Source organism: Macrotis lagotis, chromosome 4, assembly GCF_037893015.1.
Source record: "Macrotis lagotis isolate mMagLag1 chromosome 4, bilby.v1.9.chrom.fasta, whole genome shotgun sequence".
Lineage (NCBI taxonomy): Eukaryota > Metazoa > Chordata > Mammalia > Peramelemorphia > Peramelidae > Macrotis > Macrotis lagotis.
Window position 1 is genome coordinate 200547503 of NC_133661.1, and position 71189 is coordinate 200618691.

Genomic DNA, 71189 nt, shown 5'->3' on the forward strand with positions numbered 1-71189 from the left:
CCCTGTTTGCCTTGGTTTCCTCCTCTGTAAAATGACTTGGCCCTTTTCAAAAACATAGTATCAACAACAAAGTGACTGGTAAATGGTCTGAGGCTGGATTTAAACTCAGACTCATGGCTCTGTCCCCTACCCCATCCATCTGCCCACAACAACCCCTTATTATCAATAATACAATTGTCGCATATACGATTTTGCAGATAAGGAAGCTGATGCTCAGAGGTTTAATGACTTGTCCATAGGCATAAAATTTGTTATTGTAAGAAGTGGAATTGGAACCTAGACCTTCCTGATCTCAAGATCAATGCTTTGACTCACAGAATCACAGTTTCAAGGATCATCTAGTCATATCCAAAAGAAATCTCTATTACAACATATCATCATATTACAACATAGCAAGTGGACATTTAACTTCTTGAAAATTTTCAATGAAAAAGAACTCATTAACTCAGAAGAGAGTCCATTCCATTTTTGAGTAGCTCTAATTGCTAATTTCTAACACTAAACAACTTTACCTCTTTGAAACTTGCACCCATTACTCCTAAATATGATTTAGGGTTCCAAAAGAATAAATCTAATCTGTCTTCTATCCTGGCAACCACTCAAAGGCAGTTATCATGCTCCCCCTAAGTCTTCTCTTCTCCAGACTCAACATTCTCAGATTCTTCAATAGATTCACCTCATTGAAAATCTTTTGAAGATCCAAAAAAGAACTTGTTCCCAAAGTCCTTGGTATAGTCAATTAGTTCATCATCAGAAATTAAGGTTTTATTTGTGGAAATGATATTAAAAGAAAAGAAAAATTTTAACATCTGCTATACTGTTTTATCCTTGGCATCATGAGATTTTTTTTCATCTGACTTGCAGCTAAAACCTTCCATGTTTTGTCTTCCCCATTAGAATGAAAACCCCTTGAGAATAGGAACTGTCTAGCTTTTCTATTTGTACCTCCAATGATTAGCACACAGTATACATAGCTAGCATTTAAAAAATGCTTTGTCCATTCACTCATTGGCCCTCTCAGGCCAAATAGAACAAATCGAATTTATCTTCCATATGATAACCCTTTAGATATTTAAATATAACTACATATCATCCTCTCCATTCCCATTCTGCCCGACTTTCCTCCACCATCACCACAGCACCAAATCTTTTCTCCTGCATAATTCCTTCAACTTTTTTTCTCTTAGTCTCAAGGCCCTTCATCATCATAATGGTTGCTGTCCCCTCCACAATTCTCAGCTTATCATGTCCCTAACTGTGGCTCCTAGAAATGAATACAATACTATGGACCTGACCAAGGCAGGAATACAACAGGATTGTTGCCTCATTATTTCTAGAATTTTGCCTCTCTTAATGCAGTCCCTCCTTATGCAGCTCTTCTGGCTGCCACCTTACCCTCCTGCTTTAAAATGAGTTTGAAGTCCACTAAAATCCCCAGATCATTTCCAGACAAACTTCCATCTCATCAGGCCTCCACTCCTCCCTCACTTGACTGTACTTGTGAAATCAACTTTTTGAATTCAACTGTAAGAATTTACATTTGTCCCCATTAGATTTTATCTGATTCAACTTAACCCCAATGCTTTAACCTGTCTAGGGTTTTTTGAATCAGAAATCTGTTATTCAATATGTCATCGATTCCTCCCAGATTTGTGCAGATTTGATGAGTGTGCCATCTTTGTCATTATTGGTGTCATTGAGAAAAAAATTTTAAATAGCACAGTGCTAAACATAGAACCCTTTAGAACTCCATTGGAAACCCCCTCCTAGATTGACGCCCTCCAACCACTAATGACAACTTTTTAAATTCAGGTATTCATCAAGTTCCAAATGCATCTGTTTAGCCCAATCTTCTCCCCAAGAATAATGTGAGATCAAAGGAACTAACCACAATTCCAGAGGAATCCTGATGAAATATGCTTCTCACTTCCAGATAGTGAGGTGACAGGCAAAGGGCAGGAGGAAGCAATCTGGTTGTTTTTATGTTTTTTGTTTTTTGACATGGCTAATGTGGGAATTTGTTTTCCTTGACTATACAGATTTATGACAGGTTTTGTTTTTCTTGCTTTCTCAATGAGTGGGAGTGAGAGAAGTGGGAGGAAAACAAGTCAGGGATGCAAAAAAATAAAATTGAATTTTTGAAAATGAAGTGGGAAATAAAAGAAAATAATGTGAGATACTTAATCAAATACTTTGCTAAAATCTAGGTAAACAGTATGACCTCGTCACAAAAGAAAAAGCCAGTTCTTGATAAAAATCGTACTTGTTCTTTGTGATCATCAGAGACTATTCACTATTTTCTTAATAATTCATTCTAGAATGTTACAAAGGATCAAACTCAAATATGTTGTCCCATAGTCTGAACACTCTCAGCTCTTCCTTTTGAGGCCTCTAGATGGCGGAGCATATAAAGTTTTGGACTTGGAATTGGGAAGATCTGAGTTCAAAGAGGATCTCAGACACTCAAATCTCCCCACCCCTTCCAATTTTCCTGCCCCATTTCCTATCCCTATTATTTCAGCTCTCTATCCAGCACCATTTTACTAGGCTCACCCCCATATTCCGGGCACCCTTGCCCAACTAGGTCATTATTATATAGACTCTGTTCTGTTCTACCGAGGAGTAGAACATAGAATTAACCTCCTCTCTGGGGGCCAGGGGTCTATGACTTGTTCAGGGTTGTACATAAGTTAATTTTTTGGAAATGGATTTTAACCCAGTTGACTACAGTGTTATAGTTGGACTATAGATAAACAGCCTCAGCAGCATTTCAAATCTCTAACATCTGGGATTCTCCGGCACAGAAGATCCTGGGACCATTTCCAAGAGTTCTTCCTAATGAAGCTGCTTGTCCTGGAAGGAAACTAGAGGCTACCTTTCATCTTATCTTGAAGTCTGAGGCCTTCCTATATGTATCCAGATCTTATCCTGTATGCTGGACTGCCTCAAACCAATACTGTAATATCTCCTTTTTATATTTTATTTTATTTTATTTTATTTTTAGAAGTAGAGTTAAGTGACTTGTCCAGGGTCAAACAGCTAGTAACAGTCTGAGGTTGAATTTGAGCTCTGGTTCTTTTGACTCCAGGGCTGAAGTTCTACCCACTGCACCATCTAGCTTCCCAGCATCTCCTTTTAAAAAGAAAATTTTCAGGGGGCAGCTAGATAGAGTGCCAGTCCTGGAATCGGGGGGACTTGAATTCAAATCCAGCCTCAGACACTTAATAATTACCCATCTCTGTGAATTTGGATAAGTCACTTAACCCTATTGCCTTATCAAAAAAAGAAAATAGAGGGACGGCTAGGTGGCGCAGTGGATAAAGCACCGGCCCTGGAGTCAGGCATACCTGAGTTCAAATCCAGCCTCAGACATTTCATAATTACCTAGCTGTGTGGCCTTGGGCAAGCCACTTAAGCCCATTGCCTAGCAAAAACAAAAAACATAAAAAAACTTGGAAAAGAAAGAAAACAAGAAAAAAGAAAAGTTTCATTCATGTGCCTTTGAAAAAATATGGAAATCAGTTCTGGATATAATTCACCCCCCCCCATTGAGTCATCTCATGTAGCCAAGGAAAACAACTATATTAAATCAACTGACTGTGTCTGATGAGGTATGCAACATTCCATACCCATAGTGCCCCCCTTTACATCTTTTTAAAAAATTTTATTTTATTTTTCCAACTACATGAAAAGATAGTTTTCAATATTTCACCTTTTGCTAGCTTTTGAGTTCCACACCTCCCTACCTTTTGAACAGAAGAAAAAAAAATATATTTCCTCAGTTCATTCAAGGGCCAAAACTGGACATTATAATTATACAGCTTTTAGGAGTTTTTAAAGATTCTTTTTACTTACAGTCATTCATGCAATAAGCCTTTATTAAATATCTCTTATGTACACTATAGTCATTGTATATACTGTTTTCCTCACTCTGTTTACATCAAGCTCATCACACAAAATTTTCTCATATTCATTTTTTCTTATAAGGCAATAAATATTCTGTTGCATTTATATATGATGATTTGTTCCGTCATTTCCCTTTCAGCTCTGGAATCCATGCCCTATACTCCATCTCACCCCTGATTCTTTGACCCAAATCTAGATAGTCCCTTCTTACCCCCTGTTCTGTCACCTCATCCATACCTTCATTCAGTTGGCAAATATTTATTAAACCACAAATATGTATCAGCCCTTGTGCTAGGTACTAGAGATATAAAGAAAGGCAAAAAGAACCTACTCAAAGCAAACAAACAGACCAGTATCTGCTCTTAAGAAGCTCACAGTCTAATGTTCTCCAAAGAGAACATCCTTCTCTGCATCTAGACTCTAGCCATAAGCAAATCAATATTTCCATTGCTACTCAAAAAAGTGTGTCATGTCTACCCCCTATGACTCCAATCTATACCCCTATAACTTTCCAAATCAAAATACCCCACCCTGGCCACTTTGCATTAAATTATAAATACCTCTGGTTAGGGGCTATTTTTGGTTTTTGTATCCTCAGCATTTAGCACAGTGCTTAAAAAATATAATACATGATATATAACTGATTTTTTATATATTCATTCATTCGTTCATTCATTCATTCATGCTGCAAATGTTTCCTACTCTTTTCTTGGAAATAGAGGAAGAAGAGACTACCAAAGTCCTGGACTTGCCCCATTCTTTCTCTTTGTTCTAGATCCTTGCCTTCTATAGAGACAAAACAATCTAGTTCTGAGATGGGTCCCTGCCCCACCCCTGAAGATGAACCCCAAAGGGACTGGAGAAAATGAAAGACAGTGTAAACCATGGAAAAAATGTAAAGATTGACAAATTGCCTTCTGTGGGGGGTGGGGGAAGGGAAGTAAGATTAGGAGAAAAATTGTGAAACTCAAAATAAATAAAATATTTAAGAGAAAATGAAAGACAGGAAGAAACTGCCTCATTCGACAATGAATGAATGAAATGGGTGTAGAAGACAGGAAACATTGTGTAGGATAAATTGAGACCCATCTCTTCATACCCAGAAAACAGGAAAGACAGGAATGGACCCTAATGGGTAGGTCCAAGACCCAGTCATGAAGGCATGAACTGGAGGTAGTATTTAGCTAGAAGAGGCCACAGTTGAGCACACCTGGAGATGACCCTGATTGCCTCACATCCAGTCTTCCTGCTTCATATCTGGTCACTGAACCCAGATGACTCTGGAGGAAAAATTGAGGCTGGTGACTTAGCATAGCCTCCTGTCACTCAAGTCCAATTCATGTGCTTGTTATGGTGACACCTTCCTGATGTTGTGATCTTTGAGAACAAAGGACAGACATTAAGTCAGCAGCTGTGGGGACTGTGGATAGAGACATGGGTCTGGAGTCAGGAAGACCAGAGTTCAAATGTGACCCCAGACACTTACTAGCTCTATGACTCTGGGCAAATCCCTTAAGCTCTCTTGCAAGGGTAGAGAACCTTTTTTTCTTCCAAGGATCATTTGGATATTTATAACATCTTTCATGGGTCATACAAAATTATTACTTAAAAATTAGGCTCCTGTAATTGGTCAAACATTCAATTAATCCACCCCTAAAAAGCTCTTAGATTTAATTATTTTTTTAGAGTTTTAAAATTTAATTTTTTCTCAATTTCATATACTTAAATTTTTTAATATTCTTTTTTTGTTTTCAGTTACAAATTCTCTCACTCTTTTCTCTTTTCCTTCACTGAGAATGCAAGCAATTAAATATAGTGCATACAATGTACTGCCATGAAATATGCTGCATAAGAAAATAGACAAAAAAAGAATAATTTTTAAAAGCTCCTATATTTATTGAATTTCAAGTCCTACCTGTGGTTGCCTTGGCAGCGCCAGATCAATTGATTTCTTGGGCTTTAAAAGCCTGTGGGCTGTACATTCCCTTGTCCCTACTCTATTGGCCTCAGTTTTCTCAACTGTAAAATGAGAATGATGATAGCAGGGCTGTTCTGAGTGAGTCTCAAATTGATAATGTTTGTAAAGTCAGTTCTTCAGCACAGACATGAAATAGGCATTATATGGATGCTTATTCCCTTCCCCTTCCCATAATTAAGGTCTCCAGTTAAAAAGAATGCCCTCTGGTTGTGAGGACAGAGGATAAACTCCAGGAGGAATCATAATAGAAATACATCTTGCTTTTGAGAGTCCATTTCCTTCCTTAGCTCAGGACCAGGAGACAATAATAGTAATTGATAATTTGCATTTCAAGGTTTACAAATTGCTTTCACACAGGAGCAGTCTGAGGTATAATTAGAATTAGGTACCCCCTATTTGGCAGATGAAGAAACTGAGTCTCAAAGCAATGCTGTAGTATTGGATTGGGCTTGAATCTTCTGATACTTTAACCTGTCTGGGTTTTTGGTTGGGTTGTTTGTATTTGCTGTTGTTTTGGGAAGCAATTGGGTTTAAGTGACTTGTCCAGAGTCACACAGCTAATAAGTGTCTGAGGCTAGATTTGAACTCAAGTCCTTTTGACCCCAAGCTGGGGCTCTATCTACTGCACCTCCTAGCTGCCCCAACATGTCTGAATGAATGAGCAAGTGAGTGAATGAAAAATTATTTACTAAGCACCTTAAATTTTAGTCCTGTGCTAAGCACTGGGAAACTGAAAAGACAAGACAGTCCCCTGCTTACATTCTCAAGGAGCTCCCATTCTAATAGACCAAGATAATGCAAAAAGGAGACAATCCTACCTGTAAAATGAGAGGGTTAGAGCAGATGACCCCAAAAGTTCCTTGCATTTCCTGAGTACCTTTAATGCATCTTGAACAGTCCAAGAAATAAGGAGGAAGGGGAGAAATATGAATAACTCCTTCCCTTACTCCCTGCCCCAATAAAAATATTCCTTTGATAATTGCCTAGCTGTGTGGCCTTGGGCAAGCCACTTAACCCCATTTGCCTTGCAAAAAAAAAAACCCTAAAAAAAATATTCCTTTGAGTGCAAAAGCAGCTTAATCAATACTTCTGAAGCCACTGAGGGAAACACAAAAAATATAAGTTAAGGAAAAAACCCTGTCCTCATGAAGTTTACATTCTAATAGAATATATAGTTCATATTCACATATATGAACCTGCCAACCAACATTAGAAGACTTGACAGTATCCTTCCAATTCATTTCCTTTCAACAACTTTTCTCCTTTTAGCTCTTGTAATAAATAACCTCTGAAGAGGTCTACCCGCCTGCAGTCTTTCCTGGTGCCAATCCATCCTTCAGACAGCCACATCTGTAATCTTCCCAATGTAAGATTCTGATTCAATCATTCCTCTACTCAAAAGCCTTCAGTGAGTGGCTTCTTAAAGTCAAGTGAATAAATCCCATCTGATGCTAGTAAGCAATGCCCTCCACAATCTGGCTTTAAATAGTTCACATTCACACAAATTTGAATTTATTCAAATACAATCAATCAATCAATATTTATTTGATGTCATAGCTGATTCCACCCTACTTGGGGTTCTCTTGACAGAGATATGGGAATAGTTTGCCATTTCCTTCTCCAGATAAATTTACAGATGACAAAAAAAAAAATAAACCCACAAAAAATTTGTAAAGAGTCTACTATGTCCTGTCCTAAGTTCTGGAAAAAAAAAAAAGAACACCTGCCTTCAAAGAGCTCATAATCTAGTAGGGGAGACAACATGACAAACAAATTTATACAAAGCAAGCTATATACAAGAGCCAATAGAAAATAATTAAAAGTGGGGAGGCACTGGAATTAAGAGGGATTTTATTTGTTCAAATTTTGTAAAAAATGTTGGAATTCTGTTAATTTTATCAAACTGTAAAAAGTTTGAAATTCAATCTTGAGACAATGAGCATATTTCTTTTGTGGTGGTTAATAACAATTCAGTGACAGTTTAGCAGCTGTTGGATTCCTGGTTTCAGAGATATTCTCTCCTATTTCTTTGGGATGCAAAGTTCTGCTTGGATCTTTGGAACAATTGACCCAGCCTTGTTTAATTATTTAACTGTTTAAGTTTCCAAAGTGCTTTCCTTGCAACAATCCTGAAGATGGCAGTGGTCCTCATTTTGCTTATGAAGCTTTATAGATAGGAAGAAACTCTTTTGACATCCCACAGCTGGTCAAATGTTGGTTCTTGCCAGGGACTCCTAACTGGGGGATACAGTGTTCTTTCCACTCTACCCTTACTACCTGTACTTCCAGCCTTACCTCCTGCATAGTTAATTGTGTAAGCCAGCCAAAAAGAACCCTTCTTCCTCTGTGTTCTCCATCTGCTATCTCTCATCTATATCTTCACTTACTGTGCCCTTTGCTTTGACTAGGTAATTTGAAGCCTGGAGCAAAGTTGGCCTGAAGGATGGGGTGGTACAGAGTATAGTTATCCCCAGTGAATCAAGGGCAACAACCCCCTGGGAAAAGAAAGAGGGGAAGGAATAGGCTAAGGAAAATCCTTCCCTTGGGTCAAATCAGGCAAGGTTTGGTGGGGGGTGAAGGAGGTAGGGAGCAGCCCTTTGGAGGCAACTCAATGGAGAAGTCAGAATCTTAAAGTAAAAGGGAATGGGGGATTCCAAGGCAGTATAGCCTCTTTTGAAGTCCCAAAGCTGGTCAAATGTTGGCTCTTGCCAGGGACTCCTGATTGGGGGATACAGTGTTCTTTCCACTCTACCCTACTATCTATACTTCCAGCCTTACCTCCCACATAGTTCATGTGTAAACCAGCCAAACAGAACCTTTCTTCCTCTGTGTTCTCCATCTGCTATCTCTCATCTATATCTTCACTCACTGTGCCCTTCGCTTTGACCAGGTAATTTGAAGCCTGGAGCAAAGTTGGCCTGAAGGATGGGGAGGTACAGAGTAGTTATCCCCAGTGAATCAAGGGCAACAACCCCCCTGGGAAAAGAAAGAGGGAGAAGGAAGAAGCTAAGGAAAATCATCCTCGAGTCAAATCAGGCAAGGATTGGTGGGGGGGTGAAGGAGGTATGGAGGACCTCTTTGGAGGAAATTCAATGGAGAAGTCAGAATCTTAAACTAAAAGGCAGGGGATGGGATTCCAAGGGTAGCCTTAGAATATCTAGAACTTAGAATCTAGAACTAGAAGGTTCAATCTTCTTTTCCATTATACCATGCTGAGGTCCCTGGAGGCAGCTTCAGGGAAGAGGTAGAAGACAATCCATCCCTTTGGGTGAAGTTCTGTAGGCAGCTTCTTAGAGGAGACAGGGAGGAAGGGAGTTGGTAGGTGGAGGGTCACCAGAAAATTGAAGAAGTGTGGGAACCTCCTGATACAATCTCAAGGAAAAGTCCATGATGTTCTTGGACTTTTCCCTTCTTCCCAGTAATTCCTGGGAGAATTCAAAAATGGGAGTATTCTAAGAGCAACACCCTCTCCAATCCCTGGAAGAAAAATGGTAGAGCCTCTGGATGGAGGCTGATCCCTCTGCAGAAGAGTAAAGCAAGCCAAAGGAAGAAAGAACAATGGGAAATCTTTTTTCCCCCTGTACTTCCCAGTCATGGCTGGGATTCTTCCCCTTCCGAGGTTGGCACTCCAAGAGAAAGCTCAAAATACTCCAGTTATTTTCTAGTTACTGCTCTACCAGTGGACTCCTTCACATACCAGACCTTTGAAGTTTCTCCTTTTAGTCAAGACCCAACATAGGAGCTACCTCCTTCATGAAGCCTTCCTTTGCTTCTCCTCCTCCATACCCCAGATAAAAAAAAATAGCTTCCCCTCCTCTAATTCCTCACCAGAACTTCATGGACTTTTCCTTTGTTGTTATCACACATTCCCCTGTATCATAGTTTTTGGGTGCATGCCATTTCCTTCTATTTTCTTTCAAGTCCTCAGAGAACAATATGGTCTGTGTCTCATCTGTCTTTGAACCCCAGGGTCTTGTAGTACTATCAATCTACATAACAGAGATCTGTGATTTTGATGTTAGGGAAAAACCTACCTCTCCAGATTCCCAACTGAGAACTGATCATTTTAGAGAGTTGCCTAGGACCTGAAGTGGTTTAAATGGACTTAGATATAGCCTCACATTTACTAAGGGTCAGGGGGTAAGACTTGAATCCATGACTTCTAGATTCCAAGTTCAATACTCCATTCATTACACAATGTCTGCCTTTCCCTTACCTTTAACTTTTCCCCCTCTGACCCATGATTTCACCTTTTTAAAGAATTCTTAGAGTAAATGAGAATTGGCAACTTATTTGTTACTTAAAGTCTTAAAGAGTCATCTGAGGATATTGAGAGGTTACAAGAGACTCTTCCATGAATACATAGTAAGCCAGAGGCAGATTTGAACCCAGGTCATACTGACTCCAGAACCAGTTTTCCCCAGATATCTTTCCCCAGATAAATGCAGTAATATTCCATTATGTGTATTGCCACATTTATTTAGCTGTTCCCCAAATGCTACACTCAGAATTTGTTTCCAGATTTTTGCTGTTACAAAAAACATATGGCTGTAAACATCTTAGTGCATGTGGATCCTTGCTTTCTAGTCAGTGACCTCCTTGGGATTTAAATTCTGAGGCAGGGTTGATGGATAGAAGGGTATCTTTAGCAACTTTTCTCTCATAGTTCCAAATGTTCAGGCTCTAAAGTGCATTACAAGGTTAAATGCCATTCAGAGGTTAACAGAATCTCCCCTGCTGCAAGGTCAGGAACTAGGAAACAAGGGAATTCTTTGACCTATGAGACCTCATCCTTCCTCTCTCTGGGATTAGGAAGCCCCAAAACAAACTAAGACCTTTGTAGACTCTCACTGAAGTGGGGGGGAAACCCTGACCCCACTCCATTCTATCAGCCCTAATGGAACTCTTGAAGACATTTCAAGGTCAAAAAAGGCCATTTCACCCACTGATAATCAGAGAAATGCTGATTAAAAAAACACCAAATCATTACTTCATATCCTTCAATTTGGTAAAGAAAGTCAAAGATTAAAAAATCCAGGGTGTGTAAGAAATATACACTTTTTTAATTCTGAATTCAAACATTAAAAGGCAGAATTTCTGAACACACTAGAACACAAAAAGATTCTATAGAAAATCATGTCTCCATTTCACATCAATTATTTTTATAAAAATATGTAATAAATTCTATATATTGCATTCAAAACTGTCCTTATGAATTTCCCTGTTATCCTGTGCATTTAAAAAAACCCACAATATTTCGATAGTTCTTTTTTTTGCATCATTATTGTTAGTTTCCCCTCCTCTTTCCTCCCCACTTTATACTCCCCCAGCCCTCTTCCCAATTAACAGAGAGAAGGAAAGGGGAGGAACACTTGTAACAAAAAGTCAAGCAAAACAGAACTACTGGATATGGTTTGAAAAACTGTCTCTGAATCTTGTGTCACCTTAGGGCATGTAGTGGAGAGAACACTGAGTTTAAAGGCAGTCTTAGACACTTACTAGATGGCTCACTTGACCTTGCCTCAGTTTCTTCATCTGTAAAATGAGTTGGAGAATGAAATGGCAAATTATTCCAGGATCTTTCCCAAGAAAATCCCAAAAATGGTTATAAAGAGTCCACCACCTCTCTGTCAGAAGTGAATAACATGCTTCCCAAAGGACCTCTGGAGACATGTCTAGTCATTACCATTGATCACCAACTTCTCAAGTGAAAGGCTCAGTGGAATTAGTTCTAGTAGAACTGAGGATTAGTTCAACTATTCTGTAAAGCAAAAAGTTCAGGTTCATAGATCTATAGGATCAGGGAATCCTGGGATCACAGCATGTCAGAGTTGTAAGAGACCTCAGCAGCCAGTTGATCCAGCCCTTAGCCAAAAGAATTCTCCCACTACAACAAAACCAGCAAGGGATCATCAACCTCTGTTTGAAGACTTCCAACAAGGGGGAACCCATGACTTTCCAGACAGCCAATTCCACTTGTTGTTGGTAGAAAAAAATGGGATACAAATTATTTCTTTATTTTTTTTGTTTTTGCTATTTTGAAAGGCAATGGAGTTAAGTGGCTTGCCCAGGGTCACACAGCTAAGTAATTATTAAGTGTCTGAGGCCAGCTTTGAATTCAAGTCCTCCATTTCTTTAATTTTAGCTTATCTTCCACTAAAAATAATTCTCAGTAAGTCCTGTGAAAAACTTATTAGTTTTAGTTGTTATGTTTGGAGTCATTTTAGTTGTGCCTGATTTTCTGTGACCCCATTTGTGGTTTTCTGGACAAAGATACTAGATGCATTTCCTTCTCCAATGTGTCCTCATTTTACAGATGAAGAACTGAGGCAAATAAGGTTAAGTGACTTGCCCAGGGTCACACAGCTAGTAAATCTCAGATTCAACTTGAACTCAGATCCTCCTGACTCCAGGGTCAGCACCCTATCCACTTCATCCCAATTCTACTTTTAGACAGCTTTAACTGATAGGAAGTTTTTTCTATCAAACTTAAATTTGATTTTTGTTTTTTTGTAATTTGCCCCTATAACTCCTGATTCGACCCTAGGGATTCGAAAGAACAAATCTAATTATTTTCCACATAGGAACCCTTCAAACACTTGAAAACTACTCTCATGTTCCCCCTGAACCTTTTCTTATCCAATCTCTACATTCTCATTTCCTTCAGCTAGTTCTTATACTAAAGATACTCAATGACTTTTTTATAATGTTCTTAATCTGTGAATCCCAGAAGTTTGACCAGGGCAGAATTCAAATGAACCATCACCTCTTTATTCTAAGAATATATCCTTCCCTTTATGTAGACCAAGTCATTACTTTTTTTCCCCTCTTCTAAAACACATATTGAATTTGCAGCCCATTAAAACTCCATATCTTTTTCAGACAATTTGTTTACTAACCATTCCTCCCCTATCTTGTACATAGGAAGCCAAATATAAGACTTTACATTTGCATATGTTAATTTCTTCTAGATTCAGTCCAATGTTCTAGCTTAAAACCATCTTTTTGAATCTTGAATCTGTCATCCAATGTATTTCCTATTCCTCTCAGTCATGTCATATGCATGCCTTTTATCCCTTTGTCCAAATCATTGATAAAAATGTTAAATGGGTTAAGGTCAAGTATAGATCCCTTAGGTGCACCCTTGAAGACCTATCAAATTTGTCTTATCAGAAACTAGCTAGATTTTAATATATCTAATTATATTATTTTCTAATTCACAGGTCTCAATCTTTTTCATAGGAACATTATGAGACATTTAATCGAATGCTTCAATAAAAATAAAAGAATTTTTAAAAGCATTTATTTTGTGCTTACTATATAGGAAGTACTATGCCTAGTTCTGGAAATACCTTCAAGGAAATCACATTCTAATAGAGAGGAAAAAAATATAATAGGGTTTGACTGCAGGGCAGATGGTAAAGTCCAGTGGCCCAGATGGCAAGTAATTCAGTTTGGCTAGAGTTAAAAGCTAAGTATACAATATCTATGGTATTCCTTGATCTCATAATTTAATAACTCTGTCCAAAAAAAGCAAATAAGGTGAGTCTGACATGACTTAGTTTTTATAAAGATATGGTGACTAGGGGCAGCTAGGTGGTGCAATGGATAGGGCACAGGCCCTGGAGTCAGGAGTACCTGAGTTCAAATCCAGCCTCAGACACTTAATAATCACCTAGCTGTGTGGCCTTGGGCAAGCCACTTAACCCCATTTGTCTTGCAAAATCCTAAAAAAAAAAATATTTTTTACAAAAAATTCCGGTCTGTTTTGTGTGTATATGTGTATGTATAGCCAACCAAAAATCTAATTCTGTTTTGTGTTGTTGAGTCATTTCAGTTGTCTGACTTTTTGTGAACGCAGGGTTTTCTTGGGAAATATACTAGAGTGGTTGGCCATTTCCTACTTTGGTTCATTCTGCAGATGAGGAAACTGAGGCAAATGGATTAAGTGACTTGCCCAGGGTCACACAGTTAGCAAGTATCTTGAGGTCAGATTTGTACCCAGGAGGATGCGTCTTCCCAATTCAAGGCCCAGTGATCTTTCCACTGCGCCACCTAGCTGCCAGTTCCATTATAGGCTACATTAAGAAAGATGTAGTGTCCAGAAAGTCTTCATGGGAGGTGATAAATCTGCTATTTTCTGGCCTGATCAGATCACATTTGAAGTGTTGTGTAGCCATTTAATAGGGAAACCAAAAATAAGCTGGAAAGTATCCAGAGAAAGGTGATAGCAATATTATATCATAGAACAATCAATTAGGATCTGGAGATGTTTAGCATGGAAAAAAGAAGTCTTCAGGAGTCCTGAAAACTACCTCCAAAGTCATGTGAATGACTTTTGTGTGTAATAAGGACTAGGCTTGCTCTTTCTGGTCCCTAGGAACAAATAGAAATTGCCGAGATGTAGATTTAGACTTGATGGAAGGAAAAACGTTCAACCAGTCATCCAGCCTCCCCCCCTCCCCGCCCAACCTTACTGGGTGTGTGGTAGAGGGACTTCTTGCTTAGGGACAAGCCCAAGGGCTTGTGTGTTTCTTTGATGATTTTGTAGAGAGGGAACCTCAAACTCAGTGATATTGCAACCAATCTTTGAACCCAGATCTCTCCTTATTCCAAGCTAAGTATTCTTTACCTGCCACCAAACTATCTCCACAGAATAGAGAAAAAATACAATTCTTTACTTTTTAAACAAACAATTACTAGGTGTCCATTATGTACAGAGAGAATCCCCATGATAGACTTGTAGAAGAGAAGACAAGATCTTTGTTCCAATGTGGTTTACAGAGAGATTAGATACAAATACAAATGCTCATAATTTGAAATTCTTACAAGCATTAAATGGTAAAAAGACATGAGAGAGATCCATTGGGTGAGGTTGTCATTGACTGGTGCCAGGAGGAATTGGGAAAGGCTTCATGATCTGGACTTGACAGACTCAATAAGTAAGGAGAAATTAGGGACACTCCCCCATATTCCAAGCATAGAGATCAGCCAGAGTAAAGGCACCAAGACACATCAATACAGTGTCTGAGTATGGAAGAGAGAAGTTCAATTTAGTAGGAGCATGAGGTGCCTAGAGGGAGAGTTGTGAGGTAGCTCCAGATTTTAGAAGGCATCAAAAGCCAGGTAAAGTTACTTGAAATTGACTTTAAAGGACAATGGGGATCCAATGAAGATTTTTGAGCAAAGAGTAACTTAGTCTAAAAATGAGCAAGGTGCTCAGATCTCAGGTGCTAAATAAATATGCAATAAAATTTTCATAATCTAAAAATGGCTCATTTGTCTCTTTGTATTTTCCTCCCTTCCCTCTTTTTGTTTGTTTTTAGGTTTTTACAAGGCAAGTGGGGTTAAGTCTGAGGTCAGATTTGAACTCAGGTACTCCTGATTCCAGGGCTGGTGCTCTATCCACTGTGCCACCTAGCTGCCCCATCCCTTTCTTTTAAAACTTGTCCCTTTTGTCCCTTTTCCTAAAACTGACAGTTTGGAAGACTGGCAGTTTCTTGACTTTAATTTTTTCCTGGAGATAATATAAGTCTTTTCCATATTCACAGACCCCAAGTAATGATCTCCTTCCCATCCTAGTTGGGTTGATGGTGATCTAAACAAGGAGGAGAATATTCAACCACCACAAAAAAGACTTGAAATAATTATTGCTTTCTGTGGCATGGGCATGAAGGGTTGTAACAACTCAGAGAAAGTCAAACTTGAGTTTGAAGGATGGGTAGGATTTAGAGACATGTATCTAAAAGGGAAGGCATAACCAAAATCTTGAGGTTGGGGAGGAGTACATGACCTGTTTAGGAGGATGGGTCAGAAGATGAGATAGACTATGAAAGAAAATTTGGGAAATAAAAGGTGGATCCTGATTGTTGAGAGCCTTAAGAGGTAAAACAGAGTACTGGTTAATTGATGTCATTCTATTGGCAGCTAGTGTATAGAAACACTGGGCTTGGAATCAGGATGATTCATGTTCATGAATTCAAATCAGGCCTCAGACTGTATAACCCCGAAGAAGTCATTTAACCATGTTTACCTCAGTTTCTTCATTTGTGAAAAATGAGCTGGAGAAAAAAATGGCAAACCACTCTAGTATCTTTGCCAAGAAAACTCCAAAGTCAGGCATGACTGAAAAATGATTCAACAACAAAAAATTGAACTAGTTCTTGAGGATATTCCCTCTTTGGAAGGTCAAAAAATGAGTACCTCAAAGAATCTATCACCAGATCATAGATCTAGTATTAGAAGAGACCTCAGAGGCCATCAATTCCCTCATTTTACAGATTTGACTCAGGAAAGTTAAGGAGATTGTCCCAGGTCACAAAGCTAATATTTTGTTTGCATCAGGGAAAACTCCAGAAAACACTCCTCTTTCTTCTATTCCACAAGCTGTGCCAGTGCCTGGCACACCATAGATGATTAATAAATGTTTATCAACTCTGAAAAAAAAGTGAAGTGGATATATCCTTCACCCCACTAAAATGTATTTAACCAAGGATTACCAAGCAACACTGTCCTCACTTACACACATATCCCTCTAGTCCCTAAAGGCATGAATTAAACAAACTCAGTCCTAAGGAATCTCATCAAATCATATAATCTCAGAATCTCAAGAATCTTCTCTATAATACACCTGAAATGTGGTCATCCAGTCTGCTTGAGGATATCAACTAAGGGGGGGCCCAATACATTTTGAAGTAACTTTTCAATTTTTGGATACCTCTAATATAGAGCCCAAATCTACCTCTTTAGAACTTTCTCCCAAACACTCCTTGTATCTGCCTTCTTGTGCCAGGCAGAATAAGCCTAATCTTTCCTTTAACATGATGGTGTGATAGTCATTCAAATAGTCAAAAACAACTGGCATATTCTCTCTTTTAAAGTTTCATCTGACTTAGAGAAGAACGAAAATAGACTCTCACCTACCTAGTCCTGGATGGTAAGGCTTTCAATGTAAACCTAAGATCACATTAACTTTGGTATGTGGGATGAGGAAGCAACTATTTTACCATACTGTTGACTCATATAAAGTTTCCAATCCACTAAAAAGTACCAGATATTTACTAGATGAACTGCTATTTAACTGTACCTCCATGATCCTGTATTTGGGAACATGATTTTTTGAGCCCAACTGTAAGATTTTTACATTTACACTTGCTCAGTTTCTTCATGTTAAATTTGACCCAATCTCTTGAGATATGTTTGGATTCTGGCTCTGTCATCTAATATGTTAGCTATTGCTTCTAGATTTATGTTATCTGAAATTTGATAAGTCCACCATCTGTCCCTTTATTCAAGTCATTGATAAAAATATTAAACAGCTCAGAGTAGAGCACTGGTCCCCGGGGGAGGGGGGAGAAGAGGGACTCCAATTTCATTAGAAATCTTCTAAGATGACATTGAGCTGATAACTAGTCTTTGACTCTTGCTATGGACCACTTTTGACTCCTTCTAAAGGTACCATTACCTAACCCACATCTCTTCTTGGAAGAAAGATTGTCAAATGCTTTTAGTAATCTTGTCCAAAAAAAAAAAATAGCTAGTGTTGGTATAGCACTCTTAAATTTTACAAAGTTCTTTGCATATGTTATTTCATTTGATCCTCAATGACAGACCTGTAAGGTAGGGACATTATTATCCCTGTTTTACAGAAGAGGACACTGAGGCTGAAGGAGAGTGGCTTGCCCAGAATCATCTAGCTTTTAAGTGCCTGAGATAGGATTTTTGATCTTAGATCCTCTGGACTCCAAGCTTAGTTCTCTAGCCACTGCACCAACTAGGAAATGAGGTTAGTCTGACAAGACCTGTTTCTCATGAAATTTACTACATTTATTTTGTGATCATTATTTATTTTTCTATATGTTCACCCATCATCCATTAATAATAAGTTCTGGAATTCTATCAGGAATAGAAATGAATCCCATTGCCCAGCAAAAATTCTATAGGAAACCTTCCGTGATCCCTCTTAATTCTAGTTGCCTTCCTCTTTTTTAGTTACTTGCAATTTGCTGTATGTATTTCTTATCTGTATGCAGTTTGCATGTTTTTCTACACACACACACACACACAAACATACACAGACAATCATTTGCTTGAACTCCTTGAGGACAGGGACTGTCTTTGTCTTTTTTCCCCTATCTTTAGTGTCACATAGTAGGTGTTTAAACCAACTATTGTTGGTAAAATTTAATTTCTCCCTTTAAAAAAAAATGACATACACTAGGCTTTTCTTCCATCTCACTGAATCTCTTCCATGCCTCATTTTCTTTCAAAAATCTTTGGAAGTGGCTCAGCTATCATATTTATCAATTCTCTCACTAGCCTGGGGACATAGCTCATCTAGGCCCAGTGACTTGAATTCCTCAATGTCAGAGAGGTAGATCCTTACAATCTCAAATAGGAGATTAGGATCAGAGATTTTTGAACTGGAAGGTACCTCAGAGATTATTAGATCGAGTTCTCTCATTTTACAAATGAGGAATCCAAGACTCAGAGAAGATTCTTGATTTGCCCAAGATCATACAGGTAGTCAGTAGCAGAAAAATCATTCGAATCTAGGTCTTCTTTCTCCAAACCCAATACTATTTCCACTCTACCATGCCTCTCTTCTTATCTTATATCTTCCCTTATCTCTAGTGGCCATTTTTGCTCTGTTATTTTCAGCTAAAAAACTATTCTTCTTGGCAGAAAAACAGACATAAAACAAATATTGAGTACCTCTCTTTACCCTCTGTTGGCTGATGTCTTTCTATCCACCCTGATCATTGATCCCCTCTCTTCTTTGATTCTCCACTCCTCCTCAACATAAAAAAACTCCTTGTAGTTATCTTGTTTTCCTCAACAACCTCAGACCATCTTAAGCATTAGAGCTCCTGACACCATTCTTTTTTCATCAAATAAATGTTTTATTGATGTTTTTTTTAAAAAAACCCCATTACTACTATTTTCCAGCGATTCTCCTAACCCTGAGAACTCTAACTTGAGTCAAAGAACTATTGTTGTTCTTGTTGTTTAGTCATTTTTCAGTTGTGTCCACCTTCTCAGGACCCCTTTTGAGGTTTTCTTGACAAAGACACTGAAGGGTCTGCTTATTTCCTTCTCCAAATTCATTTTACAAATGAGGAAATTGAGGCAAATGGGGCTAAATAACTTGCTCAGAGTCACACAGCTAATAAATGTCTGAGCTAGTAAGTATCTTAGAGAGAAAAGTTTTCTTGACTCCAGGCCCAATGCAAGCAAAATAAATTCAGGAATTAGTTCTATCTGATAACAGTCCTTATTCCTAAATTCCTTTCCCTATTCCCTAAAGTCCATTACCTCTCCACTGAGAACAAGGAGGCACACTTCATCAACAGTACATTAAAGTAGTGATCGGGTCTGACATCATTCTTAAAAGAATTGTTGTTTTTTTGTACTGTTTATTGCTCTTGTTTCTATTTTCTGCATATGCATTTCAATATTTTATTTTCTTCAATATGTGTTAAGATAATTTTAATATTAATTTTTTTTAAAATTGAGTTCCAAATTTTCTCTTTCTCCCTTGCTCCCTCTTCTCCTCCCTCCCAGTAATTTGAAATAGGTTGTACATGTTCAATCACAGCATATATATTTTAAAAATAAATTCCTTTTTATTTACTACAGTCTTTTCCATCAACTTCCCTTTTTCCTTCTCTGCAGAATGTTTCTCTACCTGTCATCAAAATTTCAATTCTTGAAACTTTCCTAAGTTGACTTCCCCATAAAGGCCATGGGACTGTTCCTATCCTTTACTGAAATCCTTTGAAATCTGCTCTCCAAAAATCTAGGATTCATGCCAGTCTGTCCTTTCTTCTCCTTCTCTAACACAGACTCTAAAATGAAGTGGTCACTTCCCCCAAGGTTTTCATCATTTCCACCCAGCATCCAGTTCCTCCTCATTGGTGAGAATCAGCTCCTGAATAATACTTCCCCTCATTGCTTCTTCTGCCTTTTGAAAAAAACTGAAACAATCATTAAGGCAAGTCAAGAAATTATCTCAGTTGTCCTGCTTTGTGTAGAGAGAGTGAGCTCCACAGAAGCTTTCTACCACTACCTCCATACGAAGACCTAATGACACCTAAGAGGCAGAATTTGCCTCCTGGCATTAGGTGCTCCAATTCTTTGCGTTTTGCTCCATATTTTGTGAATTTGTGTATGGACACCTGAAGCCTTGACTCTTTTCTTGCCACCTGTAAATTCCTGGTTGTCTTTACTGCTGGTTCTTCCTACACTGTAGATACTATTTATCTATTATATCATATAGGGAGGACATATGCTAGAAATTTTCTCTGACTTCCTTTCTAGTTTGAAGCTAATATATATATATATATATATAATAACATATATATATATTATATACATACATACACAGATATTTGTATGTATATATACTTTTTTTTAACCAGGCCTTGTTAGATGTACTCCTTCCCTGGCCAGAAGCCCATCATTCCCATATTTTAAGCCATGGTACCTAATCACAACTCCTGAAGGAGAATGGGAAAGTGAAGGGATAAAAGTTGAATAGAATCAAGAGGCCATGGAATTATATTTTATTTTTTTTTGATCAAGTTCTTTCTCATTCAGACTTTATTTTCTTGAAGGTGCCTCTTCTGGTAGCAACACTGGGGAATGGTCAGGGACCAATGGAAGGGGAAAGCAGTGATTTAGAAAAAATGGAGAGCTGAAAGAAGATCCAGATTCTAGAGAGAGTTAGTTTGTTGGAGGGATAGGAGTTTGGGAAAGATTATGAGGGTTCATACTGTTTCCACAAAGGAGTGATCATTTTGGACCAACCTTTCCAACAGGGAGAGAGAGGGAAGAAAGAGGAGAATGTTTCCAGGTGTTTTTGACTTAATTTCGTCCTGAGGAGCAGGGGTGTCTAACGGGTGTGTGTGAACTGTTCTGTCAGTCTAGGAATACCTATGAACTTCCCTTCTCAAAATAATGTTTGCTGACCACATTCAAAATCAAAGGAAATGCTAAATTTCAGTTTGAGGTTAGTGAAAAATAAAGACGTCATTTTCTCCCCTCCAGGTTCAAGGACCCTCTGAAATCTCTCTATCCACAGACCACTGGTTAAGGATCCTGCTTTAGAGAATGGGGGAAGAGAGAAGGGTATCTATGAGACCTTGAAGCCACTGAAGGCTACTGGGTTCCTCTCTTCGAGACAGCAGGAGTTGGAGAAAGTGTAATGGGTCCCGACTCTTCAACCACTTACCTCCTGGTTCTTTCAGGTGCTTAGGTGTAGACCCTTAGTAGCACCCCTCTCTCCTCAAGACAAACGTCGTCTGTGACTCTCTAGATTAGGTGTAGACCCTTAGTAGCACCCCTCTCTCCTCAAGACAAACGTCGTCTGTGACTCTCTAGAGAAGATGAAACCTCAAGAGGGGGGGAAAGGCTGAGCTGGAGTCCCGAGTCAAAGAACTCCGGAGCCCAGGTTCCCAGTGGGTCGGGAAAAGTGGGGGAGGCTTGCAACGGGGAGTCCTCTCTTGCTGAGGAAATGACACGGGTTAGGAAGGGCCACAAGAGCCCTGGGCAGCTTCTAAAGGCTACGGAAATCCTCCCCCAAAGACTCTCCCAGCCCTTGGGGAGGACGAGGTAGGGGTGAGCGAGTCTGTCTCTGCCCCTCTCTCCCTGTCTTAGGGATGGGGTGGCCTTCGGACCTTCACCCCTCCCCCTCCCCTATATTATCTTGCACCAACCCCCAACTCCAGCTATAGAGACAAGGTAAAGATGAAGTAGAGAACAGGCAGGAGAGAGGGGATGCTGGAGCTGCAGCGTGCCCATCCCCCACCCCCTCCCAGCAATTTCTTGCCAACGTCTCTGGCAGTCCTGGGGGGGAAGGGGGATGTAGATCTGTGGGGGGATGGGAAGTCAGGGGATACCCGAGGATGGAAAGGGAGGAGAGGGTAAGAGGCTGAAGCCATGAACCAGCACAGTAGGGGCAGGGATGAAGGGTGGGAAAGAGATCCCCAAAAGATGAGGGCCTGGGGCACCAGGCAGCGGGGGGAGGGGAAGGGGGAGCAGCTTCTACAGGGAGACACAGTCTGCAAAGATTCTTCTCCCGGCCAGCAATCTGGAGGCTGGTGCTGGACAGATGGGGGTTTTGGACACGGTGGCAAATGGACATGTGTTCCCCCAAAACGGGAGCTGGGTGTAGCCCTGCCTTGGCCCGCAGCAATTCCTTCTATCTTCAGGAGTGACCCAGCCAGGCTGGTCCTATCCCAACCCACCCCCTCGTCCCCACCTTTCTCACTGCCCCCCCATCCCCCTAAAAGCTTAAAAAAGGGGGGTCTCCTTGCACTGGGGAGTCACTGCTTTCTGTCAGGAGGGCCTTGGACTCAAAGTTCTCTTTAGAGGGGTCCTGCTTTCTCTAGTTCCAGGGTTCCTAGGTCTCCTGAGCACCTCGGCCCCCCCTTCCCGGGGCAGGTGGCCACCAGGCTGAGCAGCTGGATCTCAGCTTTCAGCATTTAAATGGTTTACCTACACGGGGGCAAATAATTTCCGGAGATCCCTTTAAGGGGGGGGGATCCAACCCCTTTAAGAGGGAGGGGTCAGAGCCATAAGGGCTATAAAAAAAAAAAAATCCAGCTTTCCTACTCTACCCGCCCTTAGGGCTTTTCTTTGAAGAGAGTTAGGGGAGAGGACTAAGGTGTTAGAGCCCCTTGTTTAGCAAATCCCCCCAGAGGGAGACACGTAGCCGCCTCACCCTGCCACCCTGTCTCCCCACCAGGACGCTGCTTCTGCTCAGGAACCCCCCCGGGATTTGCCGGGGTTCCAGGCTTTGACCTTGGGGGTGTGGGACCACCCCTCCTGGTGCAGCCTGCGGGGGGATAGTAGGGAAGGAGCAGCCGCGGCCCTGGGTGGGCTTCAGGTGTGGGTGGGAGAGGAGGATTGGGGCAGGTCTCTCCCCTCGTGTGCGTGTGTGTGTCACGGTCTCACCCCTCCACACACGCGCGCGCGCGCACACACGCACACACACGCACACACACACACACGCACACGGCTCCGTGGGCACCCACCAGCGACTCCCTGCCAGGGAGCAGCTGGGGGAGGTGCCTGCCGGACCTGCCTCTCCCATAGGCTGCACGCAGAGCAGCCTGTCTCTTCTGGCTGCCAGTTGGGTTGGGAGGGGCGGGGGAGGGGTGTTCACTGTGTTCCCCCAGCACTCCATGTTTTTTCCTTTCTGCATCTTCCCTTCTCTGCTCTCCTAGCCCTTCTCGTTGGCAGGGAGAGGAATGCTGGGAGGACTCTTTATCCCACCCTGGAGCCCACAGAGAATCCAACCTAGGGGAGGGGGGGTGGGGCAGTTAACCCCCAGGGAAACCTCCCGGGGACCAGTTTTCCCTTCTGACAGCCCCTCAAGTCCCTCTCTGCTTTGGTCTTGGGGGCTCGGGCCGGGGAGAGGGGATTGGAGCCAAGAATCCCTCCCCGGCATGCACCCCATGGTCCAGCCAATTCCATCCTTAGTCACTGCTTCTTTTGTACATGCCGTCCCTCGTGCACGGAATGTCTTTCTTCCTCTCTTCTTCCTCTCCGAATCCCTAGTTTCCTTCAAAACTCAGCTCAAATGTTGCCTCCCACAGGAGGGTTTTCCGGATCCCTCCGCCCCTACACCTGGTGAATCCCACCAGAATATCCCCCCGCATTTATTTAGCATGTTGTTGTGTACACACGTCTTTCTCCGCAATAGAATGTAAGCTCCCTGAGGGCAGGAACTGCTTCTTTTTTGTCTTTTCATCCTGAGATCCTGCCACGGGACTCGGCACATCATAGGTGCTTATGGATTGGGGGCAGTCTGAACTCTAAAGGGAGCTAGCTTTGGGATGGATGGAGGATCTACAAGGACCCCTGAGGCTGAGGGACTCAGGGAGCGAAGGAAGAAGGCCTTGAGGAGGGGGCTACTGAATTTTAGATCCAAGTTTCTGCTCTATGGATACCTTCATCGTCCTAGAAGACAGTTTCCAGAAGCTTCGTTTAGGGACAAAGGAAAGAGAAGGAGAGGAAAGAAGGGTCTCATTTCCTACAGTGAACAAGGATAGCGATAGAGGTGTCCTGTTTGAAAAGGGTGGTACAACCTAGCTGTGTGGTCTTGGGCAAGACACTTAACCCCGTTTGTCTTGCAAAAACCTAGGGGGGAAAAAGGTGGCACAGACATTTGGGGGGAGCAATTGCTGGGGGGGAATAACAGGTGCTTTTTTTTAATAGTTCCTCTGGCTTCCAGGTTTTAGGCCATTAAGGCTGGGGGGGGGGGAAGGGTCAGAGTCACTTCTGTAGGTGGAATGCCCTGGGTCTCCTGTGAAGACTAAGGTTCAAATCTGTTCTTCATCACACGAAGCCTGGTCCAGTGAGTTTGAAGGGTCACCATCTCCATCAGGGCAGTGGGGGGCAGCTTCCTCCAGGAGATATTCTTAGACACAATCTGGTGTGGATCGCCGTGCCCCCCCCCTTGGCTCCCCAAACGACCCCCCGGGGGGGGTCTATATTTCTTCTCTTTCTATATGCCTCAGAGAGGGGGCATTGAAACTTTAACTGTCCGACATAGGAAGGGGGGGGGGGTTCTCTCCCACCTAGCCCCTGCCACCATTGCGAGCGAATAACCTGGCCTTCCTGCAGCAAAGACTGAGCATTCAGACACCAAGCCCCTCTAGTCCATACCTCATTTCAGATCCCTTCCCCTCCCCCGCCCCCTCCCAAGTGGGAGCAGCTGCTGACAGGGAGCCTGTGTGTCTCCGAATTTTCCCTTCCCTTCTCTCCCGGTTCAGTTAAAGGCGCAGGGGCACAAGGCTGTGGTGACTACTGCTGTTCCTTCACCAAGAATCCCTTCCTGGGTGGGGGCAGGACTGGGGTTATCAGCCTCCTCCCCAGTCCCCTGGGATGGGAACGAGGGAGGGGCAGGGGAGTAGGCACAGCCTGTAGCTCAGCAAGTGTTAAGGAAGCTGCCTCTGCTTCAGAGGAGGACTCAATTGGGGACCTCGCCCTGAGGGACAAATAGTGAGGAAAGGGAGAAATGCCTTAGTTTGCTTTGTGGAGGTGGGGGGGGGGGTGTATTTCTATACACGGTTTGGGGGAGGGGCTCAGTTGTCACTTAGAAGTGCTCCTGAGAGGATCGCAAAGGCTAAGGGATTAAGAATAGTTCTGGATCCTCTCAGAGATCTCTAACGCTACCCTTATTTCTCCAACCATACACTTCCCCCTCTTTAAACCAGTAGGGCTGGGGATGGCCAGGACCCCAACCTGGGCTCCAGAAGATGGTGGGGGTGGGGGGGAGGCTGGGAAGAGGGGGCTGCTCCGGTCGTTTGGGAGCCACTTTGGGGTCTTAGGAAAGGCAGGAAGAAGAACGAAAGGAAAGGCACAGAATTTGTGGCCAAGAGGACCTGGGTTCCAATCCCCCCCCCCCCTTTCATTGCCTGCATGACCTTGCACAAATCCTTCTCTTCACTTCAATTTCCTTAATTGTAAAAATGAAGGGGATTCAATTGGATGACCTCTAAGGTCCTTTTCAGAGCCAAAAAAGCACTTTGTACGTGGGCTCAAAATACCTATTTCTGCGTCCTCCCCTGTGTGAGTTTTCTGGGCCTCAGTTTCCTCGGCTGAAAAAAGGAGGGGATTGGGTCTTTAAGAGTCCTCCCAGCTCCAAATCTGTGCTCCTGTGATCCCCGCAGCCCTCGGGAGGGTTGCTTAGGTTACTAGGAGGCTTGGTTTCTCCTGACCGAGTTCTCTTCGGGTGTTGCTCCCTCCCATGCCTGGGGCCCAGCGCATATTGCTCCCAGACCCGGGTCTTCTCAGACAGTCAGTGGATCTAGGCTGCCCTCCTCGCCGGATCTGGGTAAGAGCGGGGGTTGGGGGTTAGAGACCTCGGCCGTGCCGAGCCCGGCCCTGGCTCCCGTGCCCACCGGGCTGACTAGTCATGCTCAGGCTCCTGGGGACGTGTCTGTGTCTGAGGGGGAGGGGAGCCAGGAATGTGTCTACACAGCTCCGACTCCCACCTGCCAAAATCGCTGCATCTTGGCTCGGGGACTCGGAGGTAGCCCCGCCGAGGCGGTCACGCCGCCCGGCCCCTGCCCTCGGCCCTCGCGACGACTCCCCCGGTGGGCTGACGGCGGGTGGGGGTGGGATGGGGGTGGTGTCGGGGAACGCACAGTTGCCTCGGCTGTGAGATGGAAATAGGTGAACGCTGAGCAGGGGAAAAAAGCATCGGAAAGGGGAGAATCGGGATCTGGGAGGGAGAGGGCCGGCGGGGAGGGGTCGGGAGCAGAAGATGGGGGGGAGCTCCAAAGGGGGAGGGGGAGCGGCGTGGCCAGGGGCTGACCTCACTGCGAGGGAGAGGGGACTTGTGCTAGGGGACGATGGAAGGGTGAGGCAGCGGGGGGCTCCCGTCCCTGGGGTCTGGGGTCTCTGGTGCAGAAGGGGGCGTCCGAGCGCGCTCCGCTGCTTGCTGGGCTCCCTCCAGCTCAACCTCGGGCAGAAGGCGCCTGCGAGGGTGGGGTGTGTCCGCGCCTCCCGCAGTTCCCCTGGATGGGTGGCTGGGCGGGAGGGCGGGAGATGGAGGGTGGGGGGCGGGGGACGCTAGCGGGGAGAGGGGGCGCTACGTAAGACTTTCGGGGGGGGCTGGGGCAGGCTTCTGGGGAGAGGGTCTTGGGGGTCGGCAGACGGGGGGGGGGGCCGGACCACTGGGGGTGAGAGCCCCCGCCCGCCCCGGGAAGCAGAGAGGTGCGAGGGGCTGGCGGAGGAGATCCGGCCCTTGGAGACGACCCCCCCCCCCGCCGCCACTCCCCGCACCTCCTCCCCCGGCAGCCTCGTGCTGCCCCCTGCGTTGGGACAGGCCGGCCGGTGGGGGCGGCTCTGATTGGTCCGGGGCGGGGAGGGGGAACAGAGGGCCGGGATTGGCTGGCGGGGGCCAGCCCAGGGCTCGTTGCTCATTGGCGGAGGCGGCGGAGGGCCATAATCCGATTGGCCGCGGACGAGGAAGCAGGAAGGAGGGCGGCGGAGGCTCCGCTCTCGGGGAGTTTGTGGGGGAACCGCGAGCGGCGTAGCGGATCCCGGAGCCCGGCCCCGCCGCCCGCCCGTCTGGACGCCCGCCCCGCCTGCACGGCCCCAGCGGCTCTCCCGCCCCGGCTCGGCCCGCCCGCTCCCCCGACGGCCCCGCCCGGTCGCGGCCCCCGCTCCGCCCGCCCGGCCCCGGCCCCCAGGAGGAGGCGCTGACGCAGCAGCGTGGAGCCCGGGAATTGAGCGCCCCCGGGGGGTTCCAGCCGCCGGATTCCAGCCCGACCGGGGCCTGCGGGCGTCCTGGGCCCCGCCGTCCGCGCCGCCAGCCGGGTGAGCCGGGGGGCCGGGGGGCCGGGAGGAGGGAGGCGGAGTGGGAGGCGAGACCAGGGACGGTCCGCCCGCCTTCCCTCGCTCGCCCAGCCGAGCGCGCCGCCGCCCCCGCTCGGGGGATGAGGACGGACGGACAGACGCAGAGCAGGTGCTGACCGCCGCGCGGCCCGCCTCTCCCCCGGGAGCCCCGGCGCCCGGGCGGGTCCCCGCCATCGGGGGAGCGCGGCGCGCCTCGAGGTGACAGCCCCCGGGGGCCGCCCGGGAGGCGGGGGCGAGGGGGTGGGGCGAGGGGCCGCCGAGGGCATCCCGGCCCGGGCGGGCGTCCTGGGGCCGCGCCCGCGGAGTCGGGGCCCGGCCGCGCCCCCCTCGCCAGCCCCCCCCCCCCGGAGGGCGGCCGAGGCGCTGCCCCCGGGGGGGCCCGCGGTGGGGGGGGGGCGGGGGCCGGGCCTGGGGGAGGCGGGGCCCGCGGCGTGCAGCCGGGAGGCTCGGGGTCCGAGGCGCCCCGGGCCGGGGGAAGGGGAGGGGACGCGGGGCCGGGCCCGAGGCGCCCGGGGCCCGGGGCCCGGGGGGGCGGGGGCGTTGAAGTTGTCAGAACCGCGTGGAAGTGACAGCGGGCCTGGGCCCCGGGGCCCGGCCCGGCCCTGCCCTTTCCGCCCCGCCACCTTCGCGGGGCCGCGGCCCGGGGGGCTGGGTCAGCCCGCTCGGAGGGGCCGGCCGAGGAGCGCCGGACAAAGGAGGCGCCCGCCAGAGAGCGGGGCGCAGGTGGTGGCGTCGGAGAGGGGCGCGAGGCCGGGGAGCCCCCCCACCCGTGGCGCGGCCCGACAGCTCCGGCCGACCCTGGGGACCGCGGGGCCGGGGCGGCGGGCCCCGGGCTCCCGGGGTTCCGGGAACAGGAGGAGCCGCGGCGCGGCTGCCGCGGCCCCCGGGATGGTCGGGCCGGCCCCCGGGCAGGGCTCTGCGGCGGCGGGGCGGGCGAGGGAGGCGCTCCGGGAGCCGGGGGGCCGCGGCGGACAGGGGCCCTGCTCCATTTTTTGGAGGTCCTTTTGCTCTCGGGGGCGGCGGTGAGCCCGAGCCTGGGCGAGGGAGGTATCGGGGGACGGGGCCCAGCGGGGAGCAGCTCCCCAAAAAGGGTTCTGACAGAGAACGGCCTGTGTGTAGTGGGGGATCGGGGCGCAGGACCTCAGGTAAAGGGTGAAAGACCCAACGAATCAGCACAAGCCTCCTCATTGACTTCCTGTCGTTAATTGGAAGGACATAAATTGGATTGGGGCAGATTTCTGACACCCCCCCTTCTATAACCCTGAGCTCTATTAGGGTTCACAAAATGAGCTCCAGCGCCCCACATCAGTGTCTTCCTTTAATGAAAAATGCTCTCTAGTTAGTGAAAAAAAATGCTCTCATTTTGACTTTGGAGGTTATTAATAAAGCCCAGGGCCAGATTTTGATGATAAAAGGAAAAAAAGAATTAACACGTTGTCGTTACCTCGAGATGCCCCCCAGGAGATTTTTTTCGGGGGGGGGTTCATCATAAAAAAATCCATAAAAAGAGAGACGGGGTCCCTATCGGACCAAACCTTGCCCTAGAGGGACATAGTGCCCTGCAGGGAAGAGTGCATCACTACCACCAGAGGACTCTGTGGACAGTGGGGGTGGGGTGGGAGCCATTGCCCTCTGTTCTTTTAAATTGTAGACACCTCCTCCAACATCAGTGCTGGGCTTTAATCCGGTAGCTATCTTCCTGGTCATGTAAACACTCCCAGAAGTCCTTTTCCCTTTTCAGCTGCCATTTCTCTTAATAGAAAGAGATGGAAACATGGAGAATGAGAGGCTTAGGGTCTGTATTGGATATGGGTTGAAAACTTGAGTTCAAATCCCACCTCAGGCAGTGTTGAGTAAGAGCTACTACCAGCTGTTGGTTGGATCTAATCCCAGCTCATGGGAAGCTGCTGATGCTCAAACTGTCAGTCTTCCCAGTGGTGCAGTGTGGGCTGCACTACCATCTCCCCTTGAGGGTGGAGCCTCTGGGCCAGAACACGAACAACTCAGAGTGCCCGAATTAAGGGAGATTTGGTGGACTGGAGAACACAACTTCTTAAACGGAGAGGGTTTCAATGCATAAACACCCCAGAATGGTGGAGAATCAGGGTCCTCGTGCCCTCATGGGGTTCCAGGGACTCGAATTCCAAGGCACTCGTTTGTTTTGTTAGCTGTGCTAGAGATTATCTCTTCTAATAACTGGAATTTAAAATGGGATGGCCTTGCTCCTTGCCTGGTAGAGTGTCTTTCAGGGGAATTACTAAAATCAGATGCAACCAATGTTGTAGAGAAATTTAGCTTTGGGGAGAGTCTGACCAATGAAATTTTCCAAAGATGTTCTGTTCACTACCCTTTATAAGGTGTAGTCAGTCTGTTCCTGCCTTTTTTATTCTGAGTGCCACCCTTGTTCAGACCCTTGTCACCTCATGGCTAGATTTTTCAGTAGCATCTTACTCCATTCTCTCTGCTTTCATTATTCCTGCCTGCTCCCCAGAACCCTACACAACACAGAATAGTTACCTCAGAATATCTCTTTGATCAGCCATTTTCCTGCCCCAAAACCTTTTAATGGCTTTTTCTTGCCTACAGAATATAAACCCAAATTTCTTAGCTTGACATTTCAAAGCTTCCACTTTCCAGTCTTATATCAGAGACAACATGGTAAAGAGGAAGGCTTTAGTACAAGTGGTCTTGGGTTCATATCCTATCTCTTATGCTTATTTCTTCTGTGACATTAAGCAGATCAGATCAGTTAACTCTGCCTGCACCTCAGTATCATCTGTAAGCAATGGGGTTGGACTAGATGACCTCTGAGGTCTTTTTTTTTTCGGTTTTAAATTCCAGGACCTTCCAACCTTTTCTCTTTATTATTTCCTTCTACTAGGGGCAGCTAGGTGGCGCAGTGGACCCAGCACTGGGCCTGGCATCAATTAGACCTGAGTTCAAATTTGACCTCGAGGTACTTACTAGCCCTGTGACCTTAAGCAAGTCATTGAAGTTTTTTTTGCCTCAGTTTCCTCATCTGTAAAATGGGGGGAGTGGTAACAGTATCTACCTCCCAGAGTTATTATGAGGGTCAAACAAGACAATATCATAGTAAGTTCTATATAAAATGTTAACTGTTGTTATATTCCCTGAACAAGTATGTCTTCTACCACTTTAGGGGAGAATTCTCCCCTAAGAGAATGTTGCCCCTACCTCAACAAATGCCATGGCTTCCTCCTTCTCTGGCGATTCCCTAGCTCCCAATTATCCCTTTCTTTGAACTTCACGGTGCTAGAGTTTCTGCACAGTAAAGCACTTGGTTTTATATTGTTTTCTGGTTCGTTCATATATTTTTTTTGGTTTTTGTCTCCATAGTTAGATTCTGAGCTTCTTGAGAATAGGGATTGTATACTCTCTTTTCATATTATACCTTGTAGTGCTTAGCACACATAGGCATTCAGTGAAAAATTTTGTCATGAATGAATGAATGAAGAATGCTATTGAATTGTGACTGGAAAGAGAAGCACTTGACCCAAAATACCCAGTATTTTGTATACTCTTAAGGGATTCTGACCTTTCCTCATTGGAGGTAGACATTCTGGGACATTTGATGGGGGGAGGAAATGAGGTTTTGCTATCTCCTTAACTGTGCTATTTTTCTTTGGTATTTTAGTTTGTGCTGTTATCATTCTCGGATATTGTGGACTCTTGTATATTAGTCTTCTGCACTTTTGGTGATTCTGTCTAGTAAATTGGCCCCATGACACCATATAGAGATGGATCTGAAAATGTTGTAATCCTGTTTTCTTCCTACTCAACCAGACCATCTCCCCCCACCCACACACTTAGCTGTCGTTATGCAATTTTCCTTGTCGTCCATGCTAAATGAATCCATGTGTTTTATCTCTTCTTAGTCTTGGGTGTAAATGAGGGGCGAAAAATACTTCGGAGGAGAGACTAGAGCCTCCTAGATTTTGTGAATTCTTATTTTCCAGTTTAGTGTAGAGGGAAGGCACTGTGTCTCAGCTACTCTGGGATAGAGGTCCTTTGAAAACAGATCTATCCATAATTAAAGCTAATTGAAAAGAAGTAATTAGGAATCCTATCAAATTCGGGACTCTGTTGCTGTCCACCATTTAACGGCTATAGAGAATGGACTATAAGACTCTTTGACTGCATTGAGTCTAGATACTTAAAAATACATTCTTCAGCTCTCCTCCCCCCATCTCCCCTTTTGTGCCCCAGTTTGATGATAAATGGACTAGCATTTCCTTCCAGAAGGGAAAGATACCTCTTCTTGTTACCATGGCAACAAAGCCCACTCCCCCATCAAAGAAACCACCACCTTTCCTCCTCATCTACTGTAGCTCAGAAGAGGTATTACAGCTTAGAACTGGGGTTCATTCCTAGCTCCAAGCTGCTTTGCTCTGTGGCCCTTCTTTTTACTGGGCATCAGCATAATTTTTATTCATCCAAAGCAATATCTGGATAGCTTACTCTTATTTTCCCCACATGGACCTAGAAACATGCTTCATCGAGGGACATAGATAATCCTTTTTTTTTTTTAACCCTTATCTGAAATTTTAAAATTCCCATTGCCATCTCCACTTTCAGCTTATAAAAAAAAATCCCCTTTACACCCTCTGGCACCTGGAAGGAAGAATGGAAAACTAGGAAGTGTTGTCATTTATAAAGGAAGTTTGAGAAAATCTATAAGAATCTCCCTTCTTGACATTCTCCTTTCCACCCTTCTTCCTTATTTACCTCCCTGTTTTCTCTCCCCACCCCCTACCCCCGAAGTTGGACTTCTTAAGGAATTTTCAATTTATTTTCATTCCTTTCAGTATTGCTCTCTCAGACTTGGGAGGATTTTTGTGTGGATGTTTCCCCTTTCATTTTATCTTGTTCTTACTCTATTTGGCCTTGCTCTGGCAGCATCTGGCCTCAATGCCTCAGTCGCAAGGTGAGCCATTAAGAGGGGGAAAAAAATCTTAAAAAAAAAATCTCTGGTGTTGAGAAGCAGGCTTGGGTCTAAGACTGCCAGCTGAAGCTGCTGGGTTTATGGAGCGTTATACGAACAGCTCCGACTTTAAAAGGCCTCCTTTTTATGAATGGGTAGTGAGGAATGTAAATAAAGCAGCATCTCTCAATGGGGAAGCATTTTACATAAGCAGCGCTACCCCAGGCCCAAGTATTTATGGGAATTTGCTAGCACAGTCTGGCGAGGCTCACTTCCTTTGTGAACTTGCCATTGTGCTAGGGACATGAGGCCTTCAGTGGGGTGAGGGCAAAAGCTGGGGTGAAGAGGGTTGGTCTTTGCTTCTCCTCCAAAAAGTAACCGACTTGGGGGCTTGGGCAGGAAAGAGGGAACCCTGCCTTGGAATACATCAGCTTATAATTGGGATATGTTGCTTGTTTATCTTGGAGGAGAGAGAGGTGAAATTCAGCCTGCAATGATTAAGAATCAAATCCCCAGTAGACTGGGTTCCTGGTATTCTCTAGCTACAGACCACTGAAGCTGATGTCCATTCCCTGGGGGAGAGGGGAGGTCCCAGGTAATTGAATCCTTCCTTCTTTTAACTAGAGTCAGACAGATCGGTTGGAACTTCAGCTCTTTTTTGTCCTGAGTCCATCCCATTCTCCACTCCTCCTCTAACCACCACCACCCCCATCTCTATCTGATGGTGGATATTCTAATGATAGGTAAAATGCTTCAAAGAAAGGAGGAGGAATGTAGTTGGAAAACTGATCAGATCCTGAATCAATGAGAATTTACAGTTATAACTTTAAAAAATCTGAACTTTAGCCCCTCCCTTTATTTTCCCTCAGGTCAGCCTAAGGCATTGGAGCCCTGGCCCTCACAAAACTTGAGTCCATGGACTAAATGAACAGACTTGGGGGAGGAAGGCGTAGTTGAGGTTGTCCAGGGAGAATGGTCATTCAAACTCTACCACTCTTCCAATAAGGAACACTTGCTGGAGTGGTTTTTCTCAGCACCTCACAAAAATAACATTGTCCTTGACCTCTTTTTTTTGGAAGGCCCTTCCCCAAGGAGAAAGGGGAGGAAAGAAACCCCATGCTAGACAAGATCTATCCTAGGGAACTCCTGCTTGAAGTAACGGACATCAGGTTGCTTAAGTGAAGGACTTGCCAGTGATTCTCTTCACTCCTATAGGCTCAAAGTCAAGTGTGACTTTTCAGTTTTCTTCTCATTGTGTTCTGAGAATGGGATTTAAATCTCTGACTCCACCCCTAGGGTTTAGAACAGGTCTCCTTTCCTTGGCTGTGGTATATGGTTGGTTGTATACAAATAGTCATTTGTCACTTCTGTTGCCTTTGTGGTCCTCCTACCCTAGGTAGATGGTAATGTTTTTAGTTTCCAAGATGTACAGAAAAAGAAATAGAAGTAGATATCTTTACCCTTCATCCAGTTATCAACACAGGAGCCATTATCTTTTACTGGGGGAGGGGAAATTATATCAGTTAAAAAATTTCCACAGATATTACTGTTCAGCTTTGACCTGTTGGTTTTTTAAACCTTTCAGTATTTTTAATTTCTCCTGAACTATGTATAATTGTAATGACCCAGGTTTGTAAATATAATGACCAAGTGACCCAGAATAGAGTTAAGAAAATTATCTCCCCTTGTTGCAAAAGTGAGGGGTACTTTGACTATGGAATAATGTATATACTTTCAGAAATGATGGTCATTCTGTTTTGATGAGCTTCTCCCCACCCCTCTTCTTTTTAAAATATTTGTTACAGAATATGTCTCCTTTCATCTGAGAAGAGGCAGGAATATATTTGAAAATGAATTCTCTGTTTTAAAAAAAATTAACATTTTTTATATTCTCATACACATGTCTGATCATGCTTTTAGATATTGTAGATTGGATTCATGTTCTAGGTAAAGATTGGGACAGGTGACTGACATTAACTCTGATTTCTTTAAGAATTTGGGGGGTGCATTACGGTTATGTTTTTCATGCGGTGTGGATCTCAGCCAATTTTTATCGCCAAAGACAAAAACCTGTAAATTTAAAAAACCCATCTGACTTTTCCTCCTTCTCTGCTTCTAACCCTAACCCTTTGGGTCCTGAGAGCTCTAGAGCTGATACTGAAAGGATAGAGGAGACCGTGGTAAAACATTTAGACGATGTACCATTGCCCAGGATCATTTGATTGACAAATGCTGTCTTTTGAGGGTCATTGTCTTTCAAAAGACATTGAGACTCACCAGAGAGTTAGTAATAAATGGACCTGAACCAGAACGTAGTTCAGCTGTTGCAAACCTCTGTGACTTGGTCATCACTTCTCTGGCCTCAGTTTTCTCATCTGTAAATTGAGAGGGTTGAACTAGTTGATCTTGAAGTTCCTAGCAGCTCTAATTTTGTGATTGCATGTATCAGTCACTATTGAGTGTGGAAAGCTGCAGAGGTAGGAAAAAAAAAACGACTCACACTTGCCTTGAGAAGTTTATAATCTTGTTGAGTATAATACAAGTTAAAACCAATAAATTAAGACTAATAAAATGTTAAACAGAGAAGCAATGAGAGATTCTAGGAGGAAGAGATTACTTTAGCTGGCAATATTGGAGAAAGACAATGCAAAGCACATTGAAGGAAAGAAAGGATTTTGGTAGGCAAAAATATAGGTGATTGTTGCAGATTTGGGGGTTAAAGGGGTTGGAGAGTCAAGGAGTCGGAATGAGGTGAACAAAAATGGAGTGCCTCCTGGGGGACGGGAAAGGGTAAGATGAGATTGAGGAAAGGCTAATAGTCCAGTTTGGATGAAATAAAAATTTTGAAGGGGCAGTAGTGTGAAATAATATCATAAAGGTGGCTTGGAGTGATGACCAACCACATTTTCAGGGTACCAATGATGAAATGCACTAACTGCTCCTTGACAGAAAGGTGATAAACTCGAATGAAAAAATCATATTGGACATTGCCAGTGTGGGGATTTGTTTTTGTCATTTCTGCTATTTGTTAATTACAAGGCTTTAGTTTTTTCTTTTCCTTTCTTTTCCAGTTACTGGGAATGAGAGAAAAAATAGAATTTCGTCAATTAAAAAATAAAATTTAGTATTTTTTTAAAGGGTAGATTGAAGCCCAGTGTATAAGAAGCCTTAAGTGTCAGAATAAAGAGTTTTTATCTCATCCTGTAGAGAGTAGGGAAACTACTGAAGCAAACAAGTAATGTGATCATACCTGTACCTTAGGGAGATTGCTTTGATATGGCCATAAAATGTAGGATAGATTCCAGATAGAAAAGACTTTTACTACCTAGTAGAAAGTAATCCTGTGGTGGTAGCAAGAGTGAGAAGGAAGAATTAAATATTAGTGTTCAAAAAGACAGGACCTGACCATTGATTGAATATGAGAGACGATAAGATGAAACAATATAAGAAGACTGTTTTGAATCTACATTGCTGTTAGAGTGGTCATACCATCTTCAGAAATAACTTAGAAGGAGAATTGAGGTTTCTTTTCTTTTTCTTGGAGGGGGAGGGAGGAGAGATGAATTTAGTTTAAATGTTAGCAAGACATCCAGGTAGAGATGTCCAGCAAAAAGTGGCAATCAGGGACTATAAATAGAGATTTAGATGAAATAATTCAAGCTACAAGAGTAGACAGTATTACCTAGGAGAGAATGGAGAGATGAGCAAAGAATATAGGGAGACAGAACCTAAAGGATCCCCACCCCACATTTAGGAGGAGGGGAGGAAGAGGAACCAAGTGAAGGAGACCAAAAAAGAATTGTCAGGGAGGAGGAGAAAGAATCTTTCTAGAGCTGTGTCATAAGAAGCCAGCTGGTTAAGAGTATCAAGGAAAGGGAGTGTGTGTTTGTGTGTGTGTGTGTGTGTGTGTGTGTGTGTGTGTGTGTGTGTTAGATGGTGTCAAATGATACAGAAAGGTCAAAGAGGATGGGTCTTGCTTAAAACTCATGGAAAGATTGTTATTGGGGTACCAGCATGATACTAGGATGTGCTGGCACAGATTGACATTTAAGAGCCATGAGGTCATCATCCAACTATATTCAAAATGGTTAGGCTCTTATTAGAACTCTGTATTGGCTTCATGACTTGACAGGTGTGGAAAACTTAGACAGGATCGAGAAAAGAGCTAGAAAAATAATGGGGGGGGGGATAAAATCATCAAGGAAAAAGGAAAGGATTTGAAATTACTAAATACTGAGAAAGAAGCCTGAGGGATCCCTTAATACAATTTTATATAGTAGAATGTGTGTGAAATCTAAGTACTGGTATCCCTGTGTGTGTGGGCAAATTATTTGACCTCTCTGGGCCTCAGTTTTCTCGTCTTTAAAATCAGGGCATTGAACTAAATTGCCTCCTTCCAACTTAAATTTATATTCCTAATCATTTTCAACTCTCTGGTTTCTTTAGGAAATAATGGTTAGATAGTCTGTGTTTCCACTGAAGGCAGATATAAAATAAATGTTTTCTGATTAATTGACCATTTTTGACCTTGGAAAACATAATGAGCCTTCAGCTCCTCATGCAAATGGGTGGGAGTATATGGATTTGCAGTGTTACATACACTATGGCATAGTCACTATCTTAAGGTGGTTTTTTTTTCTAATCTTTTGTGTGTGTGTGTGTTAATGGGACAGGAAAGGAAGGGTGATGTGTTATGGGGAAAAGAGCAAAATATAGAAATCAAAAGACATTTATAAACTTTAAAAAGGAAACGAGATTTGATTGGGACAAGAGAATTTTAGAGAAGTATAAAGAAAATTCGGAGTTATAAAGGAAGTCATAATATCACCCCCCCCCCCCCAGGAAATATTTTAAAATAGGAGAAACATCCTATTTATCTTTTTTTCCCTCATTTTCCCTTCTTCCAAAGCTCTTACCCTTATGGGAAAATACAGTTGATCCCTGGCTTTAAAAACTAATTTTATCACAGAATTACAGTTAATTTTTTTTTCTTAACTCAGAACCCATTTGTTTAGTTGGTTTTTTTTCTGGAAAAAAATTTTAGAAATGATGATTTTATTTACAGATCAGCACTGACAACCTATTTATTCTATAACTGAATACAATGTATATGTGAATACTGTATGTGTGTGTATTTATAGAATAGTAAAACTATTGTATAGCACATGATAAAATTTAAAAGATAATTAGTTTTTATTGATCTTGAATGCTAGTGTTTTGAGGAAAAGCATATTTAGAGGAGAATGAGAAAGCAGATGAAAATGTAGAAATTACGAAGACAATATGATTTTGAGGGCTCAAGAGGTTGATGAGCACAAGATCTTTGTTTAATTTAACTTACAAATTTTCAGCTTTTTTTCCCCTTTTTGATAGGTTTGTAATTGCCTCAATATCAGGGACATTCATTTTTGGCTTTCTATCTACTGAGTTAGGAAAGGTAGCTCTGTTGATTAATTGATTCTTTGCTAAAGGTAAATCAGTAGCACTACCACTCTTAAACTTGTCACACGTGATTAGGATCAATTTTAGTTTTACAAATGAAATGAGAGAGAGAGAGAAGTGTTTTTCTGAAGTAATTGGCAATAGTTGAAACGAAGGGGTAAAGGAGATAAAGGGGTAAAGAGGATGTACATGCACATTTAAGAGTGCTTGAGATATATGTAGTTAGCTGTGAAAGAAAAGAAGGGAGCTCATCTTAAGTCCTGAAAAAATACATGATCCTCGAGAGGGAAGTAAGGAGGTTGTAAGTCTTAGGGTTAAGGGCACATAAGTAACAATGAATTAGGGTGCCTGGAGTCAGGGAGACATCTTCCCGAGTTCAAATCTAGCCTCGGACTTTTACTAGCTGTGACCCTGGACAAGTCATTTAACCTGTTTGCCTTTGTTTCTTCATCTGTAAAAGGAACTGGCAGAGGAAATGGAAAACATTGCAGTATCTTTGCCAAGAAAAACCCAAATAGGGTCATAAAGAGTCAGGTACAACTGAACAGCAATAAAGGCCAGAAGGTTCTGGTCAGATGGTATTCCCATGCTCATAACCAGCTAGAACAGTTGAAACTTTAAAATATATATATATATATATATATATATATATATATATATATACACATATATAATATATGAATACCTCAGGTATTTATAATTGCTTCCTGGAGGTAGGGTAGGGTTGTTGGGGGAGTTTTCTGGCTTCTCTTTATTCTCTGCATCTATTTTTGTCTTAGTTTTGATTAGAATATTACATTAATAAGACCAGTCACATATTCAGTCTCTTTATTGGTCAGTTAGCCTAGTCTTTTCCACAGCCAGTGACTATAACTGACAAGCCATATTAGAAATTTATGCTTTTGATTACTAGAAGTCTGGGTAAAAGAGTTTGGCTTATATGAACAGAGATCTATCCCCATTCATAAAACAAGAGAAAGTATGACGGTAATGTCATCTTTGAATATGTTGTACAACAAATCACTAAAATATTTTGTATGAATCTTCCCCATTGGTTTGTGATTAAAAATATATTGGGGGAGGTGGCTAGGTGGCAAAGTGGATAAAGCACTGGCCCTGGAGTCAGGAGTACTTGGGTTCAAATCCGATCTCAGACACTTAATAATTAATTACCTAGCTGTGTGGCCTTGGGCAAGCCACTTAACTCCATTTGCCTTGCAAAAACCTAACATATATGTGTGTGTGTGTGTGTGTGTGTGTGTGTGTGTGTGTGTGTGTATATATATATTGGGGGAGGGAGATCTCCTTTCATTTTGCTGTGAAAAGCAGTTTTCAATCCAATAGAGGAAGCGTAATTACTGAGTATGTGTTTGATCTTAGTTGCCCCCTGCCTTCCTTGTGGCTCTCAAATTGTGGAATGCTATGACTTTGTTCCTGGTCCAATCTATAAAGTGTGAGGATAGTGAGGGACCAGAATGATCATATGTAATTGAAAGACCCTCCCAGGGATTTGGATCTGTCCAGTGATATGCAGGTATGTAGAAGAGATGAGGTATCTTATTTCACTCCTGAAAACTGTCTTTTGCCAAGTTTTGTATCCTTTTGTGCAATGGGATAATGTGAATTTATTTAATTATTTGGATAAATCTTTAAGATTTATACAGTGCTTTCCACAGGACAACCCTCTCAAAGCAATATGCAAGTATTTTTATTCTATTTTACAGATAAGAAAAACTTAAGCTTTGCCTAGGGTAAAATAGCTAGGGTCAAAATTGAAATTTGGCAAATTGCAAAGAAGACCCTATTGTTTTTTTTATTGCTCTTAATAGAAGTTTCAACAAATACAAACAAATTGATACTAAAAATGAATAGAATATATTTGGAATTACTTCTGCTTAAATATGTAGATAATCTCACCCATGCGCTCCTCCTTCCAGAAGGTACAGGTTAAAAGCCTAGACCCCATCTCACCCTGTATGTTTCTTGCCAGTAGTGTCTCTATATTTTCCATAGGAGGGCCCCCTTAACAAGCTACATTATACATATATCATGCCATACATATAAATGTGTATACACACACACACACACAAATAGATAAACCCTGACTGAAATAACAATAGCAGCTTCCTTGCTGCTATACATATCCCTTTGTGATCTGTGTACTTAGAAAGTTTTGTTGCTGTTTTTTTATATTGATTCATAAAATATTAGAGAAGGGACATTAGAAATCATTTAGTCCAGGGTTCCTAACCTGAGGTCTATGAACTTGTTTTATAATATTTTGATAATTATTTTGTTATCATTGATTTCCTTTGTAAACTACATATTTCATGCATTTAATATCCTTATTCCAAGAAGGAATCAGTAGGCTTCCCCTAATTGCCAGGGGGGATTCTTGAAATAAAAAAAGGTGAAGAGCCTGTCCATGCTGGTCCTTGGAGGAGATAAGAAGGTTGAGTTACTTGCCTAGGGTCCCAGAGGAAGGCATAGTGACAGCTGTTAGACCAGAACCTGGTCATTCTGGGTCCCAGCCCAAGGCTTTTGCTTCCCTTATGCAGGTGTGCCTTCTTTCATGTAATAATGACATACCTAGAAGAAAGGAGTGTGTCAAGTTAAGTTTTGTAAATGGAATCATTTTAAGTTTGCCATTTAAAAGAACTGTTTGAAGAATCCCTTTGTGATGCAAATAATCACTTCCTAATTTGTCTCTTCTCTCACTTTGTAGCTTCTTAGAGTGAGGAACAAGTTATAAACAAAGTTAGCTGTTTTGTGCTGTAAGAAGCCTGTCTGGTTCTGCTGGTAACCTTCACCACCCAGGGCCCAGACTTAGACTCCTCAGGCTCCTCTCTTTAACTTAAACACATCTCTCTCCTGGGGACAGAACCAGGCAGGAGAACTGTTGATGCTTTTTCACCTTCAGTGATAATCCCCCTACCAGTATGGGGAACCCTCCATTGTGTCACTGACTCATTTAGGAGAGCAGGGAAAAAAGAAAGGCTTCTACAGTTTCACTTGTGGCAAATGAAAGCCCACTTCCCAACCAAAGATACAAGTGAATCCCAGATTTGTTGGGTCAGTGTTCCAAGATACACAGATGGGCAAACTGGGATGGAGGGGGTTGGGCATCAGAGGTTTCAAAGGTGCAGTGAGGTCCAATCCAAAGGAACAGCCTTTATGGGAGTGTTGGGGAGGCAAAAGGAGTGTAAGGGGAGGCCAGGCTATTTGGGGCAGGGCAGAGCAGGCAGTAAGGCAGACCTTCCAACGGGGTCAGGTAGCAGTGGTTGGAGTTGTTCCCCAGAGCAGCCTGGATGTCTGCCCACACCAGGGTGGCATCTAGGTTTCATTCATTCAGCAACCCTATTTGGAGTGCCTCCTATGTACCAGATTCTATGCTGGGTAATAAAAGGGAATTAAAAAATGGTCTAATATGGCTCCACTTCAGAGATACTCTTGCCTTCCCTTTCTGTCTTGGCATATACCCATCAGTGACTTAGCTAAACTATGATGAGACCAGTCTAGAAGCATCCTCTCAGAGGGTGTTGAGACAATAGAAGGGATTGTCTGGTGAACTTGATCTGGGTGACATCCTACCATTCCTTTCCAACCAGGAAGGTTTGATTCTTCAGAACATACTACTGTGGTATTCCTAAGACATTGATTCTAGAACCCAGGCTCAGCGAAACTACTCCTAGTTGTACTCTCCAAGATGAATGGAAAAGCCTGTTCTGGGTTATATTGGACCCCAGCTTTCATTTTTTTGTAACCTGTGTCTGCCATTATCTAAGCTTTTCTGTCCTAAAGGACTGAATAACTGCTGAAACTTTTTAATAGACATCTAACAAGTCTGAGGAAGATTCACTACGCCTTCCTCTGGGATCTTTCTCAGCTCTAAATCTTTGCTCTTCAGGAGCAAATCTTTGGTTCCTGGACATGAACTCACAGTGAATTGAGGAATAAAATCCAGATTCTCTTACTCCCGTTCCACCCTCCTCAAAGAGGCTAAAAGTTTTTCTCTTAGTAGGTTTTACCCTGCTAAATTTGAAGTTCTGCGTAGAGGTAGAGAACAGACTTTCAGCTGTGTTGGAGTGAGAGATCCCTGACCCCAAGTCACACCACACCTAGCACAACTAGAAAGGAGTGAAGATCCCAATTTTCTCAAGGTGTAAGGCTTAGGTTTTTAAAATGTAGAATTATAACAGCATGGCAGGTGGAATTTCTTCATTCTCTAAATGAGACGAAAGGGAGCTAGCCTCATTTGGAGGTGCAGACCCTTAACTGCAGAGAAGGGTTATAAGGAACAGACCCAAGGTGCTTCTGAAGTTAACCAGCTGCTGGCACTCGTCTAGGTAGTTACCTACTTAGCAGTGGAAGAGCTCCCAGGCTGTGAGGGAGACCTCTGCCCTCCCAAACTCAGATGGTAGGACGAACAGGCCCAAGCAGCACTCCAAGATGGTTGTTGGATTGTGCTCTGTGAATCAGAGTAATAGCTGAGAATTGATGATTCTCTTGATCCTCGAGCTTGGTATGGTTGGTTAAATGGTCTCGCTTTTAGTACAGTAAGCACGGCTGGGAGGATGTGAAGGAAAACAAGGAATTCCCTCCTGTTTGTTCTGTACCTCTCACCTCCCCCAATTACATATCTTGTGGCCCTTACTCTAGGCCACATTGAGAATCGGTCTAATAAGGCTACCCCTTCTTTCTGGGCCTTTTTGCCATAACTCTGTGACTGCTTCTTACCCTCAGCCCCCACCCCCAGGTTCCAGTCTTTTCGAGTTTCCTTGTTCTTTCTGTTGAGTAGAAAAAAAAAAGCTGGGGAACTGGTGGGATTTAGCTCTAGAAGGAATCATTGAGTCTATCTAGCATGGTACAGTGGAGAGTGCTAGAAAAGGAAAGTTTAAATCCTGCCCTCAATTACTAGCTATGCGACCCTAGGCAGTTCATCTAATTTCTCTCATCCTCAAGTTGGCTCCATGGCCTCTAATGATCTTTCTCAGCTCTAAAATCTAAGATTTAGATTATTCTTTTTCATTTTGCAAATGAGGAAACAGTGGTTCAGGAGTTTGTCTTATGTTATATCCCTTAGATAACTTATCTCTATATACCTGAGAGCATTTGGAAATGTATATCCTCTGATGTTAAACCGAGTATTCTTCCCACTGTCCCCACACTGCCTAAAATTCTACTGTTAGAAATGTGTAAATTACACATCAAGGGAATATTTACATTTTCAAAGAAGCTGATAGGACTGGGCAATGTTTAACTGCTAATGGTGGCATTTCAGTCAGCATTAGGGAAGAATTTTTTTTACTAAGGAGCCTTTTTTAGGTCTCCCTTAGGCAACTCCAAATTCTGCTTCCTCTTAGGAATCCTCCCTTTAGCACACACATACTGGTGTGGGACTAGAAGTTTGAAAAGGACCCAGTAATATCCCCTCCCTCAGCTTGTCCTTCCCCTGCCACCCTTTTTAACCCTAACTGCCTTTGCTTTATGGTACTGATTGCAGAGAGAAGGGAAGGGCCATGAGTCAGTCCTCAGACACTGTAAGGGGAAGGTCTGGATATTAAATGCTGCCAGTGCACCATTTCCAGAACAGCCTGTACCTTTAGGGTACAGATTCAAGGTGAATTTTTCTGACTTCCCTTTTCAGGTCTTTAGAATAAATAGTCAGTTTACTTATCTTTAAAATGAGTTAAACTCAGTGACTTCTTAAGGTTCCTTCTAACTCCAGATCTATGATCTTTCCATCTTATCCCACAAGACAAACTAAGACCCAGAGCCTTTAAGAAAGAGCATATATTTTGACTTTGGAAGAGAGCTGACTCTTGGTCCTGTCGTGCCTTCTACCTCACTACCCCTGAGGACTGGAGACTATTGCTTTGTACTTTCCCTGGGGTGGCTTCACATTGAATGTGCCTTGAGGGAAAGGAATGTTTAGTTCTTGTCTTTATCTTCCTAGAACCTAGTATGGTATCTGGTTCCTTTTTTCCCCCATTGATGTTGGAAATTCCTTTTTTAGAAACTCCCTCAACCAGTGTAGATGTATTCCTTCCTGCTCTACAATTATTTGCCTGGAGTATTGAGAGGTTAAAGGGATTTGGCAAGGAGATGTGTCTCAGAGATAGGATTTGAACCAGGTCTTTTTGACCAATAGATTTCTACTGTGCCACTGTCCGATCCATATTAGCTTTTTTTTTTTTAGGTTTTTGCAGCAAATAGGGTTAAGTGGCTTGCCCAAGGCCACACAGCTAGGTAATTATTAAGTGTCTGAGACCAGATTTGAACCCAGGTACTCTTGACTCCAGGGCCGGTGCTTTATCCACTCTGCCACCTAGCCGCCCCCATATTAGCTTCTTAAATTTTTGTTTGTTGAAGACACTATAGTTATAGCAATAAGAACACTGGATTTAGAATAAAGAAATGCAGTTTGATCTTTGTTTTTGCCATATATTAGCTATGTGTCTTTCTCTGAGATTGAACTTTCTAAAATAGTAAATGAAAAGAGTAACTTTTGTACTAGTCACCTAAGCTGCATAAACTGTATATATTATTTGCTGTATCTCCTGAAACTCTTAGCTTTCTGGTCATTCTTTCTCAGACTTTCATATACTTGGGATGTTTGATGAAAAGGGTGGGGGAGAAGGGGGAAAAAAAAAAGAAAAGGGAAAAACACCGAGGAAGAAACTGCTGGGCAGGTTTTCTCCAGAGTGTTCACAAGCTAGACATTACCCTAGGGCACAAAAAATATCTTCAATTGTAGAATCAGGTTCTCCAGCATCACTTTCCTTGGACTTTCTTATTGGAAGTGGCAATTAGGGACTAGCCAATGACCATATCCTTAGAACGAGAGGGAACCCAGAGAGTTAGTTAGCAGTTGGGTGGGGGTGGTGGAGGATCAGCACAGCTGCCTTCCTTGGCTTTTGGCAGTGATAGAATCAAATTCCTAGTAAGCACCTCACTTCAACATCTAAAATGGCTATTGTACTTAGTGGTTCTTCCATTGTATAAATGAGAGAGAAAGACTAATTGGGCTGAGATTTCTACCTTACTCTGATTTCTTCGGATTCTCTTTGCCTTTGGGGGAGAGTAGGTCCAAAGAACTGTGGGTTGCTTCTCCCTTGCCCAGCTCCACCCCAGGGAAAAGCTGCTGCGGTGGTTCCCACGTCAAGCTTCAAAGTGTGACTCACTCCACTTTTTCTTCGGCGTGCCTCGAAAGCCTCCAGCTCAGCATGCTCGAGGGAAGCAGGAGCCAGGCACCCGGCCTCTCCTGGGATGATTCTGGGGTGAGGGAGGGGGCACCTCGCCATCTGGGTCCTACATAAAAACCCAGGGTACTTCTGCAGGGATATTTTTGATGACTTAAGAGTTTTCTCAATGAGCTAAGTGGGATTTGATAACTTCTGGGGGGGTGCTAGTGGGGAGGGGAGAGCCTTCTGCAGCCCAGAGTTTGGAAGGGTCACAGGGCTTATCCAGTGTAGGGGTCAGGCAGTTGAGAGGCATCTCTGCCTGACCAGACAGTGTGGGTGTATGTCTTTGGGAGATGGGGATGTTGAGACTGTTGAACTGGCAGTTCATATGAAAAAAGAATTCACACGTTCAGTCCTAGAGAAGAGCTGTAAGGAAGGGAAAAAGCATAACCCTGAGACCCTTCCTCCCCCTTTGCTAACTCATTGGTGATTTCTTGTTTATGTGATGGAGAGAGCTCCTGGGTTGAAGCCCCGTGGTCTCTGACCCATTCAGTTAATTGACAAGTGGTCCTTGAGTACCTGCCTCAGACCTGCGATGTTTCTTTGGTCAGCTGCAGAGCAAGGGCCAAGTCCTCCTGATTGTGATCAGTTGGATCTGGGCATGAAGGCTGCCTACCAGCTTAGTAGCTGTGTTCCCAGCTTGGCTTTGACTCTCAGTATGCATACATATCCTGGAAGGTCACGAGTTCGGGTGAGCTTGACTTATGGCCTTAGGCCATCCCCTGCCCCTCTGTTCTGGTGGACTCTGCCTAGACCTTGGGGGGGGGGGGGCCCGCTGCCGACACCCCGGCTCAGCTGCCCCATCTGAACTCCGTTTCTGTCCCCACCTCCTGGGGCCCTCTGAGCTTTCTGGGGAAAGGGTCTTAGTTTTGACCTGCCCCTCCCCACCCCTCTACTCTGCCCCAATGCCTTGCTCTTGGCCCTATCCTGGGGCCAGGGCAGGTCAGCACATGAAGTCACAGCTTTTTCCCTGGCACACTGCCTCTCCCCTTTCCAGTTTGCCGAGTCAGGGCTCCGGGGTGGGGGGTCGCCCACGCTACTCAGACTGGTTTATGGCAGGGAGGGGAGTCCTGACAATCCCCAAAGCCCTTCCCCCCCACCCCCAAGTCTTTCTTGGAGAAACGTTTGGGGGCTGAAAGTGAATGTCTCGGGGTTGTCAGCTGACCCAACTGGCCGACTGCTGCTCACCTTGCACTCTGATGCTAGTTAGTGGGCATTTGGCACGATTCCCCCCCAGGGAGGAAGGCTTCTGGAAGCCTGAGCCCAACTCCCGTTTGGGAATTTCAGGGTTAAATCCTAGCCCAGCAGGGACTCTAACTCTGTGTTCTTTAGAGTGGAGTGTATGTGAATAACAATAGCAGTGGGGGAAATTAAGAAGGAAAGGGTGGGAAGTGGGGATGGGCCAGCCTTGAGGGTAGGCAGAAAGGAGTTGAGGAGCCTAGGGGCCAGGATTGGGTTTTTGTTGCCGGGCTTGTTGGAGAAGCTGGGCCCCCTGTGAGCTACCCATCCAGACCTAGGGTCTCCTGTGTCAGAGTTTAAGCTACAAGCTCATTTTGTGTCTTGGCTGCAGCTGCTATTTGAGTTTCTTGGAGGACAGATCTGATCTGATAGGGAACAGACTTTCCAAGACTCCCAGTTAAGTTCACCTTATCCATTGATTCTCCTGGTCCTTGGAACTTCTTGCTGGGGGAAAATTTGTTGCCTTGTGCTCTTCCTCAAATACCTGGCTTTCTGAAGTGTTAAGAACAGGGTTCTGGACTACCTGTCACATATATATATGCTTTGGTTTGATCATACCGTTAAAGAAGAATTTCCTACATCTGGTTTGTTCTTCTATGAGGTCTGTGGTCCCAAATGTCTTCCAATTTAAGAAGCAGCATGATTGTGTGCCAGCCATGGACATGGGAGCCCAAAGACTCCTATGTTATACTCCTTGATTTGACACTTATGACTCTGGGCAGGTCATTTGGCCTTCTGTTCCTTATGTATTGAGTAGTCATAGTAATACTAACACTACCTATCTCACAACTTAAAGCACCATATGAATAAGTTGTTAATAAGCTGGAATAATACTAAATCACGGGAAAGACTCCAGCCCTTTAACTTTTATTTGACTTGTTCTTTGCCTCTTCCTTTTCCTGAATCCCTTTGTGTTTAAACAGGGATTTAAGGCATCTGCTTCTGGGTCTGTGATTTGGACCTACTTCCACACATTTATGTTACCCACACAGGGGTAGAAGGGTCCTAGACTGCCAGCTTTTTCCAACCTTCCCTTCCCTAAGCACATACTGTTAACTGCCCTTCCCAGGGAAATTGGAGCCTCCAGGCTCCAGATTTATTTGGTGATGGCTCCACAGGATTAGGTGGCAGCTTCTTGGCCTATGGGAGCCTTTAAAGAAGCAACCTGAGGTGTTGACTTGTGTTGGGGTAGGGAGCAAGCTTTTGACTTTCCGGAGTTCTTTTCTTCACAGAATCTAGACCCTGGAATTTCTGGCTTTGGATATGGTTCATCCTCTGAGGTGAAGAGGGTAGGAAGAATGAGAAGGCAGAAAGGATCAGGTTGTCCTTTACCCAGAAATGCCCAATGTGAATTAGACCAGCTTCTTACTCATTTCAACAGGAGCCTTCTCCCTGTTCATGGGAAGATAGTAACTCTCTTCTTACAGAATTTTTTTTTAACTTGAAAGATCTTCAAGGTCATCTAGTTCAACCACTTCATAGATGAAGAAACTAAAGCCCTGAAATACCATCTCATTTCCCCTTTTACTCCTAAATTGAGTTATTGCTACATAACCTTCATAGGAACCTTTCTGTTCCCATGGGAACAAGGGGTGCTCATCACCCAGAGCCATATAGCTTTTGCCTGGTCCTTCACAGTCCCCAAATCATTAGAATTAGAACAGGGTAGAATACCAGACTGGGTTCTTTTCTCAGATTTTCTTATTACTTTACCTTAGTCCCTGGATCTACTTCTCCTTCATTTCTGAATGAATATTTCTTTCCCTTTCCTTGCATGGATATGGAGTAGGCTAGACGGGGAGCCTTGGGGTAGGAGGATAATTGGGGAAATAAACTTTTGGGGAGAACATCCCTTTCTTCACTTGGGATAGAACGTAGACTTATAAGCCTTCTAGACCATCCCTGTTGATGAATGTTTTGAAAGTAGGAGAGTTGGGGGCAGCTAGTGGCACAGCAAACAGAACCACAGCCCTGGAGTCAGGAGGACCTGAGTTCAAATCTGACCTCAGGCACTTAATAATTACCCAGTTATGTGACCTTGGGCAGTCATCTTACCCTTTGCCTTGCCCCCCCACCAAATAGGAGAGTTGGAAGAAAAAAGCTAGGTTTGGAACAACTGGAGACTAGGTGGTGCATTAAAGTCCTGCTTAGTGATTGGAATGGAGATAGAGATAATTAAAATTGAAAAATGACTGAGGAAGAGTTGACGAATATGGGAGTGAGCTTTGAGTGGAGGAGCTGTGGGCTTAGGCTAGGTCAGAGAGAGGTGTAGTGACAAGAATGTTAGACTGGAGAACCAGGGAAGCCCTGTTTCTAGTCCTTCCTTGTCTCTTATCAGCTGTGTGATCATGGGCAAGTGGTTAACCCCTCAGCCTCAGTTTCCTCATCATAACTGTAAACCAACTACTTTGGAAGGGTGTTATATATACTTGTCAGTTATTACTATTGCCATTTCACCTACAGGTCCAGAAGCTGCTCTATGACGCATGCTCGGAGGAAATCTCTGCCCCTGCTGAGCTCTCTCCCCACTAGCCGGGAGCCACTTCAGGTGGAAGGCAAGAGGATGGAGCGGCAGGAGGGCAGTGAGCCAGGAGCTGCTCCAGAGGTCCCAAGCCTTCCCAGTCTACAAGAGCTTAGAAAAAACTACCCTCTTCGAAAGCGACTCCTGGGCCCAGGCAAACCCAAGACCTGCAAAGTGCTGTTGACCCGCCTGGAACATGTGGCCAGCCCCCGGGGCAAGGAGGCCTCAGGTTGGGGTGAGGAACTGCAGCCACTTACATCTGGTTTACCCGAGACTCCTATCCCAGGCAAGGGTGAGACAGGTGGGGATCAGGACGCTGGAACTGATAACACCCTTCCTGTGGAACCACGAAAACGACGCCTGGCTTCACTCAATGCTGAAGCCCTCAATAACTTGCTCCTAGAACGAGATGATGGCGCTGGGCTTGCTGCTACCCGGCGATGCCGAGGGGAAACTAGGAGGGCCAGAGATAAAGTAAGTGGTAGTTGGGCCTCACCAGAGAAGCCAGTTCCCAAAAGCTTTAAGGGACGGAGCCGAACTCGGGCAGGAAGACTCAAGGGCAGTAGCCAGGACATTCTGCCTGAAGAAGTATTTGAAGACAGTGCCCGCCGGGAAGGTGATACTGCTCCCAAGAGACTGGCCAGTCTGAATGCAGCAGCTTTCCTCAAGCTGAGCCAGGAGCGGGAACTGCCACATCGTACCCCTCGAAACCATACTGATGGGGATGTCCGACCTGACCCTATAGGCTCTAAGACACTGAGACTCAAGTGGGCCAAAGCCAATCGGAAAAACTGTGTGAAGGCTAGGCAGGAAGGTAGCCTAGTAGGGACGGAGGGACTGCCCAGCTGGCAAATACCCCCTGAGGGAAGCTGGCCACCAGCTGCCTCTTCTGGCTCCCCTAGGTTATGTGGCAAAGTAGAGCCCTTACCCTATGAACACTTGAGCCACTCTTATGAGAGTCCTGGGGACCTGTACCACCGGCTACCCCTGCTGATGGGCGGGCAGGCTGCCATGAAGCCAGAGTATGGGCGCCCTGGAGAGAAGTCTCCTACTCCCAAGCAAGATGTGCACCAGCCCTCATTCCCTCTGCCCCAGCTCCCCCCGCTTCCTGTGCCCGGCAACCACTCTGACTTCGGCTGCTTCTATGGTGGCCCTGAGTTGACCACACTGAGCGGGGTCTACCTGTACTATGGTCAAAGCGGACTGCAGTATGGGGGCTACTCTCCCTGCCCTGTATTTCCAGAGGGGGGGGAGCTGTCCCCTTCTGCCCCCTGTGATGGGCTTCTAGTGGCCCCCAGCTCCCTGCCCACAGGGACCCCCTTCCAGCACCCTCCCTGGTGTTCATCACGCTACTGCTGTGGAGAAGGAGAAGGAGTGAATGGCTACAGCCTCTGCGGGGTCCTTCCCATGCCCCTGAACCGTGTCAGCGGCCTCCACACCACACATGGCAGCTGTCCCTACAAAATGCCTTTTGCAGCAGGTAAGATGTCCATCCCAGAAAAAGCAGCTTGCCTTGGGGTGAAGGGTGATAAGAAGACAACCTAGTCATCCAGGGAACCTTCTCCCAGGACAAGGGGAACCTAACCCTGAGAAATGGGCTCTGTTGTGGATCTGAGCAAAGCTTGTTTTCTAGGATAGAGAACCTGAGTTTTATTCTTTCTTCCTCAGTGGGCATCAGACTCCTTAGGCATATATGGGTCTGATGACTGAAACTATGCCCTGCTCATCTGCCAGGACTTTGCGGAAAAGAGTGTGCTATAACAGCTAAATAATCTTTTCAACAGTTAGCCAGTATTTAAAAATGCTTACTGTATGTCTATCACTATGCCATGCTCTGGGGTTATAAAGACAGGTTGAACACTGTGCCTGTCCTCAAGGGGTTTATATTCTAGGGGGAGAGACAACTTGTAAACAACTGAGTTCACAAAAGATAATACAGATATGTGTGTACCTCCACATGTATATATTATACACACACACACACACACACACACACATCTATGAGCAGGGGAATCGGGAAAGACCCCCTGTAAAAGATGCTTGTCTTGTGGTCAAAGCTTCTGGGTATCCCCAAATTCACTGTAGTATGACTGAGACCTAGGGCAGGTTTAATTTCATGTGTCCCAGAGATGTTCATTGGAGGATCCTGCCCACCAGGAGATCCAGAAGAAGATGCTTATAGTCTTGTAACAGGTGTTTGTAATAACCTGATGGTACAACCAAAGAACGATTCAGACTCTGCTGTCCCACTGAGTGATGAAGAGCAGGGCCTCTCGGGCCACCTAGCCCATTGCGCTCTTGAAACTGCTTTCACTAATGTTTGCTCAGAGGCACTTAAGAGTGTGGAGTGGTGATGCCTTTTCAAAGGTATGATTGCCACATCTTAGCATGTTGGTCTTGCAACGTTGAGTCCTTCCTTAATGTCTCTGCTTCTTCCCATGGTAGCTCTGCTCGCTGCAGAAAGCCCCGGGAGTACGTTGACCAGTGTGTTACCAAAGCATTCCTATGGCGACCTGAGCCCCGGACAGGAAAGGAGCATAGATAGCGATATTAAAGGTAGCTATAATCTCAAGCATCCTAGCCTTGCTTCCAAGGGTCCAGTGCCCTCCCTTACCAAGCCCCTTTAGTGTGTGGGCTCAAGGAGGATCATTTCTTTAAGAAGTCATACAGAATTCTTACAACTTAAGCATAGCAGTATCAGAGCCTGCAGCCTTAACTCTTGTCTCAGTGAGACACAAACATCTCAGGGCTGGGAATCTATGATAATTTTTTTCCTCCCAGACTAATTAGAGAGAATACAGACAGTGGAAGTAATAGAATCCTCAAAAGAGAAGAATGGGAAACTCATGTTGATTTCAGGGTTTCCAGGCTGGCATTATAATTATCCCTTTTCCAAGAAGACAAAAGTTATAAATCTTCTGAAGCTAAGTCCCAGATAGTCAGCTGTCCTCAGTGGGCTAGGGAAGCTTCCTTGTCTCAATAGCAACCTCATGGACAGATCCCTCTTAGTGTTCCACTTGGGCAACCTTACTGTGCTCTGGGAAACATATCAGTCTAGTAGCATTTGTACTTGAGATCTCTGGTATGTTCTGTTTTGATCCAGGGGACAAAAGAAGGTACAGAGAAAAAAAATTAGGCCTGACTTTAGGGAAAAATATCTTGTAGGAGCTATCCAAAAGTAGAAGGGGCTGCCTCAGGATTCAGAGGGTTTCCTCTCATGAAGGTCTTCAAGCAAAGACTGGATGAGCCCATGTTATCTCTGTTGCAGCAGATTCTCTTCTGAGTCTTGGTTGCATGTTGAGATCCATTCTTCCTCTGAGATTCTATGATTCTGCTTTCTGGACAGAAAGTGGACAGCCATGACTTTTAGGGTCTCTTCTTTCCAGCTCAGACTCTGATGACTTATAGCTCCTTTTCTCTCCTTCTAGGAAGGTGACCTAATCAACTGGGGCAATAACTCATTCGTCATTCCAAGTGACTCTGCCCTGCTTTTAGGAGCCTGAGTTGGGCCTTTCTAGTGGCCCACTCTCCACCCTCTCTATAGGAGGCTATAAAACAACTTTATAGACCAATGAGCTCTGACTAGACTGGTTAATCCAGGTTCCATGTTGGACTAGAGTTCTGAAAAATGAGGGCAGGGTTCTTCTGATTCTTCTGTTACCTTTCCTCCCCACCCCACACTAGGCAGAAAATATATGGTTTCTCTTGTCTCACCCACCTTTTTCTATACAGTCACTTTGATACTGTACTCCTATATAACTAATAGTCTAAAACTCTTTTATTCTTTGTAAAATTCTGATGGGTCTCCTCTTTTAGGTCAGGGACTAAGCTTTTGGAAATATGTGGGTGAAAGGGATCACAGATTTTTCCCTCACATTCTCCCTCCCTCTTCCATTAGAGAGTTGCAGGTCTTTGGACCAGCTGGACCTCACGATCCCAGTGGCTGGTCATCCAGCTTCGCCTGCCCACCCCCTCTCAGGATGTCCTGTGCCCAATGTGCCGCCTGCAGCTGAGCCTGTCCCCCATCTGCAGACACCCAATTCGGAGCCCCAGACAATGGGCCGGTCTTGCCCACAAAGTGCAAAGCCTCCTAGTGGCTCCAAGTCTGGCCTGCGTACGGCCCCCAGCTGCTTGCACCCCACTGAAACCAAGGCAGTGAGTGGGCATAGCCACCCGAAGCAGCAACGCATTCAGCGTCGTCGGGCCACTAATGGCTGGGTGCCTGTTGGAACTGCCTGTGAAAAGGCTGTATATGTTGTGGTAAGTATCTAACACCTGGGGGAGGGGGAGGGGAGGGCCAGGGAAAGAGGGAAGAGCTCTTTGGAACCTCCTTGTACTCTTTGGAGCAATTAATCTGTGAAATGTAGAAGAGAAACCAAACCCTTCTTGCCTCCTATTCCCCTGGTTCCTGCCATGAACTCTTGGAAGCTGGTGAGTAGAAAAAAACACTGGATTTGAAGTCAGAAGACAGGTTCTTGTCCTTGGGCAAGTCACTTACTTTCTTGGCACAAAGCATGAGTAATTGTGGGTGTTGGATACTATTTGCCTGCCACTAATTCTCTGAATATCTTTGGGTGATATAGTCTTCCCACAAAACTTCTGCCTCTTCCCATTTCCTAGTTCATAAAATGGGAATCACTCCAAGAAGTTTTTTAGTATTCTAGAAAAATGGGTATTAGATTTTTGGTAAACATGGCAACTTGAAAGCCTCCAGTCAAGTTAGAGCTCCCATGAGAAACAACATAGCAAAGATGTTTATTTTATTGAAGGAAATTCTCAATAAACTGAAAGGGGGGGGGCACCAATAAACTCCTCTGTCCATTCCAAAATTTCACAAGGAAATGGCCAGAAGCCTGTGGGCACTCTGGTCAGGGTGGCTCCAGGGGAACCTAGAGCCAGCATGATCTCTGGTAAATATGAGTGAAACCAGTGGGATTTCAGGAGTCACCCAGTAGGGGACAAAGCCAACTCCCTGTGATGACTTTCCAAGGAAACCAGATTCAGGGCAGAAGTGCTTTGGCAAATAGAGCTAGGGGTCCCTCTAAGAGACCTGAGGCAGACCTGATTACTGATATGCAATTGCCACACTAGAAGATCAAGGAAATGGTGTCAGGACCAAGTCCAGTAGCCACAAGTCCAATAGACTATCAAGAGTTAAAAGTTGGGGGCGGCTAGGTGGCACAGTGGATAGAGCACTAGTCCTGGAGTCAGGAGTACCTGAGTTCAAATCTAGTCTTAGACACTTGATAATTACCTAGCTGTGTGGCCTTGGGCAAGCCACTTAACCCCACTGCCTTGCAAAAACTTAAAAAAAAAAAGTTAAAAGTCAGTCAGGGATTGTGCCCTAATGCCCTGTCCCAGGCCTGGGCTATGGAAAATGATATGGAGAGGGCCCAGGATCCAGCCACCCCCATCCAGAACATTGGAAGAGCATTACCAAAGACAGAATCATGGTCTATTCACCTCCAAGAGTGAAGAAAATTGGCCTTATCATAAATTCCCAGACTAACTACTGAGGCTGGAGACATGAGCAAACAGAAGAAAATTTCTAAAATACTGAAGAATACCGTGGGTTATAAGAAGCAAATCCAGAAGGCAAGTAACTACACGATAAATATTGGGGGGGGGGGATTATATGACAACAAGGACTCCAGGAATGGCTGAAAGAAATGAAGCAAGAAACAAAAATTGCAATTAGAACTCTGGAGGAAAAATAGAATAAATAACTTAGTTGTTGGAAAACATGATTTAACTGATGTGTACAACCTAAAAAACAGAATGGAATAAACAGAACTCAGAGATCAAAGGGGACAAGACATATTAGAACAAAGTCAAAAGACTTAAAAATTGGAACATGAGAGATATCTACCATAATAAAATAAGTAACTTGGAAAGGAAGGCAAGAAAAGAGAATTTAAAGATCGTTAGACCTCCTGAAAACTTTTCAGCATGATGAAGAAAAAAAAAAATTCCATAACTAAAAAAAAACCACAAGAAAATTATTAGAATTTTAGAATTATTTGAATCAGAGGCCAAATGAAACTAAAGTCCATTCATCACTTCCTAAAGCCTCAAATTGAAATTGCCCCTACCAGAAAGTATTTCCTGGAGAGATGCTATTTATATGTGAGAGTGAGGGACCAAATGGCAGCAAGGTAGGATAATTAATGCTCTGGGCCCACAGGGTTGGACCCATTAAGTTTCTTACCTTGTTTTCTAACTTCTCTCTTAATCTTTGCAAAGGAGATATGCAGGGTGAATTGTACTCCTTGGGTGGGGGTGAAGTGTATATGTCAAAAGGAGTATAATTCCTTTTTTCTATCATAAGACTGTAAAATTCTGAAACCCACTCTTGTCATTGCCTAGAATGAACCAGGACCAGCCATTCGAAAGAGCTACCAAGCGGTGGAACGTGATGGAGAGATGATCCGGGTTCGGGATACAGTCCTTCTGAAGTCAGGACCACGAAAGAAATCCATGCCCTATGTGGCCAAGATCTCTGCCCTTTGGGAAGACCCCAAAACAGGTATTAACCCAAGGAGAGGAAGCAAATAACACCTGGAATTTGATCCCCAGTTGAAGTTCTTCTAATTGAAGTCTCAGGCTATGGAACATAACCCTTCAAGAATTGAAGGCCTCATTAAATTCTCTCTCCAGGTTCTGCCCATACACTTTCAGGCCTGAGAGTCCAGCCTATCTCCCTTGAGACTCCCATACCTTAAACTTGTCCCTGAATACTGGATTTTAAGCTAGGATTACAGAGAGGGGCTCTGGGCAGTGTTGGAAGCATGAGCAAAACCTAATCTGGCTAAGAGGACTTCAGCCCAAGTTGACAACAGCTTGAGAATTTGAGGCCACTCTTTCTAAAACTTCCAGTTCCATCCATGAACTTCTCTTATCTTTCCACAGGAGAGCTGATGATGAGCCTACTGTGGTATTATAGACCAGAACATACTCAGGGAGGCCGAAATCCCAGCATGCATCAGGTGAGCATCTGAAAAAGAAAAGTTGAACAGTGGGGCTGTCCTCTGGTTCTCTGGGGTGAGTGGAAGAAAGGTATAGATGCAAAGAGGGAGAGATGAAGTTGGGATGGGGGGGGCAGGACTTAGCTTTCTTAGGATATACCTCTAAACACTTACTATTCTTCTTTTTATTCTTGCCATCCTCTACCAGTCCTCTCCTGTTGGGCCTTTCAGATTCTTGGGGAAAGGCGACAGCAGCACCTGTTTTAAAGACAAAAGTCAATGAAGTCAGTGCAGGACTCTGCATGAGCCTTGTGTCTAGAATCTGCTGGAATCTTAGTTTCTCCTATTGATAGCTTCCAGACTAAAGATTGCTGAGTGGTTTTTCTGGCCATGCAGGGAGAGGGATTTGCCTGGTCACATAGCAATGGAATCGGGGCAGGACAGATCGAGTTGATGTGAAAGGCTGTGTGGAAGAGTGCATGATGCTTCTTGTTACTCAGTTTGCCTAAGTATCCCAACTCCTCCTCAATAAGCTTAAGTTCTCTGGGATGAGTGAGGGGAACAGGCCCTTAACTAGATGTTATGATGCTTGTATTCCATTCTGCACACTGCTCCCATGCTCTCTGGACTCTTAAGACCTCTCTCTGCTTATTTTTTGACTCTAACTAGGCTAGGTACAACCTATTTCAGATGGGGTGGGGACTTGAGAAGATCCTGGAGCCTGTGCCTTCCTCTAGCGGCCTCAGATGGCTAGGTTGAAAGAGACTTTCCTTTCTCCATCAACCCCCAGTCTGGAATCAGAGCTATGAGATGAAATGACCCTGAAGATTCCACTCTGCAGAACCCCTGAAAAGGAAACTGTGGGTGGAGGCCTCATTTGTGATTTCCCTTTTGAATGGAAAATGGAGTAGGGCTCAGGAGGCCAGCAGGGGTGGTCTGGGATTTGGTCTGGAGGAAGGCTTAGGAGAATATGTCACCTGGCTTTGTAGGTGATGTAGGAACTCCAGTTTGAACTTTCTTCGGGGGTGGGGGGGAGTAAGGATTCCTCTTCATTCTCCTGGGCTTGAGCTTGGACCTCAGAAAGCACTTCTCAAGCTAACCTTACTGCCCTCTCTCCTCTTCCACCTTTGAGCAGAATGAGATCTTTGCATCCCGCCACCAGGATGAGAACAGTGTGGCCTGCATCGAGGAGAAGTGCTATGTTCTGACTTTTGCAGAGTATTGCAGGTGGGTGGTTCTTTCTGCCCACAAAGGCCCAAGACCTAGGGGGAGCTCATGAGTCCCTCCCTCCTCCTGCCCTCACAGAGGCCTTACAGGCAGCTCCTTCTCTGTTTGGCTCTCCTGGGGACATCCTCTTCTCTCATGACAGACTAGCTCTGGCAGGATGGGGAGAAAAGTGGCCTGGGGAACTGGAGGCTGACCTGGTCCTCAGCACTTCTCTAGCTTGAAGAGAACCCCATTGTGCTACTCTTGAAGTAGCTGATTTCCGGTAGGGCAGAGGAGGGCCTGGAAGGGTTTTTGTTGTGGACAGGCTCAGAGGTGGTGCTGTTCCCATATGGGATGGAAAGAAGGATTCTAGGGGAGGGCTCTTGGACAAGAGGTCTACCTTACCTCCTAGATGTAGGGCTCAGAAAATGAGGAGTCCCTGGGTCATGGCTGTACTGTTCCCCACAGATTCTGTGCCTTGGCAAAACGTCGGGGTGAAGGTCTCCCTGGCCAGAGAGCAGCGTTGGTGCCCCCCTCGGTAGAGTACTCTACCCCACCCCACCGCACAGTGCCAGAAGACACAGACCCTGACTTGGTGTTTCTTTGCCGCCACGTCTATGACTTTCGACATGGCCGCATCCTCAAGAACCCACAGTAGCTGCCCAATTCCTAGCTCAAGGGGAAGAGCTGGCAAGGGGTGGGGGGTTCCCCATATGCCAGGGTGGCTTCCCCAGGGCAAGGATGGCAACAGCTCAAAGCACAGCACTTGGTTAGAAAGAGCAAAAGGGACCTGGGAGAGACGTCTTCTGGTTTATCTGAGGGAGGGTGGAGCTGAGCAGGCCAATCCATCCTGGCCTAGTAGAGGCCAGGGCCCAAGTAAGGCACCAGGCTCCCCCCAGGAAATCCTTTCACTGGTCCCATGGGAGGACATACCTGGCTGGGATGGACAGCCTCTCCAGAGGCGTGGAGCCTGGCCCAGGGGGCGGGGTGGGGGAGGGGAAGGAAGGTCAGCCTGCCCTCAGTGGGGAAAAGGGAGTGGGAGACCAGCGTTACCTCACCACACTGTGACTAGCTGCTGCCCACTCCCCCCCACCTCCCAGACTCCGAGCTGACCACTGAGCCCACATCTCAGAAAGCCAGAGTCTGTCTTCTTGAGCACTTGACTCCCTCTCCCTAAGTCCAGGGCCTGCCCCCCCCCAGGTCCCTGGAGCATTCCCCTCTCCACTTGTCATCCCCAGTCACCCCACAGTGTTCTGCTGCCATGGGGTGAGGGCAAGTCCCCTCTGCCTGGGCGTGAGTGAGCCCAGCATGGGCCTTGCCTAGGCTTCCTGTCCTCCTGGCCCAGAGAAGGTGCCCAGGGGCTCCTAGAAGGAAACTGCCCAACACAGGCTGTGTTGTTTCGGGGAGGGTGGGTATTTGGGAGGGGGGGTGGGGTCAGGGAGAGAGAAAAAAAATACTACCTGATTTGCTGGAGACTTTTTTCCCTCTTGCCTTACACGTTGAGGTTCTCCAGAGCCTCCTGCTGACCTTCAGCCCCCCAACTCTTGGAGCCCAGTCCTAAACCAAACCAAAGGAGAGTGGGGTGGCCCACCACTCCCCCCCCACCCTCCCCTGCCCACCCACCCATCTGTCAGTCAGTCCGTCCGTCCGTCCCCCCCGGAAGCCCTTTGTAGATTGCACTAATTTAAACCAGAATGAGAATCAACACTGTATCAGTCCACAGACCTGCTGAGAGCTGCAGCCACCCACCCACTCATTCACCCACCCATCACTCACCCACTCACTCCTGAAGCTGGGGGGGGGGGGGACCCGGGTTCTCCATTTTCCTTTCTAGCCTGAACTGAGGGCTGGGCTCTAACCTCACCTTTCTTCCTAGGGGTGACCCCAAGAAAAGAGCAGGTTAGGAGCCCCCCCACCTCACTCCTTATCCCACCCCCTTCTCACTTGGGCCTGGCCAGGGGTGGGGGGCCAGGTGGCAGCAGTGAGCAGGCCCTGTTTATTTTCTATTCATACCAAAGAGGGACCGTGATGGGGGAGGGAAAGGCTGAGACCGAGGGTCTTGCCTCTAGTCAGCTGGGCTGCCAGCTGCCCACCCCACACCAATGTGTTTGCCCTCCTTACCCTCGCTCCCAGGGAAGCCGTGGATTCATGGGGAGTTGAAGGGATCAGGCCGTGTAAGAGGCAGTGAGCCTCTTGATCTGGGGCTAGCCTGTGCAAGGCCGGACCTTCTCCAGGCCTTTGTGGCGCCCCTGCTTTGTCCTTGTCCTCTCTGTGTCCCTTAATTTTATTGAGGCTTCTGGGGGGGAGGGGGGAGGGAAAGGGACAGTTCAAATCCACTAAAGAGTGGATGAGGTCCCTAGGGTACAGCAAAGAAATTCTAAGAGGGGAGCCCAGTTCCAATTAAGGAGGAGAGGAATATGAGGGCCCCTCAAACAAATAAGCTGATTAGGGGAAAAAAATCAGTCTGGGAGGGATGGGGATCCTGGGGTATTTGGGGCACCTTGCCCACAGCTGGCAGGCGGGGAATAATGGATGAGGGAGGCTTGGGATGGGAGCTCTTGATGCTGCCCAGCAGCTGGGATATCCTCGGATACCTGCTCCATCCCGAAGGATCCTCAGTGATCCTGCTACTTAGAAAAAGCTAAGCCTACCCTATAGCCCTCCAGAAGGATACCCACCCTCCCACCAGGGAGGGAGGAGATGTTGCTCCTTGGGTTCCTTCTCCTCAAGGCAGGGCACCCCGCTGCCACCCAGGACTCTTTCATGCTTTTTTAATCTCTTAGATATGGAAATATTTTTTGAAACTGAAAATGCAGCTGGTAGAATTTCAATGGAAGTGTAATCCATGTAAAATATATTTTAGTTGATAATTTTGTAAAATGCACTTTTTTTGTGTCTCCCCTGGTTTCCCAGATCTGTATTTCAGTGTTTACAAGGGGGGAGAAACCTTCCCTCTCACCCCCTTCTGACAGAGAAATTAGAAGTAATTCTTTAAGAAAAAAATAAATTTGAGAAATTGTATTGATTTAGAAAAGGTTCACTTTTTTAGTGTCTTGTCATCTTTTTTGCTTGTGAGTCTGTTTCATGTGTCCATCTGCACGTCAGCCCTCGAAATGCTACTTTTCAGTACAAAGAACTTTCTCCCTTCCTGCCCCTCTACCCCTAGTAGAAGCTGTGTAAATTGGAGACAGGTTGGGGCAAGGATTGAGGACGAGGAACTGGAACCTAAAGATCTCTGAGATGAATGAATATGCTATTAGATGCTTGCTGTGTCTCAAGCACAGGATGCAGTCCCTGCCCTCAAGGGGAGACAACTAGTGTCCATTGGACAGTTGAAGGTTGATGTGCCCAACTCGGAATAGTAGTTCAGATTCTGTTATTGTTCAGCCCGAAGGGAAAGGGGGAGGGCAGGGGAGGGAAGGACTGTGCACTCTTGTACGATGAGGGCCAAAGACTCATGGACCATCACCAAAGTGCATTTTCTGCCTTTCTTCCATCTTTTGAATGGGAAGGAGAAGAAATGCCTCCTAGATTGCCCCTACTCAGACCTACATAATCCCTTCCCTCCATGTATCACTTGGGGGGTGGGGCTTACTCACAAGGGGTTGACTTGGTTCAGGTTGATCTTCAGCTTTTAATCTCAGTTTACCCAGGAGTGAGATCTGCTCTGGGAAAATAGTATGACAATGAGAGCAACAATTTCACACAGGGTTTTGTAGAGGCTTTCCATATATTTATTAATTCTCACAACATTGCAGGATGGGTGCAATATGGTGCTTATTTTACATTTGAGGCAACTGTACATGGCAAGCATTTGAATATTAAGAGTAGGACAGGTAACTATTTCCTCTTTCCCAAACCTAAGAATTTCTGGACCAGAAGAGGCCAGGGATTGCACAGAGATTGTATTCCTGGAGGAGACAGGGCCAACAACCCCAGTAGCATCATCCTCTCCTCTTTTCCTTGGGGAATATATGCCAGACAGGGAGCAAGAACCATAGATACATTTAGTGTCAGCTTGGGAAGGATAATGGGCACAAGTTTTGACTATGGGACATTGGTGGAAAAGGTAATCTAGTAACAAATTTACGGAATAGAATAAAGATCCTGGGTAAAGTCCTGACAGAAGACATTTTACCTGCTGTTTACCAGCAGGCAGCATGGGGAGGATATCGGGAGGCACCAATATATGACTGAAGCAAGCATAGGCAACCCACAAATCAACCAATTATCTGTACAGCTGGAGAAGTAAAAACAGCAAACATACATCTAAAAACTTTGAAAATTAGCTTCAGATTTCACTGATCTGAGAACCCTGTGAAGAACAGGAAACATCTGAAAAAGACAGTATAACCCAATTCCTTTCTACCAACTCATTGCCCCTTTGTTGGAATGAACTACGTTGCTTTCCAGATACTGCTTCCTCCTGAAGTCAACACTTTGCCTCAGTTTTTTGGTAGCATTCCATATTCCCCAATCTCTCTAAGGCCAAATCTTGGGAGCTGCAAGAGGGCTCCTTTGTCTTCTTCGTGTGGTCCTTCTCCCCTTTTCGACAGTGTTTGGTCCCTGGTTTCTCCCCCACCAAGTCAAGTGTTTGAGTGTGTACTAGGGTCGAGGACGGGCAAGGCCGTGCTGTTCCGCGTTACTGTCTCAGGGAATCCTCCGAGGGCCACTAGCTGTCCAGGGATCCAGGTTCTAGAGCTGGAGAGGACCTCAGAAGCCATCTAGCCCAATCCTCATTCTGAGGAAACTGCCCTAGGGAGGTTCAGAGATTTGGAGGCCAGAAAGAGGAAGAGGAAGGATCAGAAGGCCGGTCCTACAGCATCCGAAGCCCTGTCCACCGACTATAGCAAACTGCAAGACGTGCCTGATGGCGCAGTTCCCCATGCTCTGAATGAAAAGTATGTCCGACAGCTTGCGGCTGCAGAGCCCGGGGAGCGGCCTCCCGAGGGCGAAGCTTCACAATGGAAGGCCGCAGCCTTCATCTGAATCCGGCTGCCGCCCCGGCCCGGCGGTGGGCTGGGCCCGCAGCCGCGCGTCTTCCCGGGACCCGGTCCCACTCGGGCTGGAGGAGCCCTGGCTCGGAGGGCCCTCCTCCCCCTCCCCGGCTGGTGCCTGAGGGCCTGGGGTGCGGCGGGGGCCTGGCGAGCCTCGAGGGGGCCCGGAGCCGGCTCGGCACGCAGGGCTCCGGGGCTGCTTTGTCCGTGCGCGCCGCCGCCGGGCTCCTCTCTCCCTCCGAGGGCCCCGCTCGGCCGAGGCGCCCTGGGCCCGGATGCCCCCGGCCCCGCCGTTGGGGGCTGGGGCGGGGGCGCGGCTTGTCTCGGGCTCGGGCGGGAAGAGGCGGTGGGAGCCCCCGGCCGGGGCCCGGCCGGCCGGGGGCGGGGCCCTTCCTCCCGCCCTCCGCTCCGTGTCACAGCCGGGGGAGAGGGGGAGCCGGGCCGGGCGGGACATCCGGCCTCCGCGCTTCCCTCCTCCAGCCCCGCGGCCCGAGCCGCGCCGCCCGCCCCTCCGGCCTCGGTAAGGTCCGGCGGCCCGGCCCGGCCCGGCCGCCTCCCGGAGCCCCGGCCCGGCCCGGCCCGGCCGCCTCCCCGAGCCCCGGCCCGGCCCGGCCCGGCCGCCTCCCCGAGCCCCGGCCCGGCCCGGCCCGGCCGCCTCCCCGAGCCCCGGCTCCTTGTCCTTGCGGCGGCCCGCGGCCGGGCCCCCCACCTCCCTGGAAGCCGCCCGGCAGCCCCCCGCGGGCCGCGGAGCGCGCCTCATGTTCCCCAGGCCTCTCAGCCCGCTGACGGCCCAGAAGGGCCCGGAGCCCGCGGGGCGGGCGTCGAGGAGGAGCCCCGCGGCCGGCGGCCGGGGTCGGGGCGCGCCCGGGGGCCCGCCCCTGCTGCTCCCCTCCATGCTGATGTTCGGGGTGATCGTGGCCTCCAGCGGGCTGCTGCTGATGATTGAGAGGGGCATCCTGGCCGACATGAAGCCCCCGCCCTTGCACCCCCGCGGCGGGGGCGCCGCGGCGGGGGCGCCGCCGGACCCCGGGGACCCCGGGGACCCGGAGCAGCGGGTGCGGCAGGACGTCCGCAACCGCACCTTGCGGGCCGTCTGCGGGCAGCCGGGCGCGCCCCGGGACCCCTGGGACCTGCCGGCGGGCCAGCGCCGGACCCTGCTGCGGCACGTCCTGGTGAGCGACCGCTACCGCTTCCTCTACTGCTACGTGCCCAAGGTGGCCTGCTCCAACTGGAAGCGGGTGCTCAAGGTGCTGGCCGGGGCCCTGGACAGCGTGGACGCCGGGCTCAAGATGGACCACCGGAGCGGCCTGGTGTCCCTGGCCGACCTGCGGCCCGAGGAGATCCGCTACCGCCTGCGCCACTACTTCAAGTTCCTCTTCGTGCGGGAGCCCATGGAGCGCCTCCTCTCCGCCTACCGCAACAAGTTCGGGGAGATCCGCGAGTACCAGCGCCGGTACGGGGCCGACATCGTCCGCCGCTACCGGCCGGGCGCCGGGCCCAGCCCCGCCGGCGACGACGTCACCTTCCCCGAGTTCCTCCGCTACCTGGTGGACCAGGAGCCGGAGCGCATGGACGAGCACTGGATGCCGGCCCACCAGCTCTGCCAGCCCTGCGCCGTGCGCTACGACTTCGTGGGCTCCTACGAGCGCCTCGAGGCCGATGCCAACCGGGTGCTGGAGTGGGTGAGGGCGCCGCCCGCGGTCCGCTTCCCCGCCCGGCAGGCCTGGTACCGGCCGGCCAGCCCCGAGAGCCTCCACTACCATCTCTGCAACACCCCCAGGGCCCTGCTGCGGGACCTGCTGCCCAAGTACATCCTGGACTTCTCTCTCTTTGCCTACCCGCTGCCCAATGTCACCCGGGAGGCTTGTCGCCAGTGAGCGCCTGCTCCGGCCCTGCTGGGTGACCCTGAGGCCGGCCACCGCCCAGGCCCCCCCCCCAGCATCCCCACCGTGGCCCCAAAAGCATCAGACTCTCACATGGCCAGGGAGTTCTGCTTCCCGTCCCTTGAAGCAGGACTAGAGTTGGGAGATGGGGTCACCCGTCAAGGGCTCTTTGGGAAGGCGTTCCGACTCTCCCCGCCCGCTGGCCTGGCAGTCCGAGTGATCCGGATCCCAGCGGGCCCAAATAAATGCTGGTCTGTGGGTCACTCATGGCGCAGGACGAGGGGGAGGGGGAGTTTATGCCTTGGAGAAGACACTGCTACTTCTGGTGAGGATCAGGGGCTGGGTTTCCAACCACAAAGTAGAGACTTTTCCATTCAGTATTAACTAAAGGGGCATTTCCCATTGCCCCTGCTCCCTGTTGTCCACAGCAAAATGGAGCTTATCCGAGAAAAGGGCCCTCACTCTACCAGGGAAGAAAATGGTGTTGGTAAATAGCGTTGGACCCAGATTCAAACTTGCCTGAGATAGTTGCTAACTTTACTACCTTGGGTAGACCATTTAGCCTCTCTGGGCCTCCATGACCTCTAGGGTCCCTTCCAACTCCAAATCCAGCAGCCTATGAACACAAGTCTCCTCCTCTCAGTAGCTGACGACTTGCCCACACCTGCTGCACTTTTTTCCTTAATCAGAACTGGAGGTGACAGTCATCTCTTTCCAGAATCAGTCATACAACCATGCAAAGCATCATGGCAGACCATGGGGTTGACCGCCTCCCCTCCACCACCTCTATCCTGTGCTTCCTAAGTGCCTTCTATGACCTCTCCTATGCCAGATTCAGTATATTTTCTATATCAGCTGAGTTCTTCCCATCTTCTAGAGGAAGAAACAGTCACTAGAATTCAATTGGGCAGTCTGGTTTGGAACCAGGTAATCCCAATTAAAACTCTATCCCCCTATCACTCTTTATCCTTAGCCAAAGAAATGACCTCAAAAAGGGCTGAGAGCCACACAATTCTTCAAAGTTGTAGGCAATCCAAACAAACTGGCAAATTGGTGGGGTTTTTCTTTTTGTATTCTTTCATTTGCAGAGAACTTTTTTTTAAAGAAAAAAAACATATTTGCATGTCCCTATCCTGATGAGTTTATTTAAGATTTGTACCTAGTGCCAGTCACTCTCTGCGTCAGACATCCCCTCTGAGGGTTTTTCAACAGCTGCATTTTTAATAAAGTTGTTCTGTCTGCATATGGCAGGGTTCCGATGTGTCTCTCATCTGTGCTTTTGTAGACTCCCTGTGGTTGTATCTCCCAAGGTCTCTGTAGGGAAGGAGGGAATAGAGGGATCAAAGCCAGAGAAAGCAAGACTGCAAGCAGGACATGACTGGTATATCAGGAAACAGGCTGGATTCGGAACCTGGGGTTGGGGGGTGTGAGGTTTTGCTTACTCCTGGTTCTATCTGTGTGACTTTGAGTGAGCTACATCATCTCTCCCAACCTAATTTTATTAATCTGCATTGAGCAGAATGATCTCTAAAGGCTTTTTTTTTTTTTTTTTGCCCTGGATTCTCTGACAGACATTTATTCCAGGTCAGTCAAAAGATCATCCCCACACAGCCCTGGAATAATTACAAGAGATGACAGCAGACTATACAGGTATATGGCACCAAAAAAAAAGGAGTTAGTCTCCAGTCTCCCCAGAATGGACTTGCATCAGTTCAACCAGTGTTCATACTGTGCCTTCCTACTCTGTTCAAGGCCTCTGCTAAAGTCTTCCTCCAATGCCTCATTGTGGTGCTGAGGTCCTGGAAGGCTAAGTCAGTGGAATGTGAGTTCTGGCTGAGCCAACCAAGCTGGCAAAGCCTTGAATACTGACTCTGCGTGTCTGAGTATTGGTTGGTGCATCTGTCATCGAAGGATGGCTTAGCTAAGTTAAGAGTAATGTATCACCAGCATGGTGGGGTGGAGGGTGGGAAAGGAGAAGGAAGGGAGGCTTCAGGTTTGAGGGAGAGGAGAGGAGCAGGGCAGGTGATATATATATGTGTGTGTGTGTGTATATATGTGTGTGTGTGTGTGTGTGTGTGTGTGTATAGTATGTATTTTATCATATTTAACTATTATATTATTTACCATATATTATTATATTATTCCCAAAGCAATTCAAAAAGATATACTACTTAGATGTAGCATAGGTTACCATTTATCTTAGTGAAGGAAATACCCACTGACAAAATTTCGAGTCTTTGAATGGACAAAGCATTCATGGGATCATAGGGTTTTGAGATGTTAGGGACCCTAAAGTCTATCCAATCCAACCCTTCCCTTATATTAATGAGCTCTAGAAAGTGGTAAATGATAGAGTTAGGATCTGAACCTAGATCCCCTAACTCCAATCACTCCAGTTTCAATCTCTCCACTGTACCAAGCTTCCATTTCTCTCATTTAAAGCAAAAACAAGGGGTCTTGGACCTAGAAGTGTAGGTTATTGTATTTATGGTCCTATTTCTTCTAGTCTTTCTTTTGATATTTCCTTTCCTTCCTTCTCTATAAGTGACCTGAAACTGTAGGATGGGAGGGCAAATAAAAGGAGAGAGGGGAAGAAGAAAATAGAAGGGAATGAATGGGTGATGTACAGTAATCAGGCCTATAGTAAATGATAACTTATAGTCTCTTGAAGGGCAGCTGCTGGAGAATGGATGATGAGACAAAAAAAAAAGGAATGTAAAACAGAGACAAAGGGAGGAGAAAATCTTGATTTGTTGGAGAGATACTCCAATGCAGGGGACAGATGTGGGAAATCTGATATGGGAAATGGGAAATGGGTACTTAAACTCAGGAGAAAAAGGATGGAAGTTTCTTATGAAACAGACATCCAGAAGGGAGGAGGTCATAGTCCCAAAGAGGAGATTTCATGGGAAAAATCATGATCATGAGGACTGAACAATCAGGGACATAGGAAAATTTCTATCAGAGGGAAATATCTCTATCATTCTTATCACCTATAGAAATGAATATTTCTAAGAGTAAGACACAACAGGAGAAAAGAGGGTAAGGGGGCAATATCAATGAGACAATGACAGACATTTTTTATAAGAGGGAGCTCAAAATAGATATGTTAGTAGCTGTAATTCTGTAAGGAACACGACTGAAGAAAGAAGAAATAAGTCTATGGACCATGAATCAAAGAGTAAAAGTTTATGTAGAAAGGGAAAGGATCTAGAAGAGAACAAGAAAAAGAAATTCTTTTGAGGAAAGGGTCAAAAATAAAAAAATAAAACTAACAAATGAAGGTAAAGAAGAGAGAAAAGAGGATTTTATTCAATTATTTAATGGGGGGAAGAGGGAAAATGTAGATAAGTAGGGGAAAAAGAAGGGAAATAGGATGATACATGGTAGGGTAAAGTAGAGTTGGTTTCAAGGGGGAAAAGAGTTGCATGGGTTGTCTTGAAGTATATTCAGCAAAAGACAAAGTTCTCGCCTTTAATGGGAATAGGAACAACAACAACAGCAAAATCCTAATTCAGAAAACAAGGACAGAGCAATATTCGCTTTTACAGTCACTCCACCTTGATAAGGAAACTCTCTCTTGATCAGATTGGCAGCTGTTCTGAAACTGATGTTCATAGAAAACTGCCTAAGTAACTTGAGAAGGGAAATGACTTATCCAGGGGGGGTTACAGGGACTATGTTAGAGTTGGAGGACCCAGGTTTTCTTATTGTCAGGGGTAGGTTTTTACTTTGTCTTGTTGTCTCCTCTTATTTCCTTATTGTTAATATTAATAATAATAATATAATGCTGCTGCTGATGATGATAACTAGAAGAAGAGGAAGGAGGAGGAAGAAGAGGAAGAAGAAGAAGAAAGAAGAAAAAGAAGAAAGGAGAAGAAGGAAGAAGAAAGAAGAAGAAAGAAGAAGAAAGAAGTCAGTAAACATTTTTCAAGCTCCTATTGTGAGCTTAGGTTCATCATAAGTGCTAAGTGCTGGAGATACAAAAATAAGGGAAAAAGTAGTCCCTGCCCTCAAGAAACTTACAGTCTAATGCAGGGAGACAAGAAGCAAACAATTATGTATGAGTAAGATATAGACATTGTGGAATTAGGGAGCTTCCTCAAATTCTCAATATCACATTAACCTCAAAATACAGTTAGTTATATAGTTAGTTATCCCTGTAACCAACTCACCTTTTTTTGATTATACATTTCTTTGATTATACTTTTACATTGCTTATATAATTCTTCTTTTCTGTCATTTTGCAGCCCACTCATACCCATCATGCATTCCGGAAGATAAAATTCAACAGGAAGAAATATAAAGCCCCATGTTTGTGTCCAAAAAAATCAACTTCACAAGTGTAAGATGGGAGATGAGGCTCAATAATTGTGTTATTTGGTAGCTCTCCTCCCCCCAAAAAACCCATATGATCTTAGGCTATATTAATTATGTATTAACTATATATGATAATAATAATAATTTTTAATTTTCAAAATTAGAGTTCAATTAGGTAATTATTGCATTCTGATTTGGTCAAACTGTATTTTAAATATTTCATCTGGTTCGGTTGCTTCATTTTAGGATAGATGTTGATAGGATAGAAGTGAGCAGAATAGAGAAGGGGTGCCCACTTAAAGTAACTGGGGATATTTAACCTGGGGAAGAGAAGACTTAGAGGAAATATGATGAATGTCTTCAAGTGTCTGAAAGGCTGCTATGTAGGAGAGGGAAGGATTAGTCTAATTCTGCTTGGTTCAAAAGACAGAACTAAAAGTAGTGACTGGAAGGAGCCTAGAAGCAGATTTAGGTTGGATGTCTCTTAAATCTTGCTTAGAGATTTCCCAGTGTGGAACAAGTCACCTGGGTGACTTACAGATAACTATGATATGAATAGTGCCATGGTCGTGAGGTAGTGAGTTCCCCTTTACACATAGTCTTCAGGTAAGGGTAATCACATGTCACATATATTGTAAAAGACATCCTTGTCCAGGTTTGACTGTTCCCTAAGCCTGGGATTCTCTCCCTCTCACCTCCTCCTTCTGGATTCTCTGACTTAGGCTAGATCAGTAAACTCCAGTGGATACCTATCAACTCTGAGATTCAACAGAAAATCTCCTGCTTGGTATCCAAGGTTGTTACCCTAGATCTCTCCCCACCAACGTTTTCAGACTTCTTATATCTTATATTCCTTCCCCCCCTCCCCGCCCCAACGCATTACTTTGTTCCAGGGAAACTGGCCTAGAAGATATCTCATCTTTGGATTCCGGGCATTTTTACAGGCTCTCTCCATGCCTAGAAAGCACTCCCTTCTTATCTTAGGCCTGACTTCCTTCAAGTCCTGCTAAAATCCCACCTTCTACAGGAAGGCTTTCCCACCACTAATTCTAGTACCTTGCCTCTGTTGATTATCTTCCTTTTATCTTCTACATAGTGTGTTTGTCATGATTGTTTACATATTGTCTCCCCATTAGACTGTGAACTCCTTAAGAGCACAGATTGTCTCTTGTCTTTAATTTTATCCCCAGTGTCGGGGAAAATAAAAAATGTTAGAATAAACTGACTGACTGAAGGTATGAGCTACAATAGACAACTTCTGAGGTCCCTTCCAGCTCCAATAGATATGATTCTTTTTTTTTCTCGATCAGCAAAATATTTAATGATCATGCACTACCAATGGTGATGTGTAGCCACATGAGATGGTAACAGGTCTCCATCCTAAAGATCATCAGTGCGAAAAACAATGAGGTTTTACAGTTGAGTGATGAGTTAAAAGAAGCAGGTCGAAGTCCTAGGGAGCTGCTACTGTGTTTGGAGAGAACTTGGGGTGAGGGGGTTGGGGGCAATGGATGGGGGGGGATGATAGATATGATTCTAATTGTTCAGTAAAGTGGTTCAGGAAAGTAGTTTTAAGCAACTGAAACCTTCCCCAGGAAGATGAAGAGGTGGGTTTTTAGATACATGATGGTATCAGGAAGAAGTTAAATGGATAAGCAAGGGAAGGCTATCCCTGCCATTTTCATGAAAAGAAGGGGATTTCAAGATAAGGGGAAATCATCTTCCATTTTAGACAGCATCGTAGTATCACAGATAAAGAGCTGAAAAGATCTACAGAGACCTCTAGGTCAACTTCATTTTACATTTTAGGAAACTGAGGCTCAGGTTGAATGATAGATGTGAACTCAGGATATGATCTTAGATACTCTTGGTCCAGAGTTGTCATTCTTTTCATTGTAGCACCCTGCTTCAAAGAGGGCTCAGGCAAGAACAAGTGCAGACCTCACAGTGGGCAACCCTTGCCTCCTTGACATTGGAGATCCAACAACAAATATGATATAGACACTTCTCTAAAAAAAAACTCATCTTCTAGAAAGGAAAGGACTCAAGCAATTAGTGCAGGCTAGTGAGTGATGACCCTGGAAGCATGTGAAGTTGTTTCTGATGAACAATTTGGGATTCTAATTCAGTCAAACATTGGCTTGAGTTCAACATTACCCACATGGAGTTTACAATTTAATTTAGGTGGTGACTTACACATAAGTATGATACAACTAAGGTTCTATAAGGAGCAAAGGATAGGTCCATAGTATTCAAGGAAGGTGTGAAGAGAGAAATATCACTTTGAAGAGTTGCCTGGAAGATGGGACAGCAGAATGAGACCAAAGGAGGAGGCAGCAATTGCCTTGCAGAACAACAGGAGCAGAGAGAAAATTAGCGAGATGGGTTTGTAACTGGAGTTAAGAGATTCCTCAAATAGGAGCAAAGGCCTGCTTCCTACTGACTTTTATACTGTCACTACCCAGGAGCAGGCTCCTTATCAACTCATAGCTGGGCTATTGCCTTAGCCTGTTAGTTGGTTTCCTTGTCTCAAGTCTCTCCCCATTCCAGCCCATTCCTCACTCAATTGTCAAAGTGATCTCACCATATCACTTTCCCTTCTCAAGAAACTTCAGCGGCTCCCTATTACCACCAGGATCAAATATAAAATCCTCTGACTTTTTTTCCTTAGGTTTTTGCAAGGCAAATGAGGTTAAGTGGCTTGCCCAAGGCCACACAGCTAGGTAATTATTAAGTGTCTGAGGCTGGATTTGAACTCAGGTCCTCCTGACTCCAGGGCTGGTGCCACTGCACCACCTAGCCACCCCATCTGTTTGACTTTTAAAGCCCCTAATCAGTTCTTTCTATCTTTCTAGTCTTCTTACTCCTTACTCAGCCAGCCACCCTTACCCTTCAATTCAGTGACTGACTGACTCTGACTTTCTCGCTGTTCTTCAAATCCTTCCATGCCTGTGGAGGAGAGGGTGAGATTGATGTCTTTGCAAAGCTCTGTCTCACCTAAATCCAAATCACTCACCAGTCAAGACATTGCCTGTATGATGTCCTTGATCTTCTTTGAGAAAAGAGGACAAACAACACAACACATACAAACGCAACTCTCTTTCTCTTTAAATATTTTCACCAACTATGTTCTCCTTTCATTTCCATCTTCTGGCTTGCCTGGCTTCCTTCAAA

The 71189-nt window shown here is 45.4% G+C and overlaps 2 protein-coding genes across 3 annotated transcripts; both read left to right on the top strand.

The window, feature by feature from the left end:
• The first annotated feature begins 26882 nt into the window (after nt 1-26882).
• Nucleotides 26883-57796, top strand: BAHD1 (bromo adjacent homology domain containing 1). Of its 2 annotated transcripts, XM_074235104.1 has the most exons (8): nt 26883-27217; nt 48587-50124; nt 51090-51200; nt 52543-52904; nt 55011-55170; nt 55554-55630; nt 56745-56836; nt 57284-57796. In XM_074235104.1, exons 2-8 carry the CDS (start codon nt 48603-48605, stop codon nt 57471-57473), a joined length of 2514 nt encoding a protein of 837 aa, XP_074091205.1. In that variant the 5' UTR covers nt 26883-27217; nt 48587-48602; the 3' UTR covers nt 57474-57796. The 2 variants fall into 2 exon arrangements, with proteins under 2 accessions (XP_074091205.1, XP_074091206.1); XM_074235105.1 differs by lacking the exon at nt 51090-51200 and having other exon boundaries at nt 26884-27217.
• Nucleotides 57797-62508: 4712 nt separating this feature from the next.
• Nucleotides 62509-64940, top strand: CHST14 (carbohydrate sulfotransferase 14). The gene has a single exon (XM_074232041.1). The coding sequence runs from the start codon at nt 62571-62573 to the stop codon at nt 63687-63689; it is 1119 nt and encodes a 372-aa protein (XP_074088142.1). The 5' UTR covers nt 62509-62570; the 3' UTR covers nt 63690-64940.
• Nucleotides 64941-71189: the final 6249 nt, after the last annotated feature.

Coding starts and splice junctions, on each gene's coding strand:
- BAHD1 (XM_074235104.1), top strand. CDS start 48,603: ATGACGCATGCTCGGAGGAAATCTCTGCCCCTGCTGAGCTCTCTCCCC. Junction 51,201..52,542: donor CATAGATAGCGATATTAAAG/GTAGCTATAATC, acceptor CTCTTCCATTAG/AGAGTTGCAGGTCTTTGGAC. Junction 56,837..57,283: donor ACTTTTGCAGAGTATTGCAG/GTGGGTGGTTCT, acceptor TGTTCCCCACAG/ATTCTGTGCCTTGGCAAAAC.
- CHST14 (XM_074232041.1), top strand. CDS start 62,571: ATGTTCCCCAGGCCTCTCAGCCCGCTGACGGCCCAGAAGGGCCCGGAG.